This window comes from Cyphomyrmex costatus, unplaced genomic scaffold, assembly GCF_001594065.2.
Source record: "Cyphomyrmex costatus isolate MS0001 unplaced genomic scaffold, Ccosl1.0 scaffold51, whole genome shotgun sequence".
NCBI lineage: Eukaryota > Metazoa > Arthropoda > Insecta > Hymenoptera > Formicidae > Cyphomyrmex > Cyphomyrmex costatus.
In genome coordinates this window covers 1,655,979-1,728,067 of record NW_017279354.1, presented here as the reverse complement: position 1 = coordinate 1,728,067, position 72,089 = coordinate 1,655,979, and the positions used below count along the sequence as shown (strand labels likewise).

General features: G+C 32.5%; 2 protein-coding genes across 2 annotated transcripts; both read right to left on the bottom strand.

The window, feature by feature from the left end:
* Window positions 1-23,835: 23,835 nt before the first annotated feature.
* Lgr3 (Leucine-rich repeat-containing G protein-coupled receptor 3) lies at window positions 23,836-34,280 on the bottom strand. The gene is made up of 21 exons (XM_018546036.1): window positions 34,193-34,280; window positions 33,341-33,460; window positions 32,532-32,597; window positions 32,357-32,459; window positions 32,081-32,152; window positions 31,925-31,996; window positions 31,697-31,840; window positions 30,838-30,906; window positions 30,625-30,696; window positions 30,471-30,542; window positions 29,964-30,035; window positions 29,626-29,697; window positions 29,370-29,441; window positions 28,965-29,035; window positions 28,657-28,818; window positions 27,986-28,131; window positions 27,394-27,544; window positions 25,906-26,035; window positions 25,314-25,504; window positions 24,197-24,355; window positions 23,836-24,130 (listed from the first exon to the last, which is right to left on the bottom strand). The coding sequence occupies exons 1-21, from the start codon at window positions 34,278-34,280 to the stop codon at window positions 24,003-24,005; spliced, it is 2,232 nt and encodes a 743-aa protein (XP_018401538.1). The 3' UTR covers window positions 23,836-24,002.
* A 9,765-nt stretch (window positions 34,281-44,045) lies between these two features.
* On the bottom strand, window positions 44,046-49,096 carry hrg (poly(A) polymerase hiiragi). The gene is made up of 12 exons (XM_018546034.1): window positions 48,929-49,096; window positions 48,352-48,591; window positions 47,969-48,212; window positions 47,540-47,644; window positions 47,311-47,461; window positions 47,008-47,219; window positions 46,589-46,886; window positions 45,991-46,194; window positions 45,805-45,926; window positions 45,442-45,603; window positions 44,784-44,882; window positions 44,046-44,292 (listed from the first exon to the last, which is right to left on the bottom strand). The coding sequence occupies exons 2-12, from the start codon at window positions 48,561-48,563 to the stop codon at window positions 44,239-44,241; spliced, it is 1,863 nt and encodes a 620-aa protein (XP_018401536.1). The 5' UTR covers window positions 48,564-48,591; window positions 48,929-49,096; the 3' UTR covers window positions 44,046-44,238.
* Between the last annotated feature and the right edge of the window lie 22,993 nt (window positions 49,097-72,089).

Sequence of the window (72,089 nt, the reverse complement as noted above, 5' to 3'; positions counted from 1 at the left end):
TACGACGCGTGAAGTAAAAGTATTTATAGGTTGATGCTTCTTGAACGGAATCTGGAGCAGACTCGTTCGTCCGAGACGAACGATCGAATGCCCGGTATTTATCATATTGTTTTATTCATTCAACGATTATCATCCTCGTTTTACAAGCATCAAGCAAGCGCTGCGTAAATCCACGGGAAGAGAGAAAGGTCGGGGCGCGGTCGTTTCCGAAGCAGGCAAATCGATCTGTATAAATTGGTGAAACCACCAAACGGAATTTATTTATCGAATACGTAAGTTTTAAGTTATGTAAAAATATTGTAAAATATTATTATTCGCTACAGAGAAAGTATATATTTTTTAAAGTTCTTTTATTTATACCGTCTTTACGATTAATATATAATTAGAAACTTTTATTTTTTTATCATACTTTTTATTAAACAGTTTGCAATAGCATCTTGTATATTAAAGATTGTAACAATACCGCCCTTTCTTTTTTTATACATGATCTTCAGATACAATTGTTGTGTTGTTTGTTTTTTAGTTTATATTATATTAAATTAATAATCAATTTAAGAACACAAATTTTAAATATCAGATAAAAATCCGTATTCTAGATATTAATTTGTAAAAATTCTTTATCTAAACGATACAATAAAAGTATTTATTGGTCGGGGAAATCAGTGCTAACGGCTATATATATGTAACACTTTTTTTTATGACATTTCTCAAAATGTTGTAAATTATGGCGCTTCTTGTACAATAAATTTCGCACTATATGATTAATATTTCATCCTACTGACAAACGACAGAGCTATTACCAGTGTGCCAACTAGATCCGATCTCATCTATAATGATGACTACTGTGCCTATTCGTTGTTTCGCAATCGTTCTCTAATCATCGACCGGTTCAGGTGTTTGGAATGTAGAATGGATTATTGCCATATAGATGTAGGCAATTTTGTGGCCGAACACACGCAAATGGTATAGTGTATTCCATAGTGGTGAAATCGCAGACATGTATACGAGCGTTACAGCCCGTTACTATAGCGTCCATACCCGAGCCCGAAACGCCACTAAACAATCGCCGTCCTACGCGCCATTCTTCGAGATTCTCCGCGCGGATAGAGGCAGGAACTAGTTTTGCAGATCAGCCAAGGCCTCGATCACTGCCGTCGATGTCACGGCAATTTGTGTTTGTAGATTATCAATGACGTCCACATCGACATGAATGACCTCGGCTTGTTAGTTTGAAGATCAATCTTGCGTAAAATTCTAGTGTGATGGTATTACATTTACACGAATACTTAGGCCAGACTCAAATTATACATTGAAGATTGAGATTGAAGATTAAAGATCGAAATTTTACCAATGAAGATAAAGAAATTTTAACTTCTTTTATTTTGATGAATCAAACTTCAGTCTTTCAATCTTCAATCTCATTCTTTAATACATAATCTAATAATAATATCCCACATGTGGTTATTTATACATACTTGACGAAGTAAATGTATGATAATGAGATAAAGAGAAATGATTACAATTTTTTCATTTTATTGATCGTAAAGCTTGTAAAATATTATTTGTCAAAATCAGTAGCATTTTTTACTGTCTTTTTCATTAGAATGAAAATGGAATGTTTGTCATTATTTTATCAAGAAATTTATTTTTTTTCACGAGATTCTGTTTTTAAAATCCTTATGATAAAATGTCAAAGCCTTCGCTTCAGGATTGGTCGGAATCTCATAAAATAGCTATACTTTGCACATAGATTAATGGAGTTTGATTAGAAATTCAATTTTTATATGTTTTGCTTCTCTTCTAAGAGAATCTGATTAATATAATATCCGTACGGTCGAGTAGCGACCATTGATCCGTGCGCCTATATGATACGTTCTTCCTGACGTTTAAGACACAACTTGAATCGAATACCGGTTTGTTCTAATAGATATATATTTACTTAGCTGTAAAAGTGCCTACCAGATGATTAAATATTTAAATTCTCGACGATTAATGATGGATAGAAAACTGGATCATCGCTGGTTGCTTGGTTGTTTCTGTAATTGCTGCTTTAATGTTTATATTTTACTTAGCTTGTGTTTATTATTCTATTTATATTTCTGTTCTTACTATGTTTATGTTATACTTCTATGTTATACTTACATGTAGCTTATCACATACAATGAGTGCAAAAAGTATTCGCTGGAGAAATTTCCATTAAAAAACTTGATCTGTAAAGAATAAACATTAATTAGCAATTTTATATGAAGAGTACATTTTATCTTAATGAACGAGATTCACATGCTCGTGCGCGCGATCTTAGAAATTAAATGGACTATACGAATACTCTTTTTGCGCCTAAAAATTCTAGACAATAAAACTTTTCATTTTCACTTATTTTTAAGATAACTAATAAATTTTAATTATTTTTATTTACATATTTTTCAGGTACAGTTAGTTTGAGAAATGAGTAGCCTATTTTATTTTCTGTTAATAAATTCTTAATTAACGTTTACTCTTTAAAAGTAGTTTCTTTTAAAGATATCTCTCCTGTACAAATTCTTTTTGCATTTACTGTATAATAAGCGATATATTTTCTATAAATAATGTTAATAATAAATTAATAAAGTTTAAATGTTATCAATAATTTTGGTATATAAGTACTAATTATTAAAAAAATACTTCCTTAAATATCAAAGAATAGAATAATGATTTTACAATAATAAAACGTTAGTTATAATTCCAGTAGTAGGGGTGTACAAGTCAATATTTTATATTAGAATCATATGTAGTGTTTTTTTAAATAAATTGTTCATATTTTAGCATAAAGATTTCAGATTGATCAGTAAGAAGGCGAGCGGATGTGATAATTTTACAATAAAAACACAATATAATACTGTCATCTCTTGCGATCTCAAAACTGATTCAATCAAGGAAGCAGATTCGTCTGTGCATCAAGGTATTTGCAATAGATTGTCTGTACGAGATAAAGATAAACTTGATCCACACGTGGATAACCGTAGAATACACCTACGTTCACAGTAAACTAACGGCTATATCAAGCGTATCGATAGTCTTGGCTGATTTGGCTGGTCACCTACTTTCTGTATCTTAATCCCCATTCGCGCGACACGATAACGATTAGGTTTAACCGCGACCGAAGTGTTTTTGCTCATTGCAATAAGACGCCGATGAATCTTATTTGACGGCTTTTTCTCGTTATTTTCTTCCAAGATAACTCCAACAATATCTCTCTGTGTCGTTTCTTTTCCATTTTATCATTACGACGATATATACTGGAAAATATCATATATAATGTATTTCAGTATAACACTTTGATAATTACGTAGAATGTGGCAATGTACTGTAAAAAAGATCAGGAAATTGAACTGAAATTGATTTAAACCAACTCAATCTCAGAGTTAAATATGGCGAACTAACTGTCGGGTTGCGTCAAGAAACATTTTAACGTTCCTGTAATATCTTCCTTGTGCTAAATGAACATTGAATTTATTTCTATAATATAATGCATACTTTACAGAACTAAGTTCAATGCTTATTTAACAAAGGAACAATATTAAATAAACGATAAAATGTTTCTTGATACAACCCGACAGTTAATTTGCCATATTTACCTCTGAGAATGAGTTGGTTGAATCATCAATTCGAGTGGCTTCAACTTATCTTTTTTATTATACTAGCCTTTTTCTGCGCGCGCTACGCGCGCGATTCAGAATTATTGGAGGTACACAAACAAATCTGGAAAAGACCAAACTGGTTTGTTAATCCCCCTAAAATTACAACGTAGGTTCTTTCTTTACTTAATTTTTTAAAAAATTTAAGCATTTATACATCCTTAAAATTTTTTTCGGATTTGTCTAATTTATGAGATTATTATTTATTTTTTCCTATTTTTCCGTTAGTTTTAATTAACTGTCTTCATTTTAAATTATTGATTTTCGTATTTTTTTATTTTTCCCCGCTTCTTGAAATAGTCATGAAGATGATGATTTTCGTCTTCTTTTAATCTTATTCAGTTGTTCTTCGTTTTTTTTTATATTTTTCATTCGTATTTTTTCGAAAAAATCATTAATTTAGTAAAATGAATTCTCAAGCAATCGATACGAACTCGGGGATGTTACAATCTTTTTTTGTGTATAACTTTTTTTTGGAGGGTGGACAAATGAAAATAACGGGTGGACAAAGCAGCTCTGTGAAGTTGGCACCCCTAAATGCGAATATTGGTAAAATCATTATTGCATTCGTTTGTCCACTGTTTGTCCACGTTTGTCCACCCATTATTTTCGTTTGTCCACCCTATGTTTATTATATTTTTCGTAATAGTGTAAAATAATCACTTGGGGGTGTTACCATTTTTTTTGTGCATAACTTTTTTTTGGAGGGTGGATCAATGAAAATAACGGATTGACAAACGTGGACAAACAGTGGACAAACGAATGTAATAATGATATTATCAATATTCGCATTTACAGATTCCAACTTTACAGAGCTGCTTTGTGAAGTTGGCACCTTAAATGCGAATATTGGTAAAATCATTATTGCATTCGTTTGTCCACTGTTTGTCCACGTTTGTCCACCCATTATTTTTTATTTCCTTATTAAATATTATAATATTATCAGGAGACGTGGTAGTGTCTCCGATATATATTATATAAAATATATATATATAATATAATATATGTATATAATAGTGGATCGATTACGCGACGATCATGTCTTGACGATTTAACGTCATTTATATTTGGAATGTGTATATTACCGAGTGCATTAATTTCATGTAGTACCGTAGTGAACAAGTTCTGCGGTTGTGTTCATTTACTTCGCGATTTAATATTTTTATATTATATGAAGAGGAGACATCATACTTATTGCACGTTTTCGCGCGATTCTAATAGGCTTCAAAATATATGTAATCCTTAAACGTAAACGTTGTCTTGCAGATTGGACATTTTATGAACACGTTCCGGTAACATGTGTACACGTATCGTCACTAAACATTTTCCTGAAAAAAACATTATATCTCAGCATTTCAAATATCAATCGTATTTCATATTTCTACCTTCTTCTTTGAGTTTCAGCATCGATTTGATTAAATAACGAAAAGAGACGTACCTATTTGCAAGAGAATATTGGAAACTTTCCATGCTGTAGGGGTTAAAGGAACAAAGATAGCACCAGGATGGGAGACGACGTCGTGTAGTACCATAACGTGTACTCATTTAGATAGATCATGGCTATCATGAGATATCCAAACGGCGGTTCGCGAAAAAGCGGCGCGCATCGCTTGCTGAGCAACATCGCTCGTAAATTCACGCGGACGAGCGAGACGGCGTTAACGCAAGGTTTACCGTCAACGGCGTGAAATATTCTCGGTAACTTGCGGCATAATTTACGCCGGTAATTGCGGGATAAGGCGAGGCGAGCTATGCCTGTACTGGCGAGGATTACGTTGGTGCGCCAGGTTTTTCCGTCCGGACGGAAACTAACACATTGTCGTTGTATTGCGGAAGTTTCCCTGTAAAGTAAAGCAGTTACGATAATACGCGGAAAGTTCAAACTTCTTTGTTGAGATTCAGAAGTGTTGATTTACGTATGTTGGTTTAAAATACTAGAGGAAACTTCTCTCTCAAGACTGCCGTAAAATTTCTGAGTCTTGTTAAGTAATAAATAAAACTTAATAATGAAACGTAATTTTTTATGAGAAAAATAATTTAAAATCTGATTTACAAAATCTAAAATATATAAAATACAAAATACGTATTTTGTTTTGTAATGGAAATAGTTTGTATATTTGATATTTACCTAATATAGTAAAACATTTAATTATCCTCTTGGAATCCGCTAATGTTCAGTAATTAACTTTATGAATAACGTACCTGTACATTTTAATTATTCCGCTTGTCTTTCATTCAATGGTAGAACATACGTGTTACGTCAATTGGCAGAACAATGATTACATTAGCTTTCACTTCCTCCAAAGTAGTTAAATGAACAAGTAGATCACTAATCTTTATATACTATATAACGTTTTAAAATGGCGAACTCTTGTACGAAATTATTTGTATCTTTCAATCTTTAACGACACAATTTTTAACAACACGTATACAGAAAAAACAACATTCTTATTTTTTGGAGAAACTTAATTTTGGCAAATTGTCTCATCAATTTTATAAATATTACATATTATTAAATTAAATATATAATTATGAAATTTTTTCAAATCACAGAATTTCTATTTAAATTACTTTTTTATACATCATACATATTTTTCGCATAATAAGGTATTGTTTGAAATGAAAGCGAACATTGCGCAGTCTATCTCGTTACCGTATCGCAATGACAATAATCGATCGGGCTGACAATGGGGAAAGTTGCACGAATAAAGGAACTGAGTTCAGGCTAAGCATTGCTTACAATGAGAGAAACAGCTAATTCATCGGCAGTTTTTTTAAGACATTCTCAAAATTATGGTAGCTATTACAGTAATAGTCGGTTTCACTAACATCCGCTTCGTCGGTTTATTATACTTTTTAACCCTAGTTCAAGTAACTCCGTATCTTTTTTTAAAACTAGAAATTTGATAATAAACTAACGGATTATGACATGTTTTAATTGATCTATTTCTTAGCAGATTTCTTTCATAAAATACCATTTCTAATGATGTTTTATTGGTAATTTGCCCTCGTTTTGTGCGTCAAAAAAACTATCCGGTAATGTAATTACTCTTAACAACGTGCAAGTTAATTAGAGAGAAGTTTAGTCGCATTATGTTGCGATGACACTTACACTGTGATTCAAAAGTATCAACCAAGATTACGACTGCTAATTTAGACGAATAAAAATGAAACAGCGGTGAAATCTGAAGGGAATTAGACTTGCTCGGCAATCGGTGGGAGGTCGTCGACCGTTCGCGATATCGCATGATCACATTCTAACTAGAAACGCAATATATAGATATATATCGCGTGCATACAATTGACAAGAGTGGCATAGAAATCATAAAATAGCTAGCATCACTCTGTAATTACACGTGTATGCGAAAAATTATACACGCAATTCTAACGCAATTCTAACGCAAGTGCATTTTATTGCGACAATTTGAAAATTAAAGTGTATACGATTTAGAATGTGTGTGCTATATAGTATTTACTCTTTTGTATTATGATACACAGAAATGACCAAATGTATTGCGTCTAAATGTAAAATAGAAACTTTATGAAGATATAAAAAGTAGCCCATATTATGTGTCATAACTAAATTTATACATTACATTAAATCTGTTTTCGATCTTGTAATAGATCCATATTCCACATATCTGATAACATTCGAAGTCATACATTTTAATTTTTAAATTGTCGAAACAAAATACATTTGCATTATAATTGCGTTATAATTGTAGGAAAATGTTATAATTTTGTACTTAACAATATAATTACATAAGAGTATATTGAGTTGATTTTTCTACTTTTTATTTTAAGAAATCCTTATTTTACATCTATATACATTTTTTGTTCAGCATGATATAAAAAAGTAATAATATAGATCAAAATTTGTATAGAGATGTAGAAAAACAATCATATGACATGATACTATTGTGTGTCTTTTATGCAAACGCGACTTCATGTTGATTCTGAAATTAAGAGAAAGTTAAGAAAGCTGATTGATATACATAGGGTCGATATACATAAGTCCGCCAGCTGCTTTACTTTCGTTAGAATTAAAACAACACATGCAACGTCTCGCGTCGCTTCATGTATTAACCATGACTATATCCGGCTAGGATTACAAACGCGATGGTCAGACATAACAGTCATTGTTCGATAATAATGACGTGATAATTATTGCGTCATCTATTGATTTAATTCATCATTATTTGTGGTAGTTTACACTGTGATATAAGATGTATAGCCTATTGCAAGATGTTTGCGTCATGTATCATATAAAAGGATATATTTATAGAATGATTAATGGGACGTGTGTCTTAGTTCTTCCTGGATTGATAATATATCGAAGTTAAAGAACTTCCCGAGGGCACATTTGCATTCACGTTGAGGAACGTCGCATCATGTATCCGCGGCGGCGATAAATCGTGAATCCGTACGCATTGCAAATTTGTCACTCGCGTATTACATTAAAACGTCAGCCGGAGCAAGCTGGGAGCTGGTTAGCCGCGAGATCGATTTTGGATAACGTCCTGTGCGCGTAGCACGGTGCAACGTGCGAAACTCGAGTCCCGGACGCCTGACATCCGGACGTTAATGGATTAACTTGGCAAAAGCGCGATTGCGCCACGATAGAATCACCGCGGGACATTACCAGCTGCATTCAATGTTACATCCATCGCCATTCTGTTAGTCCGACACGGGATGCGTCGCGGATAGCCACGTGGATTGATAAATGCGTAACGCGCACGCATAAGATCACAAAGCGTCGATTTATGGTTCCGCGCCGTCGCCATTCGCCGTCGCGACGATTCTATTTATAATTGCGCGGAAACCGAAGGAACTCCCCCGGCTGGACGACGGACACTGCTAGATGGACTATCGTCTTTCGATTCATAGAAAAGCCGCGAACTCCTCGGAAGGCGAGCATGTTTAGAAACGTCCTGAATCTATTATATTTATTTTAATTGTATTTATTAATTATCATTAATTATATCTATTAATTATATATGTATAAGATTATTTATATATATGAAAAAATGAGAGCGACTGTAATATTGTAATATTTTTAATACAAATGCGATTCAGTGATAAGAGACGTTATAAAATATAAAACTTACGAAAAGCTATTTAATCTTAATTAATCTATTAAGTCTCATGGCTAACAAGGTTAACAAAAAACAATTAGAAGTAGAAGCATGAAAAAAACATTTCTGATGTAAAAAGCATATTACAAAAATCAAGTTGCAACTAACTGTTATAAATTAATTATTAAGAGGACGACGGTCCATTTTTTCTTAAAGTGTTAGAAGACGGGATTTATTTTTAAAATCTTACAGCTTTTTCTGAAATAAGATTTGTTATAATTCATTATTTTATTAAATGTTATCTGCAGAGGGAAATTAATTCTGCCAATCGATTCTGCGAGAAAAGTTATAAAAAAAACAGATATATTATACATTCTTCTCATGTCGTTTTACATTTATGCAAAACGATATTATTTGAATTATTAAAACTTGTTCTTGCTTATGACTAAACTAATAAGATTAGCAAAAAAACAACAATTGCACGTGTTTCTTTTATAACTTTTCTTGCAGAATGATTGGTGTAATAAATTACCCTCTACAATAAACATTTAATAATGTATTTATAACAATTGGTTGATATTTTTAATCAGTTTTATGTTCGAAATCTTTTCTCATGCTTCTATTTCCAATTGTTATTTTTGTTGTTGCCTGCTAGTCTAGCCCACACACTTTAATAACTTAAAAAGTGATGACTATCAATTGTATTAGTAGAAAATATTACTGTGTATTGCCTTGAGAAGAGCAGCTAGCGTTAAAATTTTTTTATTAAAATAAAATATGTAAATTTTTCGTTTTTATGTGTTTACATAACTGGGAGAGCGAATAATAATGAAACCATTTTAATTTTCTATTTTATTGGCTCTTTTTCGTGTAGCTAGAAATGACATTTCGTATTTCGGTTCTAAATTGAAAGAAAAAGAAAGACATTGACTCAAGACATCCGAGTCGTAAGTTTGCTTTGTTTTTGCGATTTCTCTTGCGAAAGCTATATCTTCGATACTGACAAATGAATGTAAAATTCAAATATGCTACTGGAGAAAGAATAAACCGATGCTTTCTCTCAACGCGTATGAGTGTTTTGCGATTTATTGTTGAGGTTTCTATACTAGTAGATAGAGATAATAGCGAAATCGTTAAATCCAATGTACTTTTGATGGCCACAAGCGGCATCAGGTTTCGCAGTAAAATTTCGAAGCTGTGCGTAACGATGAATCGTAAATTTATAGAGGCATGCCTTTCGGCTTTTCGCTCTCGAAAACCATTCGCAGCGGCTGACTCAACCACGGACATTCGTCAAGAGGAAAAGTCTCATTGCAAACTTCTTCATTCTTTCGCATAAGACCATCTGGTGGTTCTCGCGATTTCCTAATGCGGTTGATACAGTTGATACAATGCGGCTGTACAGAACGAGGGATACTGGGAACAGCGAGCGAAACAATGCGTCGTAAAGTATCCGGGATTATTCTATAAGAGGCACGTTCCTTTCTTCATGCACAGAATATCGCGTTGTTACTAATAGCTAGTATAAAGTTACTAATAGCTAATTCGCGATTGGAGACACTAGAGCGTACATTAAAGTCGTCGTAGACAAATCGACATAAAAGTATATTTAATATAAATACAGACTATGAAACTGTGAAATCCTTAATACGTGTACTTTATTGTTTCATAAAATATGTATTGGTCGTTTTAATTCGAAATATATTTACATTTTACTTTTACACTTAAAATAGATTAGATCGATATACAAAAAGACTTGACTTTGATTGTGAGAAAAAGATACTCAAAAATTTATTTGTGATGAATATATTTATTTCACTGAAATACTTTATTTAAATAAGGCGAAATAAAATTTTATCTTTAGTAAACAAGCTATCTGTTTTTTTTTTTTACAATTAATGAAATGTATTTCAATTAAATTTTTTCATTACTATAATAAATATCAAAGAAACTGTCGCAAGTAACATTTGCTTCGTAATACTTTGATAGTTTTCTCTCAGTGTAATATGCATCAGTATGCGTACTAGTGCGTCCAATCAAATTCGTTATAAGAGACGCATTCGGGATTGTTGAATTAGTTTCTATAAGACTCGCCCGGGTTTAGTATGCTCGGGTCTCGCGTCTGATCTTTACGCCGGATTAATATGCAAGAGCTTAATTAAAAGTGCACGATTAAAATTAAAATCATGTGTATGCCACGCGCGTTTTATCAAACTTGAAGCATCGTGCGGCATACAAATCCTGCGAGGCGCGATCGTTACTTCAACAGGGCGCGGTCGGATAAACTCGTTTTGCTCGTATGCGTCGCTTTTGACTCCTCCACGTCGCGCCGCTTCTCGTATTTCTGTCTCATATGGTCACGTCTAAGTGCTGGAGTCCGCTGGCACTTTGTATCAATGATCGCGTTCAGGAAATATAATAGTGCAGTTGCGAACCCTGCCAGTCGCGGCGATTGAGTATGATTGGTTGCATCTATCAGTATGCATCAATCATCAAACTCAATTTGCTATCGTAGCTCCGTGCAACAGTTTAATTTCCCGAACGGAAAACATCAATTATGGAAATTACCGAATCCAATTTGCTTTGGGATTGCCCTCAGATGGCCGTCTAATAAGGTTGATCTTCGTATCCCGCTTTCATCGGGAGAAAGGTAGGACAAAGCGGATAAATTTCAGAAATAAGGATGCAACTGTATTTTAAGTGTAATCAATAATTCGACGTGGCGTTAATGAATTTCATTCTCTTACTAGTCGCATTAATGGAACGGGACGACAACAGTAATCCGCTAAAAAGTGTTTTTTCCCCTCGATGTTTTAATTATGCGGCGTGGTCCATTCTGAAATCTACAGTATGAAAAGTGCGAAATAAGAGAAAGTGTGGACGTTGTTAAATACGATATATAGAGTTGATTCCAAAAACCAGTTTTTTGCTATCTTTTTCGAGCAACATTGCAGAATTCCGTTACCTATATCTAGAGTAGCTGCTGGATATCACATTTCATTTCAAATGCGCGCGCGGAATAATATATTGGATTCTCTTTTCTTCTAATCAATCAGGCAAAATTTTGCAACGCAGACCCAGAAATTCCAAAGATAATAATTGCTTCCACATTGCACGTGCAATCTTTCAACGTCTGCATATTACTTTGCGAAATATGATCGCGTTTCTCAAAGCGGCAACGTCACTTCCGGGACTATCGCGTGCGGAGAGAAAGAGAGAGCCAACGATCAATCCTCCAATTCATCTCGACGTTATTTTTTTTTTTTTTTTTTGTCGCGGGATCGTTAGAACCCTATGAAATTCAATTCGCGCCCCGTCATTGCAGTGTATCATTTCTGGATCCGCGTTACGCAAGCACCTTTCACTGGCTGTCACCTTCTGCGGCGAGCCACATTGTCCACGTCTATGCGACTCGGCGCGATGCGGTGCAGCGTAGAGCACAGCGTCGCGACGCGACGCGTCACGTCGTGCCATACGGCTGTACGGCATGCGGACCGATGGTATTCTCGATGCGATGCGCGGCCCCTCTATTTTCGTCCGGCACTGGAATCCGCGTCGAATTCTATCATCCGCGTCCCCAAACGTCCCCCGTGAGCGATTTCGGAGTTCGCGCGAATATGAATATGCATGCGCGATGTAGTTAAGAAAGTCCCGAGTCGAGTATTAAGCCAGGACAATAGTATTTTATTATTTATTGTCTTGGTCAGGTAATCGTGCTTACGACTTATACATTTTACATACTTTACATTCGGTAATAAGTCTTAATGCGAATATATGTATACCGCATGTGAATATACAGCCTACTTGGCTAAAAAGGTACCTTATTAATTATTATTTAAATTAGCTTAAAGGTTGATTTATTTTGCTGTAAATTATCCTTTGTTTCAAGGACCCTTTAAATTTATAATGCTGGTAACCGTACCAGGTAAAAGAATTCCAGGTATGCAAATGAAAAAAATATAGGTGCCTAATATATTTTAGTCAAGGCTGTGTATGTGTGTGTGTAAAATATAATATAAATACCACTGTAAAAATTCAGTGTCTAACAAGGATGATTGATGAACGATTAGAAATTTCTTCTTATATTTCGTACAATAATATAAAATAAGGTTCTCAATATGATCTACCTAAGCGTTTCGATTTTTGTTGAGTCCAATGAGTCCAACTGGTAGTCAGATTCAAAATAGGAAACATTTTCAAACATTAATTGAAAATACGATACATTTCTAATATTTATATGCAGTAAAGATTTAACTAACCATGCAACTGCCCACAAATAGTAAGTAGGTTATTGGATAGAATTACCATTTTGTGGCAATATACATCTCTATAAAAAAAGAAATGATTAAATTCCATTTAAGAGATATTTTTGAATTTAGCGAATTGGACCTGGTGTTAAGAATCGATAACTGCTAGATGTATTTTACGAAATAACAAGATATGATTGTTAGAACGAATATTATTAGAGTAATGTATGCTTCGAGGAAAGTAGAAGCAAGCTTCTGTCATCTATCTCTTTCCCCTTTAATCCCTCCTACCGATGGTTCATATATCCTTTCTCATCTTTATGCGCATATTGTGCTTCTTTATATCTTCACGAGAGTGCTCAACTACTTCGACGTTACGCATCTCTCGATTGCATAATGCACAGTGCACCGTTATTTCCCATAAACGCAGCTGGTAGCCGCGGCCAATCTCTTATAATAAATCACTTTCCTTAACAACACGATTAGCTTCGGTCGGACGAAGAAAAATGGATATCTTAAAAGAGACAGAAAGAAAGTAAGTTCTACGCTTATTCTATGAAGAAATCTCGCTCCATGATTAGAAGTTCGGTTGTTTAACGCTAGTTTTTTGACAGTACCTCGTTAAGAGTCGTTAATCATTAGATATAACAAGCTGCTAACGATTGCAGAGGAACGGAGTACGGAATGCACGAATTAATTTCGAATTAGTAAGAATTAATCTTGGGAATCGAAGCGATCATAAATTAAACGTTAGAATGGATTATCTCACTAGGGGCGAGATAAGTTATTAAGTGGTCCACGAGGATACGGATCATTTGTATTCTACGCACTATTTCGTTCCAAAGATTCTCTTCCTCAAACTTGCGCCATGTAAGGAGATACCTCGAGAAATAAAGCAGTAACGCGTTAACTGTTGGTGATAATGCGTTTACATTATTGGTGTGACAAAGACTGATACACATCCGAGAAACAGAATTAACAAAGCTTGAGTCAATGTGTCATGACTTTAATTCCCTTAGAGAGAATAACTTAGGCGTGTCGTATCTTTTGTGAACGTTGACAGGTGACTGTCGCGAATTCATCGGCGCTGAGCCCGAAGAAAGCTGCGTGGGCTTTCTTCTCGCAAAATTAACATCTCTATTAATATTATACGAGTCGCGAAATTGGGCGTGACTTACCGACTCCGAAACTACGGCACACGATAGGGTCGTGATTTAATGGTAAGCCAAATGAATTTTAGCCTGCGTTGCTTGATTGAGGCCATAAAAAGTCGAATTTAAGGGCGAAACTATATGTAACTGTCGCGGATGACTAACAAATCGTCGTAACTGAACCGTGTGGCGGATTAAACGTGGCTATTATCGAGTAATTTAAACACTGTAGTCGCAGAAACACACGGCATAGTGCGCTAAACATCTCGCAACGCGATGACATGTGCGCGAGCATTATTTATTGTTCTATTTTAATGTGTTCCTCCCTTATTTCACCCAAAGCGAGGGAATTCTCTAAAGAAACAGCTTAGACTTTGAAAATACATAGTGATTTGGATCGAATATCGCTTGATCGATGAAGTTTTGAGTTCAATAGTTTCTTTTGCATATTTATATTCATAAAAGAAACCATATCGGGAATAAAAAATTTAATTTAATATATTTACAATAATATCAAGCATTATATATACATATATATATATATATATGCTAGATTATTTTTAAGAAGAAATGACGTGTAAGAGAATTCTTCGCAACTCGTATAGAAATAAATAAATAAAGCAATTCATAATTCATCTACTAGAGGCAGGAAATATTGGCGTGGTGCACTTTAATGGTAATCTAGCATTCCAAACTTACGCCAGATGGTGAAAGTACTGCGGCAACCTTTAGCCACTTTGCCCGTCAGCGTTTCTTCCGTTTACGTACTTGAGAGGAGACCTGGGGGAACGGTCACGGAGAAATGTGATTGACCCTTCTAGCCCCTGAACCACCAAGGGTCTTAATGGAATTACTCCAGGGCAATCTTTCTACCCTTTTGTAATTATCTCTAAGTTTTTTTTTGTTGTGTCGTCTGTATGTATTTTTCTGTTTAAGATACACATTTATATTTTTATTTAATTGATAATAATTACAATAATTTTTGCAAGATTAAAATATTGCTGAAATAACAATAGAACATTGCTACACTTTATATATATATATATATATAAATAAAATTATATATAATTATATATAATAAAGTAAATTATTTTCATGAAATTAAACGGTGGTGAAACTGCTTCGGAAGAATTTTTATCATTTCTCTAGATGAATGTAAGGACACTGCGACTAGCGAGAGATTTACTCGAAACAAGTTTGACTGCGAAAGCACTGCCGCTGGAACAATGCCATGATCTGTTCTTTAGGAGGTACCGTTAAGTCACTAAGAGAGCCTCGTTCGCGTCTCGTTCGACTCCGTGTGAGACGAAAAGTGAGAAACTACACGAGCATCGCAAATTTAGATGCGTGAAGAGAGATCACGGTATCTCACAGTTTAACTGATAAGCGCATCTCACTGAAGGCTTTTGTGAAGCCTTTGTTGAAGCTAATTTGACGATACTGAATAAAGAAAAATAAAGTCAACAGCACCATAAATCATCTGCGCGTGATTTGAAGTTCTGTAATTATCTAAATTTTTGAAACATAAGGTAAACTATGATGAGAGCATAATTAGGGAAGACTCTAATTAAATAGCTTCCTCTTGCTAACTATGAGTTTGTTAAATCAGATATGAAATGAACAATCTTGAACAAGTAGCGATTTCTTTCTTTACAATAGATCGATATACTAAGTAAGTTAGACTTTATTTCTAACTTATAAAGTGCATATTAATTATAGTACTAAATTGACATGTCAATGATCGATCGATTTAGAATTATGAAATTCTATGGAAAGATCTCTCTTTTCTTTTTCTTACTAATCACGATGAAGAAACCATGAATCTTCACCGTGAATGTCTGAGTTTCCATAGTTATTTCCCGAGAGTTTTTCTCGAGCTCGCCAAGAGGGGGGCCGTCAGTATGTATATTTATAACGCCAGTCGCTGCTGGTTGGGAGATTAATTCACTGCGGGGCTTTTTTTTTTTACAAGGATGCAATTTACGTGGGTTAAGTAAGTGGGTAAGTGAGAGCACAGAGAGAACGGAGCGGCCGGCTGGGGATGATTAGGGCGGCGGGCGCCACACAAAGTACACGCGTTGCATCGCCGACCGACTGCATTTCTGCGACGGCCACTGCAAAGTCCGAGTACGCATGCCATCGGGACTTACGTCGTCGGATGCAAATAATACATAAGTGCGCGTAAGGCGGGGTGGGAGCGAGTGCCTACGGGAGTACGAGCTAATGACCGAAAGAGTATGAGGCCGCGTCCTCGAGTTTCCACGACGTGAGAAAAGAGATCGTGCGCGACTCACCGCGTTCCTTCGCTAACTTGCGTCCACGTATCGATTGAACTTTACGGTCCACCTGCGGTTATTATTTCAGCATTATTTCACCACTGCCATAAGCGGCATGCGAGGATAAACGTGCGCGAGGATTATTGTTCAATCCTTTTTCTTTCACGGATTCTGAGACTGGCAATCGATTTGTTTTCTTAACCGAAAGTTAGTCTTTGTTACAACTGTAAACTTCAATGATGTCTCGATGATTAAACTCCCTCTTCTACAAGAGAAAGTTTCGATTAATATTTAAACAAGAATTATCTTCTTCTTATGTCATCAAGAATTTATCATCGCGATAACTTTCCATTTAAATGATTGCATAATCATCGATATTTTTCGATTAAAAGTTTAAAAAGCAAGAATGCTACGGCCAAGATTCGTTAAAATTTTATCGTATCATTTCTGTATTTATGTAATTTTTGTGTCATAATTTATAAGGAAATTTATAAAGATAAAACTCTCGATCAGTCTCGTTATTGCTTTTCTTTTGACTACGGCGGGATCGTTTAAACACTTTCGCTGGAAAAATGCTATTAAGATCGCTACACTGTGCTGTTTTTTGCGTTTCAGTTTTATACGCGCCAGCATCGGCGCGGCGCCCGACTAATTATCCGCAATGGCAGATAGTTTCGCTGCATTTCGCACCGGCGCGGCGCGGCGCGTTAATTTCCATCCGTGTGGATGTTTATGCGAGTCTCCGCCTTCTGCTTTCGTGTCGGTGACCGCGCGAATGCCGAAGCGCGACTCGAGCGTTGCTTTTAATTAATAGTCATAAGCTGTGTTGATAGGAGAATGTCGGTATCAAGGATACCGACCTGCTCATGCATTCCGACCTGCAATGATTTGACACTGATTTCTTCACTTAAGCTTGTCGAGTTTATGTCACGTTCTTTTATAGATATTTCGCAATTAAGATAAAAACTGATTTACATAATAATTTATATGGAATATATATTTAAAGCGAAATTGTACTACATTGAGAAAAAATTTTCTATTATATATTAATTGGAATTTTGGTTGAAAATCAGAATTTTTTGGTAAAATTTACTAGAATTCTGGTTGAGATGACCGGAATTCTATGTGATATAATTAGAATCTTCTGCTTCGTTTGTTTTCAATAATTTTTCTCAGTATATGCAAAACTCGTGCTTTTTTGTAATTATTTTAAATAATCTTGTGAAACATGATAGTTAAAAATTATGCACAGAAGGATTGAAATAAAAAATAAATTTGCTGATCAAAATATTTATCTCTATTATTTTACTATTAGTTCACTTCTTATTATTACTTTTTTATTTTATATCTGATGTTTATTAAAAATTTAGGCAAGCGCGCGTTTTCACATACCGCTGTTTAATCACGAATATGTACACTACGAGATTTTTGTAGCACGCGAGTCGATGACCGTGTCGTGACATGTTGCTCAGTGCCAGGCAGCCGACCGCAGAAACGGTTTTGTAATTGACAGGTATGGCAATATGACACCGTGACGCGATGCCACACGATACACTCGACACTCGGATGCATCCCTCGCGCGGAACACATTCCGGCGGCTTGTGTCTTGCTCTTCTGTCTCTTTAAGAGCGGACCATCCAGGAGGACTTGATCTGGTTTTATATCATTGTTCATCTTGTCATGGTATACAAAGTGCAATGAGATCGCATGATAATTGTAAGACAAGATCTGTCAGAAAATTTCTACTGAAATTCGAGCTCGTGCTTTGATTCTATTTATCGACTTTTAATGCAAACACTACATCCCTCTATAAAAGAGACATCACATATAGATGCCGGAATATTTATCCGTCCTTCGGGAGGTGTGTTGTGTGCTCACGTTATATCGATAGAATTCAAAGAAAAGAAAGGAGACTTTGAATAGTTCTGAAATTTCTATGAACAGAAGAAGAATCGTGTAGTGATCCATTGAAAGATTCAGGGAGGTTGCATAAAGTTAATAATTTGCAAGCAGCGCGCGATATGAAAGAAGTAGCTGGCGTATCGGTGCCGCGCGTATTCTGCAGCTGTTGTGTTATTTAATATGTCGGCGAGCGTGTCGAGCAGTGCTTTTTGACATCCTTTCATTCCAGCTTCTCTTTTGTCTTCCTATTTCCAACGCCTTTCACTGTTCACTCATATATGCGTGCGTTCGCACGCGACACCAGAATAAATTTCGACCATTTTAATGGATTTCATTTCACAAACAACGATGTCAAGTATATGGAATTTCTAGTTTTCTTTCAGTATTTTTTGCAATACCTGTATACTGAATCGTATCTGTTTTACTGAATTAATTACCTTTTCACTTTTTATTTTTTCACCTTTTATTACTTGGACAAATTTGCAAAATTTGGTATTTTCAGGGATATTTTTTTACCCTTGAAAATTAGGAATTTTATTAGTAATTTTTATTAAAAAATCCGGGACATCTAATAGTAAAAATAACACAGCAGAAAAAAATAGTTTACTATGATACTGTATTCCATATAAAAAGAAAAAGTCTAGGAATTCACAAGAAATTTTTCTACAAGATTTCAATAAAAGCTCTGCTTAAAATATGAATTTTTTAATACGAGAGAATCGATACGTATAAGCGTAATGAATAACAATATTTTGATATAATATCATTACAATATTACTGTTGACCATAAATAATTTATGACCGTGTCCTTCTAGGGAATATTATCGCGACCTAATTATTTGCGACTTATATATTACTGTACATATATGATTATTACATATTGGTGATCAGTAATAGTATTATCATCTATTTCCCGTCAATCTCGCCTGCCATCGTTCGTGTCGACTATCGCCGAGCGTAATGAACGTAATTTATGTAATAGAATGTAATAGGTGAACGCGTTGGTCTCATCACTATATTGCTGTGATCTTGAACGATTCTTTGCACGGTACCCAAGGATATGATCGACAGGAGTATCGTCGATCGACGATCACCAGAGTTCATTAGAGTACGCTTCCGGCACGTATTTATAAATCGACGGAATCTTCTCTGAGAAATCGAGGGATATTACGAATGCATGTATAGAGGAATAGATGAGTGAATAAATTTGTAATAATCTATTATCTCTTAACGTTTCTTTCTTTTTGTGCAGCATAAAATGCATCATATCGATAATAGAATTTCAAAGTCTTTGAAATTTATTGATATAATTGAAGGAGAAGGTGGAAGTTAATAATATACGTAGCGATCGAATTATTGATCGAGTATTGATAATTTGTATCGGTTTATATGTTTCCTTGCAATGTATTTTAGTGTACGTAGCGTAAGATATTTATGATCATACACGATATTGGGCGTGCATGTAACATATTGTATTATGCAATGTATAATCATGGACTACGATGAAAGAAAGAACTCTACATTCGGCTTTCACTATTGCATAGCGTCATCGATGATCGCATTGGAGCGTAAATATTACAGTCGTGTTAACTGAGCATTCTTTGATATCTTACACAGCACTATCCTACATTCTCTTATCGCGAGAGACTGTATCCGCCGAAGATTCTCCACGCTGTAAAAATTCGAACCAGCGCCAATTACTGCCTCGCACGTAAATCTTCTTCTTCCCGTGGACCGAATGCAGCCTTTGCTCGCGTGACTGAAATCCGAAAGAATTTTTATACCCTATAATTGTGGGAAGGAAGATCCGTGGCGCGGGCGGCTCTTTCGCATCGATTTCGCGCCGGAGATCGTCTGATGGCCGTCTTTAACTCTTTGCGAATCGCGCCGGCCAATTTCGTAGATTGGCGAGCGATCTGTTCGAGACTTTATTAACGTTTTCAAGATCTTTCCATTGTTGGAGCCCATGAACAAACGTATGCCTTTGATCAACTTTTAAGAATCCATCGAGCCTATTTGGATATTAACGAAGTTGATTAATTACAAGAAACATATTTATTTAACGTTTCTTAAGTCATAATATTTTCAGTACCATGATTCTGTAACTCTTAACGACAATGGTATTGTAATATTGTTGCTACAGAGATATGATTCAAGTAAAACACAAAATCGTAATAAAATTAAGACGACATCAAGTTGAAGTCATTTCAAGAAAAATAATTTTGCAATGAATTCTTCACATGACAATAATTTTTAAATAATTTTCTAGTTAAAATTTTTTTTACATTGTTACGAATTTATTACAAAATTATCATAAAGAATGTATCGAATTACATCATTATAATTTTTATTAAATAACTTTATCTTGATTTATTATAGTTTTATGCTCTACTTGGATAGGGTGCCTTTAGATAAATGCCGTTTAAAATAATTGTTACAAACTGTAGGAAATACTAAAAAAAAGCTGAAATATACATTCTTTATTATTTTTTATATGGGATTTGCAAAGAAAACTTTATTTAAAAAGCAACTATATGTTTTCTTATATCAATTAATTTCTTTCTTTATTCCATGTATAAAAACGGGAAACCACTTCGGTTTATTTAATTCCCAGGATATCACTATGGCGAGGAAATCATGGCCAAAGTGATCGCCAATGTCCGGGGGACCGGATAAGGCACATGAAGAAGAAGAAGATAAAAACATAACGTTTTATGTTTTGGTACGATTATAAATAAATTAATATATAATTCATAAAATTTTTTATATTTTATGTTAAAATATGTTAATTTTTAGATCATTACTGTCATATTCGGATTGCTTTAAGATCATTTCAAAGAGATCGTTCCTAAATGATGTATAATATGTCTCATTTGAGCAGTTTAGTTCCAATGGGCAAAAAATCATTAGATTGATATTTATATCGTAAACGTTGTACTTGTAAATTATAATTGCACGGCGTTTTTCTGCATTCTATACTATTGACAGGTACTTACCCGGAGCGATTCTCGAGAAGGCCTTCGGAAGGTTGCGATCTTGTTCGCTTTCGCTTTGTGAAGCGTGTGCGTGCGTGCGTGCGTGCAAAATATTCTTCTCTATCGCCAACAGCTATAACAATTCATGCTATGTGACACTGTATGTATACATTGTACGTTCATTGGAAATTCCTTCACGTTCCTCTACTTTCCGGTCGGTATCTTAGCGCCATTACCGTGTCTTAGAAAACTCTTTTTGTCATGTATATCAAGTAATGTAGCATTCGTTGCAATTAAAAACACGCAAGAGCTAATTTAAAAGATATAAAAAATATTAGAAATATTATTCAGAATTCCTCAAATGTGTTTGAAAATAACTTCATCACTATTATTATTTTATTTACTCACAAAAGTTTCATTATTTTATTTACTCAAAGAAAATTAATAATCAGTTATTATTATAAATATTTAATGTAAACTTTTTGATGGCGTTTGCTAAAGAAAGATACATCCACTTTATATATTTTATATATAATTTCTGTAAAGCTTGTAATAATTTACGAAAGACTCGAGAAGTAGAAATCTTCTATCTTCTTTTTTAGGTAAGAGAAAGGCTTGAACATCTTTGATAAAACACTAGCTTTTGTTTAGAGCATTACTCGATAATTCAATAATTTTTGCATCAATACGTCACACCGTTTGCCTACCAACCTACTCTCATCATTGTAGCGAGATGTAGCCTCTCTTTTTATTCCGAAATGATTTCGTGGACAATCGTATAACGCATATCCGCCCACGTGGCGTAATTGTATTGTAGCCGAAGAAATCTTAGCAGCTTAAGGCGGAAGAAAAGTCAGTCCTAAAAGGCGGTCTGTCTCGAGCGAAGTATCGAGGCCCCTTAACGGGACCTTACCATTGGCCATCCGCCATAAATTACACATTATATCGCGTAAGAACCAACCCACGTGCCGGTAGATCGTAGAGTGCTCGCGAGATGCATTTTTCTTGGCCGTTCGCATGATTTACGGCCGACTGTAACCCTCCGAAAGTTGGAAGTCGGATATCGTTGCATCTCTTGCTGTTTATATCTCCACGCGTTTTAATGGATTTATTGAAGAGTTCACTCGTAAGTAGATAAGCCTGTTAATTGTTCTATTGTACTTCTACTTTTCATATTTTTCAATTCTTTTCTTTACGAAAGCATTTTTTTCAAATTACATCGGCACGTCTCTCTGTTTTCTTTTAAATATGTTTGTCTACCGTAACATTATTTATTATAAGTTTCCTTTTTATGTAGAAAGAACGACGATCGTGTCGCACAATAAATTTAAATAAATTTAATAGCTAATACATTATACTATATTATTTATATTTGTAAAAAATTTCTTCTTTCCTGTTTGATTGTATAGATCGTTGTTTGATTAGAAGACTTGTCAATTTGAAATTCTGTGTACGAATCTTCTTATAACTTATGATAATTTAATGTATGGTAACGAAGGTGACGAGAACTACACGCGTATTCTCACAAAGATGGGAATTAATTGTCAGTGATTTCTTGCTTTCTCTTCATCTTTATCATTTATTATCGCTTCATAAGACATCTCAAGGGATGACCGCGCCGACCGATGGTCTTACACCGACTAATCGAGTATATTTGAGTGATGTAGTACCCGTTTTAGAGCGTACAACGGTGGAGCTGTTAAAAAGTCACGCCCGTGTTCGAGGATAAATTTCTCATCTCGCAATAATAATACGGAACAAGTGGCGCTGACCCGGCATAACGGTGCCACATCGGTGGAACATGATTTGCCGGTACATCAGAATCGATGTCGTAAATTTTTCGGAGCACGTTTCGCGCGTTTCCGACTTCGTCGGAAAATAATTTATGTACGTTTTCGAGCACGATCTTTCTACTCGTGGGTGGATACTCCGTCGGGGGCCATCAGAGTTCGTACAATTGAAATATCCGCATACCGGGATCACCCATGCGCGAAACAATACATTCAGAAACGTATTCTGGCTACCTTTCTTATGGACTAATCTCTGAAGAAACGAGGATAAGAGCACAAGAGATATCTAAGCTAAGCTTCTTGCCGAGTTGCTAGTAAAATAGTATCAGCGGAGCCGAAGAAATATAAGAGGGGTACATACTTTTACATAACAGCGGCATTATTTTATAAGACGGATTTTCTAAAAAGTGGTCGAAAATATCTTTCGCGGCAATCAATAAAGCAGCAAATAATTATTTTTTATAATATGTTATAGAAACTTCCTTGAGTGTGACGTAATTTATTGAATTCAATTAAAATTACATAACAATTTTTCAATTCGTACAGCTTTCCTTCTTCAATGGTAAATAACAGAATTTTACGTTCATCGTAATTCTAATAAGCTGGTTGTTTATTATCTATGGACATGTATATATATGTTATGAAGATTTATATTTCATTTATATAATTACAACCTATCTCTCAGCTTTGCAATACAGGAATATTGGCATCAGTAATTTATATAACATTTAACATAAAGGCACGATATAATTAATAAACAAGAGACTAATGCCCAATTTCTTCACTTCTAGATAAGTTACGGATAACTTTATCCAGAAGATATTCCATTGTATTCTGGGAGATATCTTCTAGATAAAGGTTATCTAGAGGTGAAGAAATTGAGCATAAATTTCAGCTCTGTCTCTAATTGGATTAAGATTTTTCATTAAAGTCAAGTAGAGGTGATGTTTTCTTTCTATCATCATCATATTTGTTCCAAATGGACTGTACTATGTTTCCATCAATAATCATTTTATTGGTAGTAGCTGATGTCTGCGAATCTGTAATAAAAACAATATAAACGTTCTATATGTATAAAATTTAAACAGTTACATCAAAATACATACCTTGTCTGGAATGTTTTCTGGATATGTAGCTGCGCATTATTCCAAACCAACTCTCGTTGAGTCTTTCGCGAAATTTCGGTGTGGTAAAAGTATACAACAGCGGATTAATCGCACTATTTACCGGCAGAATAAAAATCACTATCCAAGCGTGCAAATCAGCTATAAATTTTATCTCCATTTATTCATTTATTATATATTATACATATAACTGTTATTAAATTTATATTAACATTTCATTGTGATATCGGGACAGGCAAATACTTTAGAACGGTAGTATGTAACTTTAACGATTTTAATTCAAGATTAGAATAAATCAAATTAAGAAAGAGAAATCCTATTTTCGGTCAAAGCGGTCTAGTGTTTAAATAAGTATCTACTAAAATCCGCTTTGATGAAAATAGATTTATCTTTCTTAATTTGATTTATTAAATTTATACTGAGATATTTAAGCACTAAAACCCGCTTTGATCGAAAGTAGGATCACACATCTCCTCAAAAAATGATTTTTTTGTTTCATTAGTTTATTGGTTATTGCCGAAATCTCGGTGATCAAAATGGACAGACGCCCACTTACAGAAATACAGGACCCGGAATAGAATTTGGGTTTGAATTCTTGCTGAGGTAATTTCCGTAATGAAATTATTTCCAGTTTTAAGAGTCTTATTAATAAAATTATTAATATTCTTACAAAATGTTTATTAGCATAAAAAAATGACTAGTGTGTCAATTTAATATGTGATACTATTTACTTTAGTTCTGTTCATGATTAGTTTCAAGGCTAAATAAAATTTCAATGGACGTTTGCAGAATTGGATATGCGTAATATATATTGTATAAATCACACCAAATATTGAAGCGCTATGATCAACTTTGAGAATAGGATTTCTTTTCCTTAATTTGATTTAACAATTTTAATTCTTTCGATTAATTTTTTCACGAATAAAACAAAAGTAATATTCTATTCGTTTGTATTTCTTACGATAAAGTAATGTAATGTATATTGAAAAATGAAGCTTAAGATTCGCATGCATATTTATGAACAAAGATTATAACGGCGATACTACAATATAATGGAGTTGGTGAGAACGTGAAAACTCTCATTAACGTTTCTGCTTACGTGGCACGGGATATTTCATCATGGCGAGGATTTTCAACGCTATAATCGGTGCCCAACATGCCGCGTCTGTCAACACGATTAGGAAGAACCTGAGGGCAAACTCAGAATCCCCGACCGACAATGGCGTGGCACGGCGCGTTCTCCAAATGCTGGTGAACATTGCAACGTAAACGTAACCGATAATCATCAATCTGCAAATGAATGCAAAATGATAGCCTTGAAAGGCTTCCTTTCTTGCGATGCAATATTATGGCAATCACGAAATGAGAATCGATCAAGCTCGTGGCACATTGATTAAAATTTTTTAACGAACGTTATATACCGTTGATATAATTGAACTTATTCGAAAATTCTGATACCATAATAATAATTAGATGTTTAATTACATATTGTAGAACCAGTTCCAAAAATTAGCTATTTAAACACAATTTTTCTAAACAAATTTTATAAATTTTATTGTGATATATCAGAAAATCAAAGAGAAAGTTAATTAATAAATTATAATAAATTATAATAAATCCTAAAAATGACAGCAGTATTACATAATTATGGTTTAATTATCTTAATTATAAGGCTCTTATAATACACTTACCCGATAAGATTAAGTCCTAGAAAGATAAAGGCCGAGTATTCCCAGCCTATCAAATATGGATCGTCTATATGTAGAGGAAAACACATTCCATTGACGCCGTAGAACTTTGTACTGCTTCTCCAATGAATAACTTTTAGATCCAGGGGAAACAATCAATTCATAATGATTATGGAACAATTTTATTATTTTCTATTGAAAAAATCTTCAGATTTATTAAAATGATATGTTTAATTATAGAGACTCATATCCAAGTATTTGAAATATTAAAAAAAATTCAGATATTTATACTTTGCCTTATGTAGCATATAATTAATATTTATGTATATATAATTATATATAATAAATAATAAATAAGATGAAAGAAAAATTAATTAAAAAGAAATGTAAAAAGTGAAAATAATAATATAAGATGGATAAAGGACTCTTATTATAAACATAAACGAAAAAAGTTAAAAGGACGTTGTAAGAGTCAAAAGAAATAATTTAAAACAACAATTAAAGAAAGAAAAACGCATATATGTAATAAAATAATTTCAACAGAAAAAATTTTTATCTTCGAAGCTGTACATTAAAAATTAACAATATAAAAATACTTGTTTAAAATTCGAAGATGTACATTAAAAAATAACAATATTCAAAAACCTGCTTAACGTTTCGACTCGTGGATTGAGTCTTTTTCAAAAGCGCAAACATATTCTTAAAGTTAAAATTCTTCGGATTAATTCTGCGAATCCATCTTCATCATATCCAAATATTGTTCTTCTAGCGATTAGTAGATCGTAAGAAAGAAGTCAGCTATAAAAATTATGTAGATATGACAAGCTTTAGAATCAAAAAAATATTAAAACCATCAAGAAAATTGTACGTTAACAAAAATTGTAACAATATCAAACCTTTGAAGATGGACAACATTATTCAAAGATCTCTAGATCAGTCAGTACACTACGCAATCTATTCGTCAATGTGTAATTTTTAAACGTCAAAATTATAAAATTGATATACATTATTCCGCAATTAATAAGTATGTGACGCCACTATGAATGTTCGAAGATAACTGATACAGATAACATATCTACATAATTTTTATAGCTGACTTCTTTCTTACGATCTACTAATCGCTAGAAGAACAATAGTTGGATGTGATGAAGATGGATTCGCAGAATTAATCCGAAGAATTTTAACTTTAAGAATATGTTTGCGCTTTTGAAAAAGACTCAATCCACGAGTCGAAACGTTAAGCAGGTTTTTGAATATTGTTATTTTTTAATGTACATCTTCGAATTTTAAACAAGTATTTTTATATTGTTAATTTTTAATGTACAGCTTCGAAGATAAAAATTTTTTCTGTTGAAATTATTTTATTACATATATGCGTTTTTCTTTCTTTAATTGTTGTTTTAAATTATTTCTTTTGACTCTTACAACGTCCTTTTAACTTTTTTCGTTTGTAAAAAGTGAAATAAAAAGTTTTTTTTCGTGTAAACCAACCTGGTGCAAGAGCGATAATAAATCCAACGATCCAGATGACGATCATCGATGAGGCTGCAGCTTGAGATGTCATGACGTGATGACACTTCAAAGGTGCTGCGATCAGAATAAATCGCTCGACGGACATAAATGACAGGATAAGGACGGAAACCTTGCCGAGCAATTTATATGATCATTTATTTCAATTTTATTTTTTAAAAATATTGTCTAATCTCGATTTATATCTGTGTGTGTGATTATAATTTACATATATATATTTAACTATTAAAAAAAATTAGAAACTTATGAAAAGGTAGTATTTAAGCAGTTGTATTTAAATCTATCGAATTCGTTTCAAGAAATACGTAGTTTGTGTATGGATATTTATTTGAGCGATGGTTGCGATTTAAATCGCAAATGTTTTACAGTTAATTATGTAAAGTTAAGTGAACTTATATTATACATAATATTGCTAACATATGTCGACTTTGTCACGGTGTCCAGATTTCTTTGAACAGTAGCGTAAGCGGTCATTATAAATAGTACCGTTAAATAGCAATTGTACGTTGCGAATTGAAAATTGTGAGATTCAGCAAGGTGTTAATGTGCATACCTCGGATGATGTCATCGCCAACGCTCCTAGGAGTATGCAGGGCCATGAGGACATCCATGTACTTGCTTCCTCTTTGTAGTTATCGCGAAACCTCGCATCTTCTATGGCGATTATGAATAGGTATATTCCCATCAACATGTCGGACACTATAAAAGAATTACGTGAGTTTACCGTCTTGTAATTTATAGCGAGCCTAACATTAATATGCTCGATCGATCATTGTGTTGCGCTTTATTGTGAACCGCAAACTATGATAACTCGCGTGCACTTCGTGATTCGGTATGTACCACGAATCATTTGAATATACGGAGTATTTATGGTGTCGTTATTTCGTGTCATGTCTAACTATGCGAGACAGCAACAGCGAGCAATTGTTGAAAATTTTGAATTTTTAAAAATTTCACTCCACATTTTTTTCCGTTTATTATCAAAATGATATTTATAAGATTATAAAATTAGAAAATCATTTTTATCAGCTTATTTTTATATAATTATTATGTGCTACGATATTTAAAAATTATTTCGCTTCTTCCAATTTTTCGAATGTCTAAATTTGGCGATAATTTGTTATTAATTTGCTTATTAGATTATTTTCTCTTGTAGAATGTAAGAAGAGCTTTATTCTCACAAGAATTGTAAATATTTTGCTAGAAATACATTTACGTAATTACCTGCAAGATTTCGGATAATGATACTCAAAACACGATTCTCATCTTTAGCGGTGAATCTTCCCCACAGAACGAGGCTATTACTGAGACAAGTAAGACATGATATGGTCCAAACAGCAGCCCTTAATAGAGGCTTGTCCAGCAAATGAGACATCGATGACACACCTTTAGAAAAAAAGAAAAAGAGAAAAAGAGGACAAGAGAGAATACTGAATCATCTTCCTTGACATACATCTTGCCACGTTAGGTTCAATATTGAATCAATCAGTTATTACTGCAATTTAAGTAGTTTTTATCTAATTGCACCTTACCATCGCTAGTAGGTCTGCATTTCTGCACCTTCGGCGCGTAAGTCATGCAGTAGTGAAATTTTTTGAAATATCTGAAAGATTTGGAATCTCTTATATATTATTGTTTACAATTAAATTATCAAATAGAAATCTTTAAATGGTTTAAGGTTTAATGAATTTAGAAATTACAAATTATGATGTATCTTCAATTTTATTTTCTATTTTTCAAGTCTAAAGTGCATTTTGCGTTTAATTAATGCACGGAGAAATATATTGAGATTTTACAGAAATTATGTCATGATTGAAAAACAGCAAAGATTGCTTGCTTTTTAGCCATTTAAAAATAAAAAATTCTTTTATTTATAAAAAAAAATGCTATTGCACGAGTTAAAAAGTTAAATAATTGCAAGAAGAGAAAAAACGTACATAAAATCGAGTCTTGGAAACATGTCAAATGCATTTTTATCCATATCATCCATGTTTATATCCTCGACACTTCTGAAATTCCATGTTTTATAATAAAAAAGAGTTAATTACTTATCCCGTTATAACTTATATTGATATAAATTAATAAAAGGCAGATTTATTCATAAAATAAATATGAAAAGTTTGTGTTACTATAGTCTCATATTCCATTATTATTATTATATAAGAAAAATCGCTCGCGTAGTCTGCAACTTACAGAGAACGAAGATTATTCAAAGGATTAAAAAGTGTCATTGATAACTCGACGACAGGATTGTAACCGATTAATCTGGAAGAAGATGAAATTATATCATGAGCACTGTTATAGTAATGGATCTTATTTTCAAACAGATTCCGGTTTACATATACAAGCTTAAATTATAATTAAAACCGGTTACGCTCGCGAGTACGTGACGTTTCCATAGCACTTTCGCGAACAGATCTTTAGCGTTAAGTATCAGCGAATAGAACTCAAGCACGTATGTAATTTAAACATTTAGTAGTAAGGCTGATTATCACGCGAGTTGGTATTATGACACGGATATTTGTACTTACAGCTTTGACAGATTATTCATGGATTGGAACACGTTTGACGGTATCGTGACTATCCTGTTGTATGCCAAGTTACTGAAACAAGGCTGTAATTTTAATTGTATTCGATCGTTGATATCTGATTTATAGTCAATCCATTAGATGCAGTAGAGTTTGCCATTAATAACGGTCGAGATAAAATGTAGTTTCCAACTTCTAACTGTATCTGCGTCATCGTCTGTTGTACGGTAATAAATCTTCAATACTTCAACTTTGGACAGATGCGAATTATAAACGTATAAAGAAACAGACAATAAAAAATTAAACACTGCGTTTAATTATATTTGTGTTGCGATTAGAATAAAGAACCGAGGAAGTTACTTTGAAAGGTAATCGATTACGTAACTTGACACAATATTATTGAATCGATGATCGGAATGACACGAGATTTTATTCTTCGGTTACAATAACCGAACGTTAGTATAGTACCGTTAACTTGAAACCGAGTCACATTAACATTTATGCACTTACAGCTCAACAAGTTGTTGCAAATTCCGAAACGCGTTCTCGTCGATGCTGCTTATGCTATTGTCCTCCATACTCCTGAATCATCGTTGAGCCGTTAGCTCGCATGAATCTTATTAACAATGACAGTAATCGCTTCCGTAATCTACTTCATACGTACAGTGATTTTAAAGCGGGGCATCCGGCGAATAGATCTTCCGTTATTGACTCGAAGTGGTTTCCGTCTAATATTCTAAAATGCGATTTCGAAAAATCAAACATACATGTATATATTTTCTATTTTTATTTGTGTGTGTGTGTGTGTGTGTGTGTATACATAAATAAAAAGAAAACATACATTTATAAGTACATATATTTATACATATAAGCTCACATTTCTGTCAACTCCGGTAACCGTGGTAGCTTTAAAGCGGATGTTGTCAACATGTTCTTATTCAGGTTTCTATTTGAAAATAAAAAAAGAACAGGACAACGTGTACTCATTATCAATCAACATCATATGATTATAGACGACGCAATTCTACTAACAGTTACATTGGTAATTATACTAATTATTAACAGTGATTCTTACAACTAGAAAAACGTACTATGACATGTGGAAAATTAATTTTTTTCGAAAGAAACGACACTGATAAATTTCCACAATTAACTATGCTTTTGTTGCAATTTACTTTAATCTCTGATTGCATGGAATCTGCATATTAGTCGTTTCCTATTCGAGCTATCGCGAAATTACCGTACGCATTAAGGAAGTAATCTACAAACGGATCTACATTTTCGTAACGACGTGCTCTAGACTGACACACTGATTATACACAGTAAATAATAAGTCTGTTTATTACAGATTAGATTACACGGAAAGCTTAGCAACTGATTTCAAACTTTACTTTGTATGAATCACACACTTCTGAAACTTATGAATAATGCTAATAATACAAATAGAGAAGATTTCAAATAACAATGTTAAAGTATAAAGTATATTAAGGATAGAAAACAAGTATTTATTTCACAATAAATGATAGACAGATTAATGAGTTAACAGATTACTACCTCAATTTCTTCACTTCCAAATAACTTTATCCAGAAGATATTCCCATTGTATTCTGGGAAGATATCTTTTGGATAAAGGTTATCTAGAGGTGAAGAAATTGAATATAAGATCATCCATAATTTTTTGTAATTTAATACGGTAGAATATAAAATAGTTTTGTACGAGATAGTTTTTTTTTTACATCAAATATGTAGTAGTGCTGTCTTCTAGGTCAGAAAAATCTGCCATCACAATTTTATTTTGATCCAGTAGCAGAGTTTCTAATTTATCTAGTCCCGTTAGATGTCCCGGTAGTATTTCGCTGATGCTATTATTTGTGAGAATTCTGTACAGATAAACGAGAGAGAGAGAGAGAGTTTCATTTGTAGATATTTTTTAGAGTGTTATTAATTATTTACTTTTTACTCACAACCAAAACAACTTAGACTGATGGAGGAAGACTCCTTTTTCTAATTTCACTATATTGTTGTTATCGAGATATCTGAAATTATAGATAACTGTAAGGTATATAAAGTTTTCTATATCTTTCATCTCGAAGCAAAGACATTGTACAGCAGAGACTTACAACAAGCGTATTTCTGGATATCTTGATAACGCATTGCGAGGTAAGTATGTGAGCAAGTTGTCGGTTAGAAAACTGCAGAAGTATGTTCATATGAGTAATTAATAGTGTCATTCAGAGAGTACACGTTTAATTGATTTAAATTCACCCGTAACCAATTAAATCAATCATATATCGAATCGTTAATATTATACGTCATTAGTTACTGAACCGTGTAACACGTTTTGCTATGTGAAAAAATGATTTGTTGCAACAATAATATTTTTCTGTCAAACGTACATTGCTGTTATATTCGATGACAAGTTTTGGGGGACATCAGTAAAATTTATACAAGTTGCACGACACGCATCGTAGGTGCATTTAACTGGAGCGTCAAATGTATCTGCGATAAAAAGTATAGAAATTTTTATACATCGCAAATATTGCGTATCTGTCGCGTATTTTATTATATTACCACAATTATTTGAATTTCCCCAGTTTCTTTCTTTCATAAACCAATCCCAGTTTCCGTGCATGTCAACTGCGCAATAAATTCATCAATTAGAGAAACGAAATCTATGTTAGAAAATTAGGATAATCTTTCTTGCTTAGGTGTAAATGAAAGTTACGATGAAAGTTGTAGCGAATTCGATTGGACTCACAAACAGTACGTATCGGTGCATATTAAATTGTTCACAAATTGACGCAAAAAGGTGTGTATTTAATATATTATATATATAAATATCTACAAAAACAGGTTAAATCGTAAAATCTTTTGTATACATATTTTTTATTGTACTCTGTTAAGTAAAATGTCTTTTATATTATAATTCGAAATATTTACATTTTACCTTTACATTCAGATTAATTAGAGAATGGCGCACCTTGGTGAGCACTAATGCGTCCAATCAAATTCGCTATTAGTGAATACTACTAAGATAAAGTTTATTTTCATTATACATAGTTATGTAAACATTAAAGATTATCAAGAAATTTATAAATGAATTTTATTGATAAATTTCTTAGTAATCTCTTTCATTTTTAGATAACTATTATGTATATTATAAAAATGGGTCGAAGTTAAAATATATAGTACATATATTATTATTAAGATGATTATGGAGTAATAAATAATTAAGTCTTTATGAAATAATCGAATTTGTACTACATCATATCAAAAATTTGACAAATTTTGCGAATTAAAGAATTGTAAGCAACTTCGAGTAGAAATTAAAATAGACCTGGCAAAAACTGTAATTAATATTGATATGATTTGAAACATACAACAATTTTCTGTGGATTCATCGTCGCTATGTGGACAATCCGGGACGCCATTGCACCAGCTACGTTGCGGCATGCACGTAGTGCTGTTGAGACACTGAAAGGTACCGATAGGACATTTATCTGAAATAGAAAATTTAACGAAAATATATCAGAAATTTTGTAACTAAATTCTTAATTGCATTTGCTTAATAAATTGTATTGAATAAAGTTGCGAGAATTGTTCGTCTGCAAAAATGTTTATCACGTATACAAATGATTATTTCACACGCTACTGTTTTTATTTGTGCAAACAATGTAATTATCTTCAGTCTCCTGCCATATCCTGAAGGACGCAGTAATGTCTTGTAAAACGGCAGATAAAACGTGCTAAAGAATAGAAAATAGTTATTAAGTAGTTTTTGCAAAACGTCGACGACGTTTAAATCACTTATGATTTGTTACACCATAAAGAAAAAAAGATATTTAGATAAATACAAATAATGAATAAAGATTTTATATGATAGAAGATATACAATTTTATTTTTTTAAATTTTATCGTAGGTATACATAAATAAACTTTTATGAAATATAACGGATACGCTTTACAAGTAAAAAAAAATTTTTTCGTTTTTTTTTTTTGCGTTTTAATCAGAACTGCCAATATTTATGTGTGTGTGTGTGTGTGATTTATAAAATTTAATTATAATATTATAATATATATATATTTTTTTATATCTTCCTCCTTAAAGTTATTCTAAAAAGTAAATGTATATAATGCTACAATTTTGAAAAATTCTTTGGAATAACAAAAAAGTTAATAATTAGATCTGTTCAAAATAAATCCATCTGTAGATATAAAAAAAATAACCATACCTTGATTGAAATAGTACATAAGTCCAGAAAGCAAGCAGAGTATTGTAATCAGTGATGCGCCAACCAGAACGATATGTTTGTATCTCATAATTTTTTAATGCATTTGCTTCCTTTATTTACGAAATTTAATTAAATTTCTCAACATTATACTTCTTAAATTTAATCAAAGGTTAAGTAGCACTGTTTAATATATGTATATTATTTTACAATATGAATATTAATAGTAATTTATGATGGATTTTTGCTTACTTAAATATCAATTCGTTAACAAAATTTGGTTAGCACGTCACAATTTTGAGAAAAATATATTAATGAGGAAAAAAATTATTTTGACTATTTCCATAATGTTGTAGCACAGGTACTAAATTTTTTCTGCGTCTCATTAACATCACATTATATCAATGAGGAAAAAAATTATTTTGACTGTTTCCATAATATTGTAGCACAGGTACTAAATTTTTTCTGCGTCTCATTAACATCACATAAAAATATTAGATATATATATTAAATTTTAGTTTTGAAATACATTTTGAAGTTCATTTCGATATGATTTTTCATTTTTGAGATATATCAATTTAAAAATAGCTCTTTTCTCCCGTATAATACATGTAGATATCTGCACGTATATTTATGTGCATATATTACAAATAAAAATTTAAATGTTAACGTTTTCGCGTGGCATTAATGAAACTTAGAAAAAAATTGGAATAAAATTATTATATCGTAAAAATTCTCAAAATCGTCATTTCTTGCCTCCGTCATTTTATTAAAATTACGACGTAATAGTTAAATTTTGAAAATTTCAAAGCGAATTCATATTCAGCAAGTAAAAGTACATCAAAATTGACTATTATACTTGTGACGAAAAAAAGATGAAATTTTGTTAAACAATAATTTTTGTAATCACTATATACTGGATTTTTTTACGAGTGCCGTGTAACTGGCTAGCTCTCAGAACGTTAACTGCACGACAATAGTTGCATCCGTTTGCTCGTGATGTAAGCTCCAACATATTGCACACGCGCTCTTCATCGACCCTGGAAGAGCTTTTCTACGTATTTCTTCCAATCTTTCAGACCGTCATCTCCTTCACCCATAAGCATAGTAACGTGCGTTAATAACACTTACCGCAGAGGTTGCAAAATTCTTAATTTCTTGCAGTCTTATATTACGAATGTCACATTCCATCATTATAGGATAATATAATGTAAAATTTCGCAAAGAATTATTTCTCAATCACTGTAGTAATAAATAAATAAATATACATTTCTTCTTCTTTAAACTTTTTTTGTAGAGTAACGGTTATAAGTGTTCGTTTCTCAACGTTTTTGTTCTACTTGGGATTATTACATAGAAATAGAATTAATCATAGAAAGAATATACAGAATATCTTTGTTTTTAGAATTAATCATGTTTACGAATAACAACTTAGAAATAAAATAAGTCTTATGAATATTTATAAATATATTGTGTGCTGTCTGGGATACATGAAGTTTCTCTCCCGCGAGAAATTTGACTATATATATGTATTTTTTTCTTTCTATTCTAAAAAAATTCTCTATTTTAAAAGTCCTTGTGCCTATTTAAATTGCTTATTATTATCATCGTTTCTTAGAAAACACTTTGCACATTTATACGTGCAGTTTGGAATTATTCAAGCGAAAAGAATTATTAGTGAAAATGTAGACACAATTTACCAGCAATTTTTGTCAATTTTTATTACAAAGTTGAGAAATGGAGGAAAAAATTTTGTTTCATTAATTGACTCGTGGTTTTCGCAATTTCGATCACTTGAAACTTCAAGTGGATGAAAGATTATGCAATAGAGTTACTTTATGACGAGCATATGTTTACATAGAACAAGTTGTTGCCTTCGATATCCGATTTGTGGCTGGAAAATTACAATGTACTAAATTTTCTTTTACATCACGTATTATATATTACAAACTGTATATTTTTGTTCACTATAAATTTATAATAGTAAAAAATATACATAATATCAACAAGATGTTAAGATACATAACTTTTGCTTTACTGACCACACTATTTATGTGGACGTAATGTTATGATAGAAAAGAGATCAACTGTTGCTTATTGGCATTGATGAGGAGAAACGTGAGGGAAGATATTGTAATTCAACGAGGAAAGTAGGATGATTCGATGCAACATAGCATCAACATTATTTACTACGTCAGTAATAGCAATGTTTTTTTGTGCTTTACTGTTTCAGAAACTGTATTCTTCACAATTCTTCAACTGCATTATATTGTGAATATTGTGAAAATTTAAGTTTTTCAATAATAATTTAGTTCTTTCGGCCGATATTTATTTAAAATTTAATGTTCAAATCATTGATTAGAAATATCAAATTGCTGTTATTTAAATAAAGTATAATACTTTAATTTCTACAAGATCTCGATCCCATGCATTTTAGTCTTCAATGATTTGATATTATCTTGCACACAAATAATGGAGAATTCTATAGCATCTTCGACAGGTCCCAGCAACTGTACTCTTCCGTACGAGCTAACGTATCAGTTCACGTGACATATTGGAGACGCCCTTTTACACTCTATTTTGCGCCATGTGCATCACACAGCTGCTGCAGAGAAAGTCTTGATCTGCCTTACATACTATCTATGCGACAGCTGTCGATCCAGTGTCATCGAATGAGAAAGATAAAAACGAGAAAACGAATTGAATTTGTTCAAGTCAAAAAGAAATCTATAATTATGTAAATTTTTTAAGTATTGGATACTGCCTTATAAATATAATATATAACGCTTTACAAATTTTAATTCTTTTAATGTAATTCAAAGTATTAAAAAAATACATTAAAGAGAAATATCTTAATTTGATTCGATATACGCTAATCTCTTTGGATTTATTCAGTTCTGAAAGTAATTAATGAAAAAAAAGATCTGAACTAGCATATAATTCAGTAAAAAGAACGTTGTGATTTAGTATATTTCAGAACTTGATTTGACATTGGAACATTTCGATTAGACATTTTATTTTACAAACCGGTATGAAATAGCAATCGAGTCAGTACGTCTTCCAGTGCTATGCATTGCTCGATCGCGAAAGCCGTTATACTTAACGGCCGGAAAGTTTTACATCTTTTCTCTGGAAACGTTCGGCACGGTAATTCTGATGATCTTCTCGCGAATGTTTCCAATAGTGAATAGGACAATTATGGATATCTGAAGCGCGACCGCTTTGTGTTTCTGGTTCATTTAATTTATCTATAAATAAACTGCAAGGAGAATTAAGCGATATGATGCAGCTGCGCTCCATTGCAGATGGTATAAAAGGCGTCCATAGCGCATCTTGGCTTCGAGAACTATCACATAGTTCATCAATTTCAAATTGAGAATGCATTATCAGTGATTCAAGAAGATGCATGAAATCCTTGATTATTTTTTTCACAAACAAAATGTATTTAAAAATATCGACATTAATATAGCTTTAATATAGCGATATGAATATTATCTTCAGCGCTTTATAATTTATATACACATATACCTGTTTCTATAATTTATTACTTGTAAGCGATAATTATCATGTAACATAAATCTTGTAGAATTACAACACAATTTTTTAAATTAATCTAATTATATCTTTAAAATGCAATGTAGTAAATTATACAGTACTTACGACAACTCAATTGATAATTATCGTATTGATGATCATTGACAAGGAAAACATCAAAGATAAACTTGTACCATAATTGACTGCACATAGACCACACTGTTAAGAATAGTTATAATATTATATTTAGGATGATAGATAGGATTTATGAAATCTGTCAATCGCGGCAAGACGGAACGACCACGCGTAATTCGGAATAATTTATCGATATCACTTAAATCGTTCCGCCTTAACACGACCGACATTCCGTTTTTTTTTTTTTTTTTGGCTGAAGGAGTTGAAAGAAAAATTTATTTATGTTTATTCAGGAGAGATACAGAGTGTACAATGTTCACAAGATACAAATTATGCATGCCCTTGCTCAATTTTTCATTTGTGCTATTGCCGATTGGTTGCGCAATGGAATCGGAGATCATTATCGCGCACGTGCACACAACATTCACGATCTATGCGCGGGTGATGCACACTCGGTCGACGCATTCGAATTTTCATGAGAATGCTCGGAAAACAAAAATATCTCGCATTTGCGAGAGAAAGAGAGATGGAAAATGCGTTATCTCGCGGCTGTGTCGTGGAACCGGTATGCGATTGCTCACAGAAGTGCATCGCGTATGAACACGTACAATCAATGTGCACGTACAAATATAATTTATTTTACAGTAACTCATTGGATACGTTTCTCGAGAATCGCGATTGTACGCGTATAAATTCATGAAGGTTTCCGCGTACGGTGTTTTGTATGATTTCGGTATCAAACGCATCACAGCTAGTATTGAAAAAAAGAGCTTTGATCATGTCATGGAACAAGACGTGAGATCCTAAGAATAATCCATACACAGCATCCGTGCAATAAAATCATATACATCGATTCCGCATTTCCCGCAACATAAATCCTCGCGACTGACTTTGTTCTTTTTTTTTTTCTCCTTCAGCATATTTCCCATTTCTGTCTCATGTTTCCTCTCCCTTTTTTTCTATATATATAATAAAAAGATAAGACTGCGGATAAGAAAGACGTAGCATTTCCCTTCCTGTAACCCCTTGTCGCACTATCGAAATTGCAAAGACGCCCACGTCGGCCAACAGTGGTGGTTTTCAGGAGAGGGAGAAGCTAATGCGGGGATTGAGAATGTGCTACAGACATGTCTAGCTATCTCCGAGATAGAGAGAAAGAGAGAGAGAAAGAGGAGAGAAAGAGGTACGAATCGGGCGCGATGATAGCCGCGAATCAGTAAGGGAGATAAGATTTGGCATACAAGGATAACATTGATGTTCACTATTCGCGATCCTCGGCCTCCATTCACCGATAGGTACCTCATCTGTCTACTTAGCGATCGTGATAACGGTCCACATTCTTATCGTACGCCTAAATTCTCGTTCAAGCTCTGTGCAAAGTATAATACAATTCCTGAACCTTAGAATTTAGGAAATAGGTAATAAACGTCCGGAATATACGGACTATTAGTTGGGTGAGTTTAATGTATTGAGACAATGAGTGCTGCAATAAACAATCGGAAATCAGTGCAATAATAAAATTCGATAACACGGGAAGTTGGTGATGAAAGAGATTTATGAGACAGATCTAAATACCAGGGCATTTATGATCGAGAATTCTCTGATAATATTCTCTGGTGCGCGTGTGAATTTTTTCAGAATTGCGTACTGTGTGTTTTGTGATGAAAGAAACTATAATAACACACACAGAAGCTTCACATCATGGGTAATATTAGATAATATCAGTAGTAATGATGATAATAACTTGAGTGCGACACGCAGCGACATGGAGAAGTATTAATAAATTAAACAAAGAGAAATTTATTCCGAAAGATATTCGAAAGAAAAACTGTATTATTCTAAACGGACTCGTCTGAATGGAAAATTTTTTATAAATTTTAGTACGTTCATTCACACAAATTACTATGAGATTCTAAACTATCCCGTTTATTCATTATTACATACGATGTAATGGTCATGTTTGATGTGAATAATAAGAGACTGTAAATAAAAACTAAAAAATTTTGAAAATTATTTGATGTAGTAGTTATGCAATATATTATTGATAAAAAAATTAGCATCTTTGTCATATTTTATTGCATGATGCCACTCGAGATGTAAATTCGCGAAGTTCTTCGATATCATTTTCTAACTAAACAAAATGGCTCTGCATAAGAAAAAAAAACGTATTGCACCGTAATTAATATTCTCTTTGCGGAATTTTAATTCCATACTACATGGAAAACAATTATACTGAAATATCTAAAAATTTAGCTAAATATAGATCTAAAAATAAGTTGAATCATTAATTATATAGAGCGTGATAATGCTGCAATAAGATTCGATATTCTAACAATCAGCTTGATTTTTACACAATTATTTTGATAAACTAAATTATTTTTAAACTTATATCTAGCTAAATTTTTAGATATTTCAGCAAAATCGTTTTTCCGTGTAAAAATACATATTACGTATCTCCGAAAATTGAACTTTCGTCAGTTATAATCATATACGTGCGCGTGTATACAGGGTGTTTCACGAGGAAGGGTCAATATCTTGGGAGGTATGATAGTATTGATCATTTTAAACAAAAATATTCATATGAACATATGTCCTATTTCGAACGGTTTCTGAGATAGGGCGATTTTATTGATCACCAAAATCTTATCCTGTTGGATTTTTGTTTATGGAGTTGAATGAAGTGTACAAAAGAAAAATAAATACACGACACGAATTGTTCGCTCAGATAAGGGATGCTACTGCCTGTATAAAAAATGTTGCGATGTGCTTGAGCAAGCAACATGTTATGTTTTCACAAGAGTTAAAAAAATTGATGTTAACGGTGGAATTTTTGAAAATTTATTATGAACTATGAAAATGTATCAGTTGAACAATAAATTATTAAAAAAAGTATGTAGTGTTTCTTTTCTACCAACAATTTTGTGCAATAGGCACAGAGGCAATTGCACGCCGAATTTGCCCTATCTCGGAAACCATTCGAAATAGGGTATGTTCATATGAACATTTAAATGATCGATACTATCACCTTCCAAGATATTGGCCCTTCCTCATGAAACACCTTGTATATGTGCATGTGCATACGTTCATCAAGGCTGGCAAAAAATGTTTTTTTTAGAAGAACAAAATATTGTTTTTTTTAAATATGTGTTGATGCTTTAAGTCCGGATCTACAATAAATGTTTTAAGCCTAAAATCGTAAGAAATTGACCAATTACAGTCAAATACGAGGAAAATGATTGACTGTAATTCGTCCATTTCTTATGACATAAGGCTTAACAATTTTTTATAGATCCGAGCTTATAGAAGCTTTCAGTAATATTATAAAAAAAAACGTATTTAAAACATGTTAAAAACTGAAATCAATTAAGCATGTTTTAAACAGTTTATAAAACATGATTTTTATCAACCCTAACATACACACCTACATATCGTTAAATGTTAAATTACATGGCGAAATGAATGAATGTCCAATTTATTGGAGACAATCATTGCGACACGTTCCTTTTGTCGCCAAATAGAGATCCTAAATGTATCAATTGTATAAACTTAAAGAACTTTATATTTGTACAAGAAAAAGAAAGACGTTAATAATAAAAACAGAAATGTATGCATGAACAAAATGTTTCTTTCCAATGGTATGTGCGTAAAAATTCTATTAATTAAAATATTTGAGCTTCGCACAAAGCACATCTGGATTTAACAAAGTAAGATTATGTAAGTAATTTAAGAAATAGCTACAAATTTTTGTTTAAAGAAAAGTATAAAATAAGTTTGCAGAACAAAAGATGTTCATTTTAATGATATGTCGATGAATGAACAAGTCTCATAATATATTAAAATTTTTTTATACAATCACGAAAAATTTTTAGATAGATATTTACGGACAGACATAACACAAATGAGGTATTTAATCATTACTGTATTGTTATACGTTATGCATACATTTACGTATTCGATAAAAAAAATATGAGTAAACTTGAGTGATTTTATGAAAAGACTGCAAATTAATACAAATTTGAAAAATGATATTTTGAAGATAAATAAAAATAAACAAAGCAATTATTTTATAATTTTAGAACAAATCTGTCCGACCTCATCTTTATGTTATGAATTAAATGATTTCTAAATCATCAATAATTATTAAAAATAAAATCTAGAAAAATATCCTCTCTTTTTATGTGGAATCTATATAGGAAAGCAAAATTATGATGTCGATCATTAAATTCACGAAATAAACCCACGACTATTCCACGGTACCGTATGATTATAATTAATAACGAATTCAATTGGATATATTTGTGTACAACGATATATCTAAACAAATTCGTTGTAAATTTCTTATATGTTTAATTCTTTAAAGAGAGGGTCATATTTTTAATCATGTTACACACAATACATGTGGAAAGCGAAAGGGGGTTTATAATTGATCAAACCAACTGACCTAGTCTTCCTTGTACGGTAATTTCAGATTCTCAATCTCAGATTCAACCATGGAATTAACACGAATCCATGAAAAAAATGAAGAAATAAGATAGGTAGTTCTAATACTATTTTTTAGTACACAGAAAAACGCGATTAATAAATAAAATGATTCGTTAAGACAAGCTTTGAAAGAATGAAACCTTATCATCTCAGGCGTATCTACGAATATGTATATACAAATAACGGAATGATTCCTAATCACTGAACATTAAATCATGACACTTACAAAGTGTTATAATCAAGATTTTCACGTTATACTTAAAACTGAATTAGTAATTACCGTTAAATTGCATTAATAAAAATTCCAACGTAACAACTGAGTTGCTAGCGGTGTCGATTATGAGAGAGAAGTCGTACTTTTTATATTTCTCAATACTAATACGAATTGCGTCTGAAATCTTTAACTTATCAAATATTACTCTGCAAGTACTTGATTTTTACGTATACTGCGATATTCGCAAGTTTCGTTTACAAGTATCAAAGAATGAACATCAAATACCTTGTAGCATATGATTAGTGGACATGCCTTTAACACATGAATTGAGGACTGTAATAGGCGAGAAGATAATCGGAATCAGGATCAAGGATCAGAGTCGTAGACTGTGTGGGAGTGAAGGTAGTTGAACACCTGAAAAAACTCACCGATTGGTGACAGGTGGTTTCAATCATCCAAGTGTCAGCCCGATTCTAAAGTTAAAGCTATAACTTTGTTTCTGAGCAAAAACTAAAAGGCGGCTCCATACGAAACTGTTTCACGCAATATATAATCGTTAATCAGATAGTCAATGGCCTATTTGGGATGTTTCATTTGCAAGTTTCTTATCTTCTTAAAATGACTATTATCTACGTACTCTGTAAATGAAACATCCTCGGGCTTATGCCAGTGTCGGTGACCCTTGTAATGCAATTGCATTGTCGATTGCATTACAGTTGTATAGCAAAAAGTGATGAAGTAAACCATTAGCGTCTTTCTTTATGTGTACAATGGTAAACCTCGGGAGTAAATAATATTCTATTCTGCAACTTGCGTGGAATACCTAATCCTTACAAATAATAGCAACATTAAGTATCGCGTAAATAATAGTTCATACTTAGTATAAACAGTAAAGCGTATTAAAACGCTAACAGTACTGTACTGTTTGCAAGTCCCTAAACAGACAGATTACGGCATGTGACTTGCATACGAGTAATAAAGTATATCAGAGCTACTTACAACTAAATTATATGCATATGCATTTTTAAAGCATATTTCGCAGTGCATTACAAAAATGCACTTTATATATAAGAATATATTTTATATTTTTTTTCTAACATGTGGAAATACATGTAAAAATACGGCATTTCCATACATGTAATTTTCTCGATCAAACTATTTTTGCTCGTCATATAAATTATGTAAAATTATGTTACATCAAGTATTATTAAACCTTAAGTTTTTTGTTGAAGTGTTTATCAATAAAAAAGAATAATGTAAATGATATATACAAAAAGGAAATATAAAAAGTATGATTACTATTGTTTCCAAGCGAAATAGATTTATCCTTCATGGTAGCAAATTTCTTTCAACTATCCGTCTCAAAATTATTACTTCAGTGATATAGATGACATCACAGACACTGGCACAATTGCTTAAGTTTTCAGCCTAATTGTTCCCATTGACTGTCGATGTTCCTTTTTATAATACTATTAATTACAGTGTCTCACATAAATACATAAATCGTCATCATTAGATTAATTCCATCTGGACAGCTTCCTCCATCGCGCGTGACGCTGTTTTGCTTTTATGAAACGAAGAACTTACAGTGGGCAGTGGATGGTTGCATGAGAAATGTTTACAGTCTAGATGACCCAGAGGAGCATCTGTGGATTGATGTGAGATAGTAATTCCACGATGATCATCAAGTGCATACGAATCCTTCCTGTGCTACTGCAGTTGTACTAGTAGGTCCTTCCTAAACAACAAGTATACATCAAGGAAGAATGAATCATATTATTAATTATCGTGAATAAAATATCATGTTTATTTTAATGCATTTCCATTCGATGAAATATAAATTTTACGATTGAGTGCCTTCATGAAATAAAAAAAGTTATTTAATTTGTTATTGGGTATAAATTTTCCTATTTTTTGACTTTAAGAATATTTTTTTAGAATTAACGAAATATATAAGTAAATTGCTACTGATAATGTTTACATCTAAAATTCTGTGTCAAGCAAAGGAAAAAATATCAACGGACAAATATAAAGTAAAAAAGCAGATAATTAAATCTATTACGTGTTATCATGCGTCTACCTTTTTTTTATTTCTACTTAGTAAGATAGTAGAAAAAAATTTTTGTAATAAATTAAAATTTTTCACTTACTATGTTTCATTTTTATGTTTAAATTATCTTATTCTGTCATAAAGTTAGATTATTATTCATTATATGTACAATATCTTACATCCTTATTAGTTGATAGATTCGGTTTGTATTCATCCATACTGAAGCCAGAATTACTATCTTCTCCGCAAGATTGAACGACTAACGTTGTGTTCTCCGTCTAAAATAGGATAAACATTTATATAAAAGATTAGCCAATTCAAGTGATGTACAGAAGAATTATGTAAAAATTACAGTGTAAAGAATTACATTTAATGAATAATGTTGTCCATCTAGAATAAGACAAACGTATATAGAAGGATTAAATTAATTCAATCAAAGTGATGTATATATAAGATGTTCGGTTATTATCGAATTACCTTTCATGAGTAAGTAGAATAGATTAAGCAGTGTTTAAGTTTTGTAAAAATTTACAATTTTTATAATAGTTAACGAGAAATTGATTAGAAATCGAATAAGATCGCCAAATGAACGTATCCGCTTGGCTTATCGGCGATCCCTGTCTAATTAATTTTTTATTAACTTGCAAAAATTGCAAAATAGTACAGAACTTTTTCAATTTAGTCCGCTCTACTTACCCATCAGAGGCAATCTGATTATTACCGAATATTCTGTACAAACGTAATATCCGTTTTTTTTTTATTTAATTCTATATCTAAATGAATTTAAAATATTTTCTTTTTCCTTCAACTGTGTTTTATAACACATATACTACCCACTTGCTCTTCCGCCTCATTGATTCGCCGCTTTTTTCCACACGCATCAAGCGTCTGATCTGATAATCTCTTCCTGCCACTTGTATCGCCTTGACTCCGCGGCGATACACTACCACTATTTCCATTTCCAGCAATGTTACCATTCCGATGCATACCGCTAGAAACCTGCAAAAATTGTATGGTAAATGTGCAATTGGATATTTAAAATTTTAATTTCTAGTGAGTGAAGTATACTTGAATTGCTTATAAAATATAGACCTATGTTCTCTTGTATAATATATATGCATACATTCTATACAGTATACATAACAACAAAATTAATAATGTTAAAATAAAATTTAAATATTAAAGTATGTTTTCTCATACCTTTCTTTCCTTTTTCAGTAAACTTGGCGATACATAAGTATGCAAGTCCTTCCTTTTTACGTGTTTAGCCTCAATCCACATTCCTTCCTTGAACATATTTATTTGTTCCGCTTGCCTTTCAACTGTAAAACATACAAACATAGTTATATATTCTAAATGTGTATAATTTATAGTAAAAAAACCTACCTGTATCCACAAAGGATTTGATATCGTATGTGAGATCAACGTTGATGTTCTCGCCCTTTTCGCTTTTCTCACTCTTTTCGCACTTAGAAAACGCCAGGCCGATAAACCACATAGAACAATGTTTACCCGATTCGGGATTCAATGGCGGGAACGCCTCCGGATTAACGTGTGCCAAAGTAATATGAGGATTCCTTTCCAACATACCTGTGAGAATGGTTATGATTTTGCCAATTTGGCATCCGTGGATTATTAGTATTGTAATATAATATACATATATATAAATAATAAATATATATAAATAATTTCACTGTTACGAGACACATAGATTAAAACAAAAACTAATAACTACTCCTTATTTTCCTGAAAAATTGTATAAGTTATTCCAGTTTTTATATTTTTGCTGTTTATATTCAATAGCGTTTATCTACGATAACCAAATAAAACAAGACAATGAAAAAGTAACAAATATAGAATGTTGAATTGTATTCTAAATGTATTTTAAAACTATCATGTATAAGAAATAAAAAATGTTATAAAAAAAGAAATAATATATACATGTACGTTCCTTGTAAATGTATCATCATGTTTAATCTGTTACCTATTAAATGTCGAATTTTTGACTCAACAAGGCCGCACCATTCAAGCTGATCTTCTGCGCTTAAACTTTTGGCTAATAATACAATATAATGTTTGTATTTGCCAAAAAAGTTTGGCGGTTCGAATAACTTGTCCCACGTTGCTTTACCCATGATAATTTCTTCCGTTATGGCTAGTCCGTTTTCAAACGCTTCTTGCATGATGGTTCTAGTCGATACAGACACATTGAAAGTAGAATTTTGTTGAGGATATGCTGGTGTAATTATTGGCATTAGATGATATCTGTCTGATACATTTACCTTAAACAAGTAAAAAAGTGTTTAAGACAAAAATAATACATTTTACACACTATTATGATATTATCTCGATATTTTGTGTTATTTGAAATATTTATTTAAATACTAAAACTATAATTCTTACTCTTGGATCCCAAACTGGATAACCCAAATTGACATTATCAGGTTGTTTTAAAAGTACCGGTTGTGGCCACTTCCATTGAGAGAATACAAGGAAAAATTTTTCTATCAAAGTTGCAGCCACGGCGTTGGGATACAGCTGACACGTCCGAGCGACTAACATTGCCCAAGATACACCACCAAGATAACCTAAGACATTACTATATATGCCATGTCCTAAAAATAAAGAAATGTATATTGAAATAAGCAATATATTATGTGTTAGTTATTATAAAACAATATTAAATAAAATGTTACAATATCTTACGTTTTGCCCATAATTTTATAGCTCTAAGAGCCAATCTGAAATTTTCTATATTAGGTACTAAACGTAGTATTTCATCCGTCACTCTGCAACCATTAAGACTTCTGACACACTTCTGATCAAGATTTTTTAGTAGCATGTCGTCCCTGAGATCCTGTAATATTTATAAAAATTTATTGTAAGACATAACATTCATAGAATCTTTTTTGTGTAAATATAAAATATTATTAACCATTGAATCTGGAATTTCCTTAAGAGTCAACTTTGCAAATAGCATGTCAATTTCTATGCCATCAAAGTTCATTTTTATAACTGGTACAAAGGCTTCTTCTACTGCCTGTAATATGATAAATATTACACAAACATATTAAATATACATTAAAGACTGTATGCATATATTTTTCTTAATTTTTCAATCTTTTATAAATAATCAAACATATTTTCTTTCCATGTACATGCATTTTGATTGAATATTAATACATTTAAATAAAATACATATGTAATAGGAAAATATGATAATAAAAGATTTAATTATATAAATTAAATAATACAATACCACATATATATATATATATATGAGGTTCTTCTGAAGAGACAAATGTATTTAATATAAGGCGTGCAGTAGTATTACATATATTATATTCTCTCTTATATTACATACCCTTAAATCTGTAACTTCTTCTTGCATTTTCAATAATTCGAAAAAGGACGTAAAATAATCTGATCTATATATATGACGCGGTACAACACACAATGCATCAATGTCAGCGCCTTTATGATGTACACCTAACCTATATGAACCGAACGTGTATATTTTACCACCCACTTGTTCAGCCACATTAGGTGGCATATTTCTAGCTATACTCGTATCTCTTATCCATTGTTTAACCAATGCATTCAGTTTGCTATAAGAATAATCAAGTTTTAAGTAAATAAACACAGTTGTACTTTTATTATCAATAAAATATTAACTATTATAAATGTTATCAGAATATTATAACTATAGTATTATATAAACAATTATAGACAATTTGTTAGATATACCTTAAAATTTCCATCCTATGATTCAATTCTTCTTCAGATTCAAAAACATTGTAGGGTTTCAGGGCCTCCTTCAATTCATTGGTTCTAGAAATATCCATGGGTTTAGGTTCAGCTACACTGATTGCTGATGTCATCCCCAGAGTACGTAAATTGTTCTTTTCATTTGACGCGGAGTTCGCATTAGAATTATTATTACTTTGTGCTGGCCACATTTTGATATCTTTTCAATTAAGTATGCACCTGTAAACGGACACCACATTGTAATATTTGTATTAATAATAGTATCTTTCGTTATTTTTATATGTTTGTCCAACAAATAAGAAAACATAGAAAATACATAGAAAAACATAGCAGGCAATTGTCTGTAGAAAACATCAATAACACAATCTTAAGATAAGAACAATCTTTGTTTTAATGCGCATATAAGCCACGTGCTTGGTTTCAAGGTTCTCAGGCTAAGTTCTTTGTGGTGATAAAGATTCTATCTGGACAATGGATGGTGCGTCGCGTGTTGCCGAGATCAAGCGATAAACGAAAGAGTCGAACAACACGTGTGTGACGTGCGACGGGGTCTTACCGCTTGATAATATTTCATCAAAGATGCAATGGCATGATAAATGTGAGATGCACAGGATGAAGTACTTCGCTCGTGTTGTCAGGTTATAAAGAGTGCACACGTTTAGCGTGGCATAGCGCGGCGCGTCGAATTGCGCTGCGCGGTCGCTGACCAAGTGACGACGACGACGACGACGACGACAATGACAACGACGTCGCGTTCCTGGAAATCCACGCACCACGCGGATCACCACGCGTCTTACGACGGCGCGGGCCTACCCGTAAACAATCTCCGCAGGAACGGGGATTGCATCTAGCCGTGTAAGTCGTGAGTGCGTCCGAGATCTTCGCAGTCACTCTCGTTGTGTGCGCGGCTACGACCGCTACAACGGATAGATCACCGCGCGCCGTTTATTGCGCTCCTCGCCTCGTCGCGACGGATTGGCGGCACGCGGATCGGTCTCTGCACTGCGTCGCGACGCTACGTAAATAAACGGTCGAGCATTAGGTACTATACGCGAGAAAAAATAAGCAGAGACGACACGTATACCCGCGCACCCCGCGCCACGCACACCACCTACAACGCTGCCTGCAACACAAACATGGCGTATCGTACCCTGACCACTCGTTGTTGCCCGTAACCGTCGAGGAATAGGTGAATTACCAAGAGAGTACTGTGTGCTAAACAATGCTGAACTCGCCGACAGTGACATCTGGCTTGGATGCAGCTAATTGCGCGATCGCGAACGAGCGATCTAGATAATGCAGAATTTCGGACATATTTTTAATCATTTATTATTCTAATTTGTTAGGCAATGCTTTAAACAATATTTCACATTTTACTAATGCTAATTTTACAGTGAACTAAGAAAAATTGCAGCTAAAAAGCCATAATTTTATAAATATAATTTTATAATTTTTATAAATTATCTATATAGGTACTTTTTAGCTGCTAGTTTTCTAAAGAATATAGAATTATATGTTTAGCTACTGGTTCTTTTAGTTTCATAGGAAACTAAATAAGACGTTAGTAGTTAATAAAGAAAAACATAAAATGTGAATTATAATCGTATGGCTAAAACTATTAAATATTAATCAATGGATTTATATTTTTTTTATTTTATGGATTTATTTAATTTTTTTTTTTTATTAGATTTATGTTTATAGATTTATGTTTTTTTTTATCAATAGATTTATGTATTAAAAAAAATTAAGATCAACGAATACTGTATATTAGAGATTTCTTTAAAAGATTCTTCTTCAATGTATATTAGATTACTTGAACTGCTCAATTTACTTTTTACCGCATATTCTAGTTCTAATAATTCGAAAAAGTTAAAAAGTACATTAAATCGAAATTAAAGTTTGCTAGAAATGGACGTCTGTCAATCGAGTTAACCGCCAATTAAGTTAATCGGAGTCTGGTTGAATTAAGTCATCTTCAGACTTTTGTACGTTACAATCCTATTGGATGCTTTTCACTTAGTGACACAAGTTAACACAAACATCATTCCATCTTTCTTGGCATTTAGAGAGTAACAAAGATAGGACATCACTTGTGTCGGCTTGTGCCATGCAAATGGAAAGCGTTGAGTGCTTTATGCGCGATTTATCGAACATCAAGTAAATTATCGGATCAAATAGATACAACTTTGAATTACGAATATTTGGATAAAAATGGAAGAAGACAAAATATCTAACTTGGAAAAAAGTGAACAATATTAATTAGTATTATATCAAATTTTTACATATTTTTAAATTATGTAATAGCAACACGCACACACAGATCGATAATTTAAAAAATTTAATTAAAACATTTAGATTTTATTTATTAAAAATTTTCAATATTTTAATAGTTCAATTTTCTTATACGAAGTGTTGATTAAAGTCGACGTCGCATATAAATTTATTTAATTAATTAATATCTTTAACATAAACGTTTTGAATAAATCGCACATTGATAATTTATTGGGTTATTTTTATTGTTAATAAATTTTTTAAATGGAAAAACCATTAACTGTATACATAATGGAACAGCTTGGTGAAGCATTATATGTATTAGAAATTATTTTACAATCAAAGTATAAAATAATTATCTGTACTAAAGAGACCATATTTTATATTATCTGAAAAATAAAATATTAATTGAATCTATATTTCCCCTCGTATATAAAATCCTGTGTAAAAAATTAATAAAACTTGCGATAATTTTTTACACTATAAAGTCAAAAATATTTTGCAAAGTATTCACTCATTACGAAATTATTTTTACAAGTGTATGTGAAAAACAACATTTTCCTTATTTATTGATTAATCTTTTCTTCTTCTAAACTGTCGCATGCAACCGAAACGCAACTGGCGCTACCGCAGATTATCGCAGAAGTGGCATAATTCTGTTGGAAATTTTGTTACGCTAGTTCCGACATATTTTTGTGCTTCCAAGGTAAGAAGGATGCTGACAGAAGAAGAGGCGGAAAACGTGCTAACTATATGGAGCGCGAGTTTCATTTGTGGCTCTAGGTGCAGCTTACCCGAGAGGACACTTCAGCCGGCGCATTTGCTACCTACCGCTAAATTAGCGCTGGAATTAATCTCCATCTACTCTCGCGCTTCGCGTGATCTCTGACGAACCGTACGACTTCGACAAATATCGTATCATTTACGCGCTATGGTGCAGCAATAATGCATTAGGATTTTCTCATGTACAGTAATCGATAGTAATAATAGAAAAATTTGGTATAATTAAATAGCAGTTATTCACACACACACAATCATTTTCTGATGTATAAAAACAAGTAGTCTTTTTATTCACATTACAAATATTATAGACACGTGTAAATGAAAATTTTTTATTCATATTTAAAAAAATTATCAAAATTAATTATCATTATTATTGTTTGAATCATTAAGGTTTTCTCTTAAGGAGATTGCTAATTATTGCCTGTGTAGTTCTTGCAACAAATAAAAAATTTTAAACGTGTTAAAACATGTATACGAATATTAAAACTATATATACAGTAGTGTAAATTTTTATAGTTTACTTACATGTTTGTTATAAATTTAAAAGGTAATAACAAAAATCTTAATTTTTTGTGTAAATATTTTAAATAATTAAAATTATTTATGTGTAAATTTTCATTTTAATACAGAGATTGTTGTTTCAAATAAACGGAATTTATTTATTTATCCACAAAACAATTAATTTCTGCATCGCAATGAAACTTTGTGTATACAACTTTAGATTTTAATAATAGTGTTTCCTCTGTCATGATCGACATTGTTAATTCACGAAATAGTTTAAGAATTTTCCAAATAGTCGGATATTTTGGCAATTCCTCGCATAACTTAGCGGTTGTAACATTACTATCGGATTTAGACAAGCGTTTCCCGGATGACTGCAGCGGCATTTTGTTATTTTATCAAAGAATCAACAAGGAATTTAAGCCAATGGCTTTTAACATCGCAATCGTGCAAGACATGACCCGCGGCATTATTTGCTTTTTGAATCTAAATTCTGTGACACAGACGTTATTTATATTTCCTCGTATTTGGATGACCGGCACTGATTTTCTGCGCAACTTTTCCTTTGTCGAAAAATCACGAGTATAACGAGAATAAATAAAATTAAATGTCTTTGAGGACTCCGTGCGTTACAGGTTCGTGAAACATGGTTGGATTCTGACGTAACTGTCCATTCTAAACGATTTAATGAATCTCCACACATTCTAGATTACAAATTTTACATTAAACTCAACACGCAGATTTGATAATGAACAAATCGATCTTGAGCGTAAAGATTTCGAGAATGTTCCAGGGATTCGAACTATTGTCGACATATTGTTTAAGTATGATTTAGTTTATTGTGATTTTTATTGTTCATAATAATGATTAATAAATGATATAAATTGTGTGATAATTGACTGTTTTGATAGTAAAAGTAGATTGAAATATACATGTACATTTATATAGGGCCTCTTTCGCCAACTCTGATTAAATTAATCGACGATTAATTCACAGAAGTGCCAATAGCAGTTTAATGTATCACAACTCCTCTCTGTTCCTCTTTCGAGATAAACTGTATTTAGTTCTCACGTTGGCAATCGTGATGATTGAGTTAACTATCGATTAACGTTAATCGGAGTGGTGAAAGAGGTCCATAGTGAAAAAAATCGAGTTTTTATGATTTAAAATTGTCATGTTAAAAATTCGTTCTCCAAGGAGTTTTCAATAGGGCTAATGATAAAATAATATGTATGAGAAAAACAATTTTTATAAAATATTTAAATATTTAGCTACAGAGAGATCTGAAAAAAATATATATAATTTTGTTAGTCAGTTAGATGTTACACCATCAAAATAAATATGTAAAATACTTGAACGTTAATAACAACACTATAAAAAGTTTTAATATTCTAACAGTTTAAGGGACCTACATAATTTGATGGTCTGAACAAAATTATTTTTAAATCTGTATCTAGTTAAATTTTTAGATACCTTTCTAGTAACACGTTCTTTCCGTTATACTGTATATAATTGTAAAATTATTGTGTATATTCTTGTTTTAACGAGTTAATTTTGCTATGTTTTAAAATACATATATATACTTTATAATCCTGTCAGATCTCGGCGTGCGCTAAATCGCGAATTTAATATTCATGTCGTGATGCAGATGATTGCTTCTTGCGTCAACAAGAATTATTGGTAAAGGCACTGTACTGGACTTTTTTTGACCTCTTTCCATGTCCGCGTGTGAATACTGCGCGCTTTGCGTGCTTCGTAAATAACCAGAATTTGATTGTGCGCTACTGCGTGATTCAATAGCGTATCGAGCTGTGAATAAATATGCTTTTCGCGATTGCAAAAAGCGCCAATGAAATGCGACAAGATTCAATAATTTCAAATTGGATATTATGGATTGCATCTTGCGCTTCACATCTCATTCGGAAAAAACATCATATTCAGGATGAAAGACCCAATTTTGAAGTTCAGATTAGCTTTGTTGTTAAATGCATTTCTCATGCACAGAATACATATATCGCACTTTTTTTTTTATTATTTGTTTATTCATGTCAAAAATAATGCGCTTAATTGATCGCATTATCTTTATATATTATATATTAATCTCAATTAGCTCCAACGGTTTGAATATAAGGAAGCATGGAAAGCATCTAAAAATAAAAACGAGGAAAATGTAAATAGAAGAGGTAGAATAAAAATAAAGGTATATTATTCTCTCCTAAATTTCTTTTTCGTCGGATAATTTTTCATTTAACTTTGCTTAGTTTAGCTTATTTATTATTTAAATAATCCGCTTAGGAATGCAATGAAATTGCATATAGGTAGAATAAAAATAAAGGTATATTATTCTCTCCTAAATTTCTTTTTCGTCGGATAATTTTTCTTTTAACTTTGCTTAGTTTAGCTTATTTATTATTTAAATAATCCGCTTAGGAATGCAATAAAATTGTATAAAATATTTTAAAGTATTTGGTACTTATGACTATAATTGCATGATTAAAAAATTATGGGTGGGGTTCCATTTTAATGTGATTATAATATTAGTAATAATAACTTTATATGTATAGTTTTCTCAAATATGGAAAAATTTTACTATAAATTATGATAATCTAAACTATTAATATAGTAAAATGTTAAGATACGAATGGTAAATAAAAATAATCATTTTTATATGTAATAAATGCAATTATCATTATAGTGAATGTAATTATTTTCTTAACATTCGTTACTATTACATGATAATAATAACTAAGAGATATGATAAGGAAAAACTAATTTAAAATAATGGTAAAGAAAACTTAATGCAAGTTATAGTTTTAATGATCGTATTTCGATTTTGAAGCAGCTGTAACGTGCATGGTTAAAACAATTATTTTATAGTTGACCCAAGAAATGATTATAAATTATAATTAAATTATAGTATTTGCAACTATATTTTTCTCTCAGTGAATAATATTATATACATGCATGTGTATTGCAACTTTCGAAATTCTTAGGGGTAAGTTTCGTATGTCAAAAACAGTTTTAAACGCTGTCGTTCGATTTCGTTGCAAGACGTTTCCGCTCAGTTGTAGCAACTGGCGAGAAAACAGAGGCGAAATCGAATCGGAGTTTCCAACCAATTCGTGTCTTCTCCTTCGCTCTTCTCTCTCGCTACTCTGACCTCACCTCACAGATGGGGTAGTCAACTTTTTTCTTAACACGGTGTATTGGGATGGGTAACAGATAGTTGGATTCAGTTAAGACTCTATTTTTCAATTTCCTTCTTCAGCGTTTTCTGTTACGACTCACCATCGGGATGAATCCTTCGATTACTGTGGGATTGTTAAATGATGGCGTAAACTGCCGTCTCTTATAAATGTTTTCGCACGTATCTCGCACAACAGAATGCTATGTGTGATTTTTCAAACTCGGAGAAAAGTTTTCACAGTGCCAATTGCCATAAGCTTCTTATCGTGGCTACGAGGATTATCCTTTCTGGTCAACTTTCTGGTAAAATATATCTTAAATAAAATTCTATATATAACTTTAATTCCAATTCAATGCCGTTGTAATAATACAATGTCATAAATTACGATTCTCTCTTTCCTAGCTACAGGGGATCAAAAGATTACAAAGATGAATACATTTACGTTGCAGTTATTTAGAATGCATTTATGTTTCAGTTGCGATGACGTGTTACATTTTATTATAAAAATTTTTCTCCTCTTCAAATACACGCATGGACTTTAGTAGATATTCAGTATCTTTTATTTCCAAAATACTTAATTAAAGAAAATTGTTTATTAAAATTAGCAAATGGTGTGTGGTAGAAAAATATAGAGAGATAAAACAGAAATAAAAATATATCGAAATTCATCGCTAACAAAACGTATAACTAAAATGTAAAAATGATACTAACAAACTGCGCTTTTGTCGAAGGATTAAAATTAAATTTACTTACAGTTACGTATATATACAGTTTGTATAAAATATTTCCATGATTATGTTACAAAACATTTCAACAAACTGATGCCGCTCATGTTTTGGGCAAAATATTTGAAACAAATAATTACGTCCGACGATCTGGACGCGACGCGAACCATTTGCACCCATACAAATCACGGTAGCGTGCGATATTTCTCGGGCTTTTATTGCGAAAAACACGTAGCAGGCCGCACAGTGCCGTGCACACTCAAATCACGTTACATTTCGCCATTTACCTCCACCGGGCTCGCAGATAAGTACGTCGTATGCGCAGGCGGACGCGAGTTGGAAGCGCTCGCTCATCCGTTAATCATATTTCGCACTTGGAACTTTTCCGCGCCCCCGCAATTTACCCGACGGCGAAATGAGTTTTCCTATTTTTCAGCCACCTCCGCGACCTGGTCAACGCACGTGTCATTTTCTGTATGCTGGCAGTCATTCGTCTTCATTCGTTAGCCTCTGGCGATGGTGTTTGTTTGTCTTGTTGAGATACCCAGAGCGCTAAAGAGATATTTTGTGAAAAATCTTTTTTGTCGATTACAGATCATCCGACTGACAGTTCTTTGGCCGGACAAGATAACACGACAACGGTGCAGACAGAAAGAAACGCAATGCAATTTAATTTGTTAAATTCTTTGCAATCTTCTACATAATAAAAATTGTTTTATATCTGTAGAATTACGTACGTTAAAACTGGACAACATCCGAGAAAGTAAATAATTACGAATGCAGATGAATCTTCAATGTTGCAGCTCTGTACCTGTTTAAGAGCAAGCATATTTTTCAGAGCGGATCTGTTCAAGTTAAGTGCTGAAAATAGTGGAAAAAACTCTAATCTGTATTTAAAAGATTATACATATATACAATTTTTATATAAATACTATTTTATATAATTTACTATGAAAAGAATTAGTAACCTGAAGAAAAGCCCGCGGTTTATGGATTATCTCCGTATCTTGATACATCGTTAAGTGCCAACGTTTCGTGAATATTGTAGTTTACTTCTCAGCAGGAGGAGAAGCAACTTGATACGGAGTCGTTTCTCTGGAGGATTCTCTTTCTATACACGCTGTTCATAAATATAGGAGAAAGAAACCGAAAATCACTGAGACTGTGGTCGATTATTTTCGAAAGATCAATTTTCAAAAATCAGGAAGATGGTTTTCTATGTGTTATGATTATAGATGTGTTTCTGGTATCTTTATAGCTTTTCTGTATTTCTTTGGAAATACGAGCTAGTTAAACATTTTGATGTTCTGTCAAGTAAATGTTATGTTCAAATAGTGCCGATTGTGCAGTATATTTTAATCTAAAAATTATGTTGATATATCAAAACATGAAGATAATCCTTCCCCGCATAACGTTTTCGACGAAAATACCCGCGGAAGCAAAAGTATTAATTTGATAATATATAATATATGTAGCTTTGCTTAATTAACGTAACTTTTTTCATTTCAATATTCACAGCGCGGTGGAAAATTTGAAATCAAATAATATTTTATATTTGATAAAAAAGAATCGTAAAAAACCAATAATATTTACCGAGTTGACGAAATATAGGTAAATAAATCTTTACTTATGCATCAACAAATCTTATAAATATGCGATACGAGAGAAAAAGAGCAGGGCGCTTAATTCTTGTTAGTTAAAATACTTGCGATTACATAGCAAATCATGATAATAACGAACACTTCTGTTTTGTATGTTCCTCTTAGGAAGTGTGTGCACATTTTACTCTCCATTCTTCGTTTGTTTCAACGTTTGTTCGGTACTGGCTTATCCATAAGTGTATGGGGTGAATACGTTTCGCGCAGTGAATGTGAAAGCTCAAGACTCGGATTTGCACTTAGGCGCGTGTCGCTTGCCGACGTTATTTGCAAGTGCGATATTACGGATCTGCGAAATCTAACTTAATACCAAGCGCAACAGATGTCGTGGTGTTATTGTGCAATATCTGCGAGGCGTTAATCACAAGATGCCTTGTATGCTTCGAGCAGGATGTCCGTTTCCTAGTTTCTCAGTTCGGACCAGCAGCTGGCTATATACGCGTATTAAGAGACTGGCGGAATTACTAAATCTCTCTTACATCTATAAATTTCGCGTTGACTTTCATCGAGTGCCTAATTAATTCTCGACGTGAATGCGCGATTACGTTATCGGACGTTGGTCGAATAAATGAAAGAAAGTAAAAAGCATGAGAGGCAAATATTATTATTTATGGCTATGATGAAGTCGTGCGAACACACACCTTTGTGATCTTTGTGAGATGACCTGAACTCATTAAAATTCCCTCGACAATATTCTCGTCGCTAATATAAAATACTATATTCACAATCATCCTCCGACAACTCTGCAAAATTCATGCCGCGCCGTTTAATTATCTCTCACGGACGGAGCGTCAATGAATATCGCAATCTAAATTTCCTCAACGCTCCATCGAGTGTCACTATCGATATTCAGAAAGGCTGAGTTTACCTTCAAAGGATCATTATTGCGGGGCTCGCGAGCTTTTGGGATAAAAGGCGGCGAATACGAGCGGCGGATGGCTACGATGAAGGTGCCATTCGGAAAAATTGAATATCGTCGAGCGCTATAACTTAGGAAATGACGACGAGCCGGGCAGTTCCGCGGCGTAGGATTTAAAAGTAAAATGCAATCTCAGCTATGCAAATCTGGCATAAATCGGTCGGAATATGCGAGTGGGCTGCCCATTCGTGTGCCAAGGATCAAGAATTTCCCTTGAGTTAGGAGTTCAAAAATAAATTCGATAAATTGCGCTAAGACCCTCTTTTCGCAAATAGTAATAATACAGGATAATCAGTTTCAAGTGCACAGCATAGGATGTCTTCGAGGTTTGGCTCTGATTCCGAGTGTTTTGGAAACTTGCGAATGGAGAAGAAGTTAAACATTTTAGGATTCTTGACTACAAATTAAAACCTATCTGAAATTAAATTTTTATAAGGTTGAGATTTTGTGGAACTTATTAATAGAAATTTTTCAAAGAAGAACCCCTAAAAAGCTTGTGATATAATATTATTAGACATAATATTATTAAAAAGATAATGTTTCAAATACCCCATTTTCTTAGGTATAAATTTTCTCGGTAATAAGAGCACAGTTAGTGGTGCGTAATTAATTACATTCAGAAATCAATCGGAAAGTTCCGGTTCAGTCGCTTGCGCTCCAATTTTTCTCGTTTAATTGCCAATCAAAAATTTCCTCTTAGTAGGTTTGCTTAGGAAGTAATTACATGGAATCTCAAAAAAATTTCTCTTGGGAGTTTGCTTAAATGATAATTAGATAGAATCTCAAATCAGAAATTATTATTTTTAAATGTCCAGAAGGTAGATCAAAAATATTGACGATGAATTATTTTCATAATTAGACCGATTTCTAAAAAAAATATTATACACTCTAATATTTTATTTTAGTTTTTTATAAAGTCTGTTATTATCAGATGATTATATATATCGGAAGGATCTTTTTTCTCTCCGAATCTAAATAAAAAGAAAAGAGTGAAAAAGGAGAAAGAAATAATATTAAAAGTCATTAAATATAACATTTATGTTTTTCTTGGCATAAAAGAAAAATACACATAAAATTTTTTATATTTATTTTTCTTTTATACTAATTGTAAGAAAGACATAAGTCTCTTTTCTTCTTATCTAGATCCAGGGAAAACGATTCAAATAATTGTTTTTAAATCTCTATTTTCTTCTACTTAAAGGAATGCTAACGTAAATGTCGATTGATTACGTAGGATGATCTGCGCTCAATGAAACATCTACTCCGTTCTAATTATATAGTTAATAAAAAGATTTTGGATCTTCGCCAAATCGTCGCGAGTGGCATTCGAGTGGTGGTGCGAAGGGTCGGGGGACATGTGGAGAAAAAGCGCTGACACACAAAGCGCTCTACCTCTGGGATACCTGATGTATACCGGATATTCACTCGATGCAGCACACCGAAACGCGCGGCGCGGCGTGTGCATGTTACTTCCCGATATACGATTAAATCCATTGTCGCGGCAATCGGGGTGAAATGTTTCCGATGCATTAATAACGCATAAATGTCAATCGGGGGGTGGTTTCTGGAGCTCGGCCAGTGCGTTTGCTCGCTCGCTCGCGCTTCGAGCTTCCTCTATTTAGGAAATCCATCATTCTCCCGGGTCAGCCGTCGTTCGAGGCTTCGGTTGCTGGCCGGCAAAGTACGCGCCACTCCGCAGAGATGCGCGTTAACTTCGACCACGGTGAACGCGAGAAATCCGATTACGGGCTCGTGGACACGAAACGAGATTGCTTTCGTCGCAGCTCACGCGCGCCTCCCGACTCGTTTTCTCAGAACAATGAATCGAATTTCTTCAGTCTTTCGACGTAATAGCAACTCCGCCGTTATGACTCCGACGTTAATGGGTTGTGTGATATCCCGGTTATCGGATAAATTTTTCCAGCGAAAATTGTCGCTGTTAAATCGTATATCGCTTTAAAAAGAATAGTATTACAACGTCGTGCGAGAGATAAATAATTTGAAAAGAAAAACAAAGAAATACAAAGACCATTTAGGAAGAAATGATATTCTCCAATTTATCGATCAGTTTGAATTCAAATCTATTCAAGCATGGATTAAAGTATTACTTCTTACATATACCATATTTATTATTAGTGTTCATATAGCAAGAAATGTAAGAATAAAACTTTGTTTTATACATTATTAAGATCTGCGAGATTATGATTAGGTATTTCCCGAGATTTCCCAAGATTACATCTCAATCCCGCTTGAGCGGATTTTGCTGAAATGTATAAGCTTGTCGTTATATATATAGAGTGGTTCAGATAAAGTAGATATTACAAATCGTTCTTTCGGAAACTTTTATTATTACAATATTGTGATAATGACAACTACTATAGGCCAATGATAGAATTCTCTTTTTTGCAATTTAAAAATTTATTGAAACACTCTATCAAAAGTATTATTGTGAAAGTTATTTTTCATTACATTTTCTGACTGTATTTCTCTTCGGACACGGTGAAATATTTCAGATAAGGATTATCTGCTTTCAAAAAGCTACGAAGCATGGAAAAGTTCGTGCATCATTTCACAAAAAAATGGAAGTGTGCTCTCCTGCCTTTCTAAGGAGTCTGGCAATTGTAACTTATTTGCTTTACAAAGAGCTTTAACGGAGTTTAACTTCTCAAAAAAAAAAAAAAAAGAAAAAAGAAGTCGTTAATAGTTTCTGAGAAAGTAGCTTGTAGTATTTTACATGGATTTTATATTTCTCGATAAAGTATACTAATGCAAACTGTTTAATTCTTGCAAATTAATCACGCTTCATAATGAGTTTCAATGCGAGACCGTCAATATCATCGATGCCGTCCAAAGAATAAACTTTCCCGTGCTGTCCCCTCCTCGGACTCCTTTGACGAATTAACGATTCCGATACGCGGCAGTGCACTTGACGTCGTACTAATCGTCAATCGATCAGCGACCGATTATTATTCTCTCCGCTGCAGAGAAAATTCCATACCACAATTAATGCCTCAATATTTTCATTTTCAGGTTCGACAAGATGAATTACGTCATCAGAGTTAAAAAAATCGTAGAAATTTTTTTTTAGAGGTACGTTGGAATAAATGAATTTTTACACACGTTGCCACTCGTACTCGTGAAATGTGCTCTGATTGAAATATAATTCCTTTTACAGTTACCTCTTCATTAATAAATAATTGCACGTTACGTTGAATGAATATGTTGCATGTTTTCGGAAAAATGCATTTTATAATGCCTAAAAACTCGAATATTTATTAAAGTGCAAATCAATAAGTTACAGCTTTACATTTACAAGTCCATTTTATCAGACACAAATAAATCGCACGCGGAAATGAAACTCAATTTCAATCACAAGAAAGCATTACTCCTAAAGTTCAGGGCGATGCATCTTGAACGCTTTCAAGATTTCAGAATTTTTGCTCTTAGCTATCTGCTATATAATGCTATATAATGCAGACACGTTCGTGCGGTTTGATGCAAGCTAAGACCTATCCGCCCCCGAATCTAATCGTATGCTTTGTGCTCGGTATTATACCGTAATAAGCGCGCTATTCGACGCTGTCGGGCGTCTGATTGCAACATCAACAGCCACTGCACAATTAACTATGCTCTAGCGGTTGCGCGCAAAAAATTTTAATTAGACTCACCCGGGTGCACGACATTGACGCGTTTACTCATGTTACGGGCGACTTTGCATCGCTTTAATGTTCGTAACATAGGTTAACACGTAAATATGCCGCAGTAAAAGTTTTCATTATTGGATTATTAAATACAGCAGTACCATTTAATTATTTCTGACGACCCGGCAGATTATTTCGTTTGCGCATATTGCAAAATCCATTTAATGTTGTTGTAGGAAGAAGAAATTTAATAACAATTGCATTAACAATGTTTTAATTAAATAATTATATATAAAAATATAAAAGTGTGACAAATTATTTTATCTACTATTACATATATTTTATAAACAAAATATAATAATACAGATAAAATAATTTATGTTATATCTTTATACTTTTATGTATAATTATGTAATTAAAACATTTTTAATGCAATTGTTATCAAATCTCTCCTTCCTATGAAATTATTAAATGGATGTTGCAATATACGCAAACGAAATATAACCTGCTGAGCCGTCACAAATAATTAAATAGTACTGCTGTATTTAATAATTCAATAATGAAAACTTTTACACTGCAGCATATTTATTGTATTCTGTTATTGCATATTATTATATTATATATATAAAATATAGTAAAAATAAAATAATTGATGCCTACACCTATACACGAAAAGTACTAAAACTGTGATATTAGTACCGAGGGTATTCGCTAACTGTATCGGACATTGTCTGTACGCATTTGGATTATATTGTACATAGGCGATCATTTACCGCGTTCTCCCTCGGGTATAGCGATAAATAAATCTGTTTCATTCGTGGAAACTATTCCGGATAATGAAATGTCAATGTGGGGAGGCATATGCCTGCGCAACTAATTAACGACAATGTGCACAAATGCATAATTACGAGAATTCGAATCCCTCACTGCATGACCTATTTTGATGTAACTACTAATTTATGATCAGATAATCAGAGGATTTCTTGGAACGGGAGCCTCCAGAAATCGTGGCGGTGGAACAAAGTGGAGAATAGACTATATAAGGTTTCTCGAGCAGATCGATTAATATAAAATAAGGCATAATTCCATGCCTTGCAAATTTTAATTATTAATATGTAGCTTCAGATACTTATAGTTCCGTTATATTTCTCTTTCACCAATATAAAAAAGGTATTTCAAAACGTGCGTAGTTGAAAAAGCAGAACGCCTAAATACTTATCTCAAAGTTTCAGGAACCGTGTAATGCGAATTTAATGACGATTTAGTACCTCTATAAAAAAAAATCCAATATAATTTACGAGCAATGAGCATTTCTTTAACAGAGAGCGAACGTATATAGCAATCGGTTACCATAAATTCTTACGCAAATTTATTCAGCTCACGTCTATCCCCCAGCTTTACTTTACGTGTTGTTTTATCAGAATTGTCTTCAACACGGTGTTCTTTTTTTACTTGTTTGTTACCGTATAAAGGAGCTACGAGTGATCTAGACGTAAAGAGTCGATCGTAAAGTTTCTTAGAAGCGAAACACATCGGCCGCAAATGTGGAAGAACGAAATACATGGCGAGTACTTAGTCCAGTAATCCCTGCTGATAGGAGGCTTTCAAGCCAAAGCAGCAACAAACGCCGCACAGGATAGGTAGATAAAGGCAGATGTGTTGACGAGCAAAGAGCGATGGCGGAGAAGCTGGAACTATTAAGAGAAGGCCTTCGTGCCGAGAGAGCTAAAGCCACCATTCCAATTTACTAGATCGCGTAGAACGCTATCATGAAGTTGAACGTGTTCTTTTACCGGGATAAATTTAATATGTGTCGCCACAGAGAGAAATGTTGATTTATTTTTCACGTACAAGTCTGTATATAAGAAAAATGATGGTATCGCTTAGATATCAATTTTGGTATTTAATTATTTTTGACAGACAAAATTTTAAATCTTTCTCTCTAATGGAATAATAACACTTAAAAGACTTTCATGATACTTTGTATCTTCTATTATTTATTTATATATTAGCATATTTATATAAAGATTTCTATGTTAAAAAATCGTGTTTGTAAATTGATTATTCAAAAGTATTTGCTTACCCTAATTTTTTTATGCTCTCTTACATCAAAAATGATAAAACTAGAAAACGAGATTTTGGAATTATTATCATGAATGAAACAAATAAACATTACCATATAAATAATTAAAAATAAATTAACTTAATCAAAAAATAGTTAAAATCATCACTGTTTAAAAATAATGATTTTTTTTTTAAAGGATTATGAAACACGAAAGTGACAAAAATGATATTTGATCGTAACACAAGTTCCAATTTCCCTCGAGATTCAATTCTCTACGATATTGTTCCTATCATTTTTTTTTTTTTTTTCAGTGACACTATTTATAAGCGGTCACTGGATGTGGTAGCCATTGTCAAGCGTAAGTCTGAATATTTTTAAAATATTATATTTTAACAATATCAACAACGTTTTCATATTTTTAAACAAGTATATATAAGGAACATTTTCCAATTATTTTTATTTGTCAGCGATGCAAATTTAGCAACTATTACTGTTCTCATGTGAAGTTATACAGAGCAACGTAACCAGATAAGCGACGATTTGGATTAAAAAGGCATTACAGGTAGTTATTTCCCCTCGATCGATTTGAACCACCGACCAGGGCGGTTTCGCATATACATACCACCGTTGTAAATTCATTGAAGTATAACTTTCCAGTTATTCCCCGGCTGGTAACTTTCGGAACATCTGCATTACGAGCGTATCAACTATAATAAAGCCGGCGAAACGTATAGCTTATGCAAAATTATTGGCCGATTCTAACTTTCCCCAAATACATTTATCCTCGCACTACCGTTAATGCCTATCCACTCGCGGTTGCAACCATGTTAATGGCTTTGTCGTTTCGTAATGACGACGAGCCGAACTTCTGATTAATGTTGCACTGTTAGACCGTGCAGTAGTGCAATTATAGAATAATCACTGAAACAAATGTAGACATTGAGTTACCAGTGATAGATTATCTTGTATAATAAATCTTTATCACATTTTATCGCTAATTTATTTAGCATATTTATTTTTTATCGTTTTTTCGTACTTCTTTATTATTTTTTAAACCGTTGTAGTTTTTGGTTTAAAAGGTAAGAAAATTTGAAAAGTAACCGATACAAAATGTATAAAGCATGTATATCTTAATAATGTAAACAAATGTTTAAAAAATTAGCTAAAATTTTTCTTAGGTATATAAGTACATTCATATATAAAAATGTAAGAGATTCCTTAAAATTTGTAAAAGCATAGTAAACCGTGTTAATTACGTATATTATAATAAGCAAATGACTTGTGTATTATTTTACACGGTTTGACTCTGATGCCATGTGTGCAGTTTAAGCCTACGTGAATACATTTAACACGATACATGGCGTTTGCACTGTGCGGTACGAAGTTATTGGCTGAATAATGCATATTAGTCGATTCGCTAGAAACTAGTTCCAATTTCCCTCGAGATTCAATTCCCTATAGTATCGTTCTCGTTTTTTTGCGTGGTACTATTCATAAACGGCTGATGGATACTGTTTGTCATCAAGTTTGAATATTTTTAGAATATAAAAATATTTATATATTATCTATATATATGTAATATGTGATACATATATCTTCACATATACATATGTAATATGTATACATATTGTATATTCATATGTTATATATATATATATGTGTATACACACAATATTATCGATACTACTAACAATAAGACATTTAATTTAAATTTTCTTTTAGAGATTGAAAATAATTCTTATATTTATATCTAATTAAAATTTTCTTGAATAGTACTAAGTAAACATTTCTTTACTGCATATCAATATTTATTAAAAAAGAGAGAAAGTAATACTTAGTCCGGAATCAACATTCAAATTGTTTAATAGAGTGTTATCACGATCGGACTCTTAGTTAGTTCCATATATACATTTGCCATATACATTTGCTCAAACTACATGTAATAATTTTAACTAAAATTTCTGTCACGTAGAAAACACCTGTTCCATGTAGTTAGATGTTCCGAAATGTTGCGATTGCGAGATAACAGCATGACATTTAAAGCAAAATTGTACACGTCCGTATATGTTTCGTGGAATGTTATGCAAGGAATCTTGCTTACAAGAATCTGTCAGAATAAAAAACGTATCTTACGATATATGAAGTTTTGCGAAATTTACATATTAAATTGACTGCATTACATAAGTAATATTATAACAAATGTTATGTATTATATGTATATTATAATAATACAGCTATAATTGTAAGAACTACTACGCAATGTACGTCGTCTAACTTTTATTTTGCGTCTTATTAAATGATATGTACTTAGAATCTTGTTTCCAGAAAGTCGTATTCTCTTACTTAAACAAAACGACACGGAAGTTGTAAAAATAATTTATTTAAAGTCGCCAAGAGAGAATGAAGTTTCAGCGCTAACAACAGCGCCTAGCTCAACCGCGGAAATGTATGCGACGAATAAAATTTCGCTTCGCAATTACCATCTTCATTGCGATCACTTGGCGCTGCGAAACATCTTCTTGTTTCAATTGCGATAAATTATGCATCAGCAAGCGGTATATTTTTCTCTTTCTCTTTGTCTTCTTTACTCTTTACGTGAGTGTGTTTTATTCTTTCTAAATTTAGTCCAAGTTTCCTGTCGCGAGCATCGAACAGTAGATTACAAATTGTTACGAGACTTTTATAAATATTTAAATTATGTATCTAATTCTGTTGTATCTATATATATATTGTTTAATTATCTATATGTATTAATTAAATAAATAGTAAATAATGAATCTGTTAATTAAAAGAGCTTATGTTAGAATCTTCATAAAATCTATTACTTTTGTATAAAAATGCATAAATACAGTCACGAGATATGATTTTGGTGTGTAAAAATTATTATAAGATATAAATGTAAGAATTACGATATCAAGCGACGCGGTCGCGACGCCAAGAACATAAAATAAAAATATAACCGCTTGACATGATCGTATATAACACGTGACCATCATCCTGTATATGTTCGTATCGTTGCCAAATTCGCGCTACCGCTAGCTTTATCTGGACATCTACAAACTTTAGAATAATATTACTCAAAAATTAAAAGCCCAATAAAAAATCTAAAAACACTTTTATTATATAATATCATCGGTATCTTTCGATTGCAAACAGTTTGAATAATATTGGTGCAGCGAATACCGAGATCTAAAGACCGAGTCCTGAAAAGGGACAAGATTGACACATACATGTAAAGCGTTTTGTCCATTTAAGCTGCTGTTCACAACGTTTACATTCAAAAAATAAATTAAAAATTAAATTAAATTAAGTAAAAAATTAAACGAACTAATAAAATTAATTAAATTAAAAAATTAATTGAATAATCTAGTTAAATAAATAAATAAAATAAAATAAATTAATTAATTTAATAAACAATATACAAATTTAAGTAACTAAGTAAGTAAGCTGCGATTCAAAATCCATCGAAAAAAAGTGCAACCTTTTAGCTGATGAGTGTACAAGAATTGAGTTATATATCAATTCCAAAATTAATATCTTTAATAATTCTGGAGAAAGGGAGAGCTTTTCATCCATTTCAGATAGAAGCTCTATAAAATGTTCTATTTATCTATATTTTTATTTCTATGTTATATATTGTGATTGTATTTGTGATGGCAATCTCACAATCGGCAGCTGCGCAACGCTTCGTCGCGTTTCCACGTACTGTCGGTATGTGTAAGCTTTTTGGTAGTCGGAATAGTACCGGTAATTCTCAATAATGAAACAGAATGGTAGTCGTGCGCCAGGCAATTGTACCACTTTAATAAGGGAACACTAATAAATTAAAACAAAACCAAAATCGAGGAAAATGACGATTTCGAATTCTGATAATTCAATTCACGTAATTATTAGAAAAAACGGCTCGTGCTTTGCAAGCTGGAATCGGAAGGTGAGGAAGAAGTCAAGAAAATTAGGCTAATCTATTCACAATTAAATACCATATCAAATGTCAAATACATCAAAATTAGTAATAGATCGGTAGCCACGCACAATCTTGCGGATAATGACAGTGAGATTTCGACGATTTCAGTATGCATGAATAACACGAGTTCACATTTGATGAACCCGAGACAAATGTGACTGAAGCATAGTTGATGGAAATGCAATACGACAGAAATGGGAAGACATTGGATATAACCGATAATGCAATAGGTAAATGATACGATAGCTAGAACGTGAAAATGTTGCAAACGAAATAAACGAAATGAGAATACTGTAAACAAAACAAGAGTACAATGTGATTATATTACGGTTGTGGAAGAGAAAATCGCACTCTAAACTTTTCGAATAGGACAGACGCACGGTCGTTGACCTCATTAAAATCTACAATTTCGGTAGTACGCGATATGCTACGTTAATTAGTGATGAAAGTGGAATTGGCTTTATATGGAATCGTTTTACTAACTTGGCGTAATGGATCTAACAACTCCGGATGTTCATTCTACGTCCTCATCAGTGAATTCAATAATCATCTGGTTCAATAACTGGCAAATATTGCTCGAGAATCGCACAAATCGCTGATTTCTATTAAGATCCTGCAAAAGACGCAGATTGCTTATATTAATAACAAATATCGCTTCTACATTAGTTAATGCTTTTCTTTCGAATAATATAAAATTGCATGACTCTCTCACACGTAGCCACGTACTTCTTACGTAGGAAATTCAAGTTCCTTTGGCGCTTTTTACGACAAGTTGTGAGTTTTTTCTTAGATTTTTTTCCCATGCTTTGGACTGCCGATTCCCTTGATTCTTCCTCGAGAGCGTGCGGTATCCGTGCTCGAATCCAATACCGGATTCCGACCAAGGGTTTTCCTCGGGGTCTCCTATGTAATTCGTGCGGAATGGTGTTTTCTTCTTTGTTGCTCTTAACTCTCCACTCGCTCTCGACACAGCTACACTGAGAGAAAAGTGTTTGTTATTTGTGATAATTGCATGATGAAATAATTATATCATTAGGAGCTCTATTTTTATAATTACTACTGTTATATCAGTAAATATAATAATAATTATGTATTATATATGGTAACTTCGAAATCTGACATTTATTTAATTGGTTAATTTACATTAATTTTGCATATATGACATACTGAAGATGGATTCATAGCCAAAACGTTTATTTAAATTTAAATATTGTTTTATAATATTAACATAAGAATTTTAAATATATGACATTTTGTTACAAGCATCCTGAGTGTGGCTGTATGCCCTTAAACATTATTTATTGTATATATTTTAATATCAAATATTATTATATTATATATATTATTGTATGTGTGTATGTATAATTTTAAAGTTCATTAAAATTAGTATCTATTAAAATAAATTAAAATACGGTGATTGATTCGTATTGTAATTATTGCTGTCATTCATTGTTTCACAGGTTTTCTGTTCCTCTCAGATTCACTCATTGCAACTCACAATACAATAATCATGAAAATCTAGTTAAAAATGCAAAAACATGATTGCACGTTCTAATTGCCAGACTAAAATAATCACACGGCACTTTACATACATAGCACTCCCAACGTTAAGCGCACGTGATTATCATGATGGAATCTCATCGAAATACGATGGTAAAAATAACACGAAGAAAATACGAAATAATTCTACGAATCTTGCAAGTTAGGATAACGAATAAAATGTCAAATGGCAAAAGGTTTTAATAAATGATGATGTTATTCTAAATATTATATGAATTGATAAATATTAAAATAAGAGTCCAATTACACACGTGTCTAGTATTAATTAACTGCAATGTTATACCGACATATAAAACAATTAATACGTATTAATTAAGTGTAATGCTATACTGATATATAGTACAGTGAATGCAATATAAAGAGAGATAAAATGTTTGCATATTTTTTGAATATGTATAAATAAATGAAATAAAATATACATATTACTAATAAATATACTAATTAATATATTATCTCTCATTACTTAAAATTTAAATAATTCAATTTGACGACTTTTGTATTAATCCGCGTTCTCAAATCGAAAGCGATAAGTTATAATACTTATACACGCATCGATGATTTAAGGCACGTTACGGAATACACACATTCGAATCTAATCATTAAAGAAATTATTATTATCTATATTATTATAAATATCGTAATACAATAATTCCTGCTATCATTTTGATTTCGTAGGATAAATAAATTGCATGAGATACTTGTTAAGTAATCGTATTTACTACCGTTTATTGCGAGAGTTAATTAATCGCATGCGCCAATTAATAACTAATTGTTTGTAGATTATAATTATATTTGGTACGCATTAGCACTTGATGGCGGCGTTTGCTTTTCAATATAATAAGGTGATACACGAAGCGCCACTACCTGCCGACTTGAGTTCCGTCGCGTGTGACATTTCAGTATGCGAGTTTGTATAATATACCAAAATAGATACCTACCAAGATTGTGTACCATAAACCGCTCTCACCAATACCAACCAAATTATACTTACAAAATAACTGTACGCGAAATAACAAATAATTTAATTTAATTGAGTGTATTGAATTTGAAAGGAAAATATCATCACTTAAGTATTAAATGACACGAGAATTTATTTGAATTAATTTGATACGTATATATTATTATAAGTATATATTACCAATCAATTGTATTATACGCGAATTATTTAATTTTTCTATATATTATTAAAACTATTATTTAAAGATTAACATTTATTTTTGTATATAATAATTCTTAGATAACAAAACCTCCTGTACAATTCAAAAATAAACTTGGAAAGAAAAGGGCACTAGGAGTCAAGCGCAGATAACTTTACGCAAACGCTGATATATATCAAGCAAAACTTATTTTTTACAATAATTGTGCCATGATTATCCATTGATTATATATATATATATATATAATATGAACTTTTATTAAAAATCGATCATTGAAGAAGAAAAACTAGATTCAAAGATTATGTTTCACGATACCTTATCTGATTAAATCTGATTAAAAAATCTAATTATAAATCACGATTGCAAATATCATGTAGCAAATATCAAATTGACTTTCAAAATCTATTATTAAGTTTACCGTATTTTAAGATTGGTTCCAATCAATTTTTCTTTTTTAATCAACAAAACGGGACTACAAATATAAAACTAGAAATATTGTAAATTTAGGACTATCTCGTTTTATTGAAGTATCATTTTGATGTTGCGATCTGTTTGACAATGAAAGACGAGCAATACATTGTTGAAATGGAAGTTTTTGAATAAATATTTACGCTGTTTTTTAATTCATTGAATTTTACTAAATGTCATAAATGCGAAGCATTATTGTTATCAAATATGAGAATCCGGATTTCTTTATGAGAATTTATTTCATATTTTTTAATCGTTTTATTAGAATCGCTTTTGTTTTCACCTTTAGGTAAAAGTACATAGTGCAACTGTGAAGTTTGCATTGCACTAATTACAGTGTTGCAGTTGTAAGCGTTCCACTGCGATTTCATTATTTTCCGCACTTTTTTATCAATATACATATATATACAATACTTATTATTGTTCTATTTACTTTCCTGCTATTGCTTACATTTTCTTTCATTCGTAAATTAATTTAAAAGTAATGTTATAGACTTCGTGTAGTTCTGAATCATTTAAAAGAAATTCAATAAGAAAAACAATATGATCATTATTCTTACAATTAGTTGTAATAAATATCATATTAGAATATATCTATATGTTTTAAGGCAACACACACAACTATTATTTAAAAATATTAACAATATATATTCAATCAATATTTATTTATAATAGGTATTAATTGAATAAAAATTAAATTTATAATCCTATAGTTATAATCCCGTTTTTGTCAAAGAATAAAAAAATAATCCTAATTGATTTTTTTAATTATGAACAATTCACATAAATCGCACAGCGAATATGATCTAAGAATTTAA

Coding starts and splice junctions, on each gene's coding strand:
- hrg (XM_018546034.1), bottom strand. CDS start 48,563: ATGTGGCCAGCACAAAGTAATAATAATTCTAATGCGAACTCCGCGTCA. Junction 48,213..48,351: donor CATAGGATGGAAATTTTAAG/GTATATCTAACA, acceptor TTATTCTTATAG/CAAACTGAATGCATTGGTTA. Junction 46,887..47,007: donor ATCCAGTTTGGGATCCAAGA/GTAAGAATTATA, acceptor TACTTGTTTAAG/GTAAATGTATCAGACAGATA.
- Lgr3 (XM_018546036.1), bottom strand. CDS start 34,280: ATGAGATACAAACATATCGTTCTGGTTGGCGCATCACTGATTACAATA. Junction 30,543..30,624: donor TGCCCCGCTTTAAAATCACT/GTACGTATGAAG, acceptor ACGATGATTCAG/GAGTATGGAGGACAATAGCA. Junction 26,036..27,393: donor TATTATCGCTCTTGCACCAG/GTTGGTTTACAC, acceptor TGGATCTAAAAG/TTATTCATTGGAGAAGCAGT.